Genomic DNA, 72,089 nt, shown 5'->3' with positions numbered 1-72,089 from the left:
TTATGCCTAATGATTAGGATGACATGATCAAAATGAAACAAATGCTCCTAACTAGACATATGTGAATGGTGTTTGCATGAATGCAGAATTTTATTTTTCCGAGAATGATCTCGCTTAGGTTGTCATTACTCGAAGTTTACTAAGGCTTTGTGACTGACGTGCTTCAACGCCTTCTCGCTTGACTGACTTTTCTGAAGAAACATTTAGCCAGACTGTCCCCATTGTAAACCTCAAAGTTATATCCACTGGGACGCCAAAATTTGTACCATCATTCTCTCACAGTAATCTAAGGGTAGAAATATGTGGCTTTTCCTCTGTCCTCTTTTATCACAATTCGGGGATATAGGATCTGAACCGTTCTGGTTTCCTACACCATTCTCAAGGTGTCGTACAAAAGTCTTATGCGCAAGTGAAGGCTCTCTTCTTCGAGGTAACCTCTTCCTATTGCCTGATGATCATTGCTTGCTTGTTCATTTAAGCTTTGTAACACGACAGCTTGTCATTTTGTTCAATCAATGTTTAGACAACAAAATCTGAAAGGATAGTCTTTAACTTAGACTCTTCCTTCTTAGATATTTCACCCTTTAAACTTGGTATTTTCTAAACAATAGTCATGTTTCAGGTCCCTATATTATTTAGAAATTTTCCAGAGTAATGTGCAAAACTTCTTTCCTGAAAGTTTTATTAGTTTGTTAATCATTATTCCTATGCAACATATTTGCAAAAAGATCATAACAATGGATAAGAATAAAGCTAGTTCTGATCATAACTCGAATAAAACATCAAAGATGGCGAAAGAAGGTTAACAAAGAAGTGGATTGAGAATGTGCGTTTTCACAAAAAGAAAGGAAGAAAGAAAGAAAATAAAAGAATGTATTTTCAAGAATACACATAAGAACTAGGTGCCCCAATTATCGCAGCTTGAGTTTCTCTGTACAAACTTTCCGAAGACCCTTCTGAGTTTGACATGTGTTCAGGAGATCTGCAATACTCTGTCCATGTTCCAAGACGTTGCATATCCTTTCTTATTGGTTCAAGTAAAGCAAGATAATCATATGCCCCCGATCAAAATTTGATCCGCTCAAATCCTGATGTTCCAATCCTGCCCAGTACTTGAGTCGCCTTTTTCGGGTTTTCGACTCAAGCCCTCTTTGGTCTCAAAGTGCCCTTTACGGGTTTTCACCTTAGCCTCTCCAAAGTTTTTTTTTAGGAAGCAAAGCGTCCTTCACGGGTTTTCACTTTGGTTCCCCTTTCTTTCAAGTGAAGTATTTCTTGACGGAGTCTGCGTTTACAGGATTTGGTAAACTTTTGCCATCCATCTCGCATAGGATCAAAGCTCCACCAGAAAAGGCCTTCTTTACAACATAAGGGCCTTCCCAATTTGGCATCCATTTTCCTTTAAAATCTTTTTGCATAGGAAGAATCTTTTTTAATACCAAGTCCCCTTCACGAAATTCTCGGGGGCGAACCTTTTTATTATAGGCTCGCATCATTCGTTTCTGGTACATTTGCCCATGGTGAATAGCTCTTAGCCTCTTTTCCTCTATTAGGTTCAACTGATCGTACCGAGATTGGATCCAATCGGCTTTATCCAACTGTAACTCAGATAACACCCGTAGAGAAGGGATTTCAACCTCAATGGGTAATACTGCCTCCATTCCATAAACCAGAGAAAAAGGCGTTGCCCCAGTAGAAGTTCTAACAGATGTTCGATAGGCAAGGAGAGCAAATGATAATTTCTCATGCCAATCCTTGTAGGTTTCAGTCATTTTCCCCACAATCCTTTTAATGTTTTTATTGGCCGCCTCCACTGCACCATTCATTTTGGGACGATAAGGCGATGAGTTATGATGCTTAATTTTAAATTTGCTACAAACTTCAGCTATTGTGCTATTATTCAAGTTCATCGCATTGTCGGATATGATCCTCTCAGGCATTCCATATCGACAAATGATTTCCTTCTTCAAGAATTTGCTGACTACTGCTTTCGTGACATTTGCATATGAAGCAGCCTCCACCCACTTGGTAAAGTAATCAATTACTACGAAGATGAAGCGATGCCCATTAGAAGCCTTTGGTGATATTGGCCCAATAACATCCATACCCCACATGGAAAACGGCCAAGGAGAGGTCATGACGTGAAGAGGTGAAGGAGGCGCGTGTATTTTGTCTCCGTAAATTTGGCATTTGTGGCACTTCCTGGCATGATCAATACAATCTCCTTCCATGGTGGGCCAATAGTACCCAAATCTCATGATCTGTCTGGCCATCGTGAAACCACTGGCGTGCGTCCCACAAATACCCTCATGGACTTCTTCCAAAATTTTCTTGGCTTCCACAGCATCCACACATCTTAACAGTACTTGATCCTTCCTTTTTTATATAACACTTCTCCATCTAAGACATATTCAATGGCTATCTTTCTCAGAGTTCTTTTGTCATTCTCTGTCGCTTGATCAGGGTATTCCCGATTCTTCACATATTGTAGGATACTCTGATACCAAGGACAATCATCTTTTCCCTCCTCCTCAATATTGCAGCAATTAGCCGGGGTCTCAGAGATACTCATCTGAACAAGCCTCATTGCCTCAAGTCTATTCACCTGAATCATCGAAGCTAGAGTAGCTAATGCATCAGCCATTTGGTTTTCCTCCCGTGGGAGGTAATAGAAGGTGATATCGTCAAACTCCTCAGCCAATTCAAGAACTAGTTTTCTATAACCGATTAGCTTAGGATCTCTAGTCTCCCACTCCTCTTTGAGTTGGTATATCACCAACGCTGAATCCCCGTATACTCTCAGTACTTTAATGTTCCGTTCAATGGCTGCACGAATGCCCATAATACATGCTTCATATTCTGCCATGTTATTTGTACAATCGAAGTCCAACTTGCTAGCAACAAGATAATGATCTCCACTTGGGGATACCAAAACTGCCCCAACTCCATTACCCGTAGCATTTGAAGCTCCATCGAAATTTAACTTCCATATGTGATCCATTTGAGGATTTTCTTCAGTATTCGCCACATGCATCAAGTCCTCGTTTGGAAAATCGAAATTCAAAGATTCATAGTCCTCCAAGGCTCTACTAGCTAGGAAATCGACTATTGCACTTCCCTTTATGGCCTTCTGACTGGCATATACTATATCAAATTCTGAGAGCAAGATCTGCCATCTAGCCATTCTCCCGTTCAAAGCAGTCGATTCCATCATATACTTTAAAAGATCTAACTTTGAAATCAGCCAAGTCGTGTGATACAACATATACTGCCTCAGTCGTCGGGTTGCCCAGATTAGAGCACAACACAACTTCTTAATTGATGAGTACCTCATTTCGCAATCGGTAAATTTCTTACTGAGATAGTATATTGCCCTTTCTTTCTTCCCGTCTCATCATGTTGGCCCAATACACATCCCATGGAATTCTCCAACACTGTTAGATACAATATCAATGGCCTATCTGGACTTGGAGGTGATAAGACTGGAGTATTAGCCAAGTACTGCTTTATCTTATCGAAAGCCCTCTGACACTCTTCATCCCATTCACCCGGATTATGTTTCTTTAAGAGCCGGAATACTGGATCACATTTCTCTGTCAGTTGTGAGATGAACCGAGCAATGTAATTCAGCCTCCCTAGGAAGCCTCGAACCTTCTTCTGAGTGCGCGGGGGAGGTAAATCTCGTATTGCCTTTACTTTGTCTGGGTCAACCTCGATCCCCTTTTTGCTAACTATGAAGCCTAATAACTTCCCTGATCTGGCTCCAAACGTGCATTTGGCCGGGTTAAGCTTGAGCTGAAATTTCTTTAATCTCAAAATAACCTTTTCAAGACCTGAACATGCTCTTCTTCCGTTCTAGACTTCGCGATCATATCGTCAACATAGACTTCGATCTCCTTGTGCATCATGTCGTGAAACAAAGTCACCATAGCTCTTTGATATGTTGCTCCCGCATTATTCAATCCGAAGGGCATTACCTTGTAACAGAATGTTCCCCATAAGGTAATGAATGTGGTTTTCCTTATGTCCCCAGGATGCATCTTTATTTGATTGTATCCAGAGAAACCATCCATGAAAGAAAACAATGAATAGCCCGCCGTGTTATCTACCAAAGTATCAATGTGAGGCAGTGGAAAGTTGTCCTTTGGACTAGCCTTGTTCAAATCCCTATAATCCACACACATTCGTACCTTTCCATCTTTTTTGGAAACAGGGACGATGTTGGCTACCCAATCCGAATACTTGACTTCTTGTAAGAATCCAGCGTCGAATTGTCTTTTGACTTCTTCTCTTATTTTCAACACAATGTCAGGTCTCATTCTCCTGAGCTTCTGTTGAACGGGTTTACAATCCTCCTTTATGGGCAGACGATGCACCACAATGTTAGTACTTAGCCCAGGCATATCTTGGTACGACCACGCGAAAACATCTTTGAACTCTCGGAGTAAATTAATGAGGTCTTGCCTTGTCTTTGCGGTGATTTCAGTTCCAATTTTCACCTCCTTTCCATCCTCTAGGCTCACTATTTCTAATGATTCCCTATGAGGTAGGATATGCTTATCCTCTTGTTCCACCATTCTTAACAAGTCCGGAGATACATCATAATCTTCGTCATTTTTAAAGTCGTGGGATCCCTCTAAACACACTTCTTGCTCAAAAATAGGCTCCGCGTTTGAGGCAGCGTCACTCATGTCATTGATATCTGAAGACCTATGAGGGCATATCAAAGAATATACAAGAATATATAAATTTATGAATATGTTTGTGCAAAAGAATTACAAATGAAAGAATTATTTGTAAGACAATCAATCAAATGGAAAATATAAAGGAAAAAAAATGACTGATCGAGATGAACGTAGACACATCTACTCCGCTGTAATCTCAAAGAGATAAGATCTCTGGCTTCAATCTGCTCCACTGTAACCTCAGGGAGATAAGATCTGAAATTCTTCGGTCTACTCCACTGTAATCTCAGGGAGATAAGACCTGTATGATAAACCTAATTATGCCTAATGATTAGGATGACATGATCAAAATGAAACAAATGCTCCTAACTAGACATATGTGAATGGTGTTTGCATGAATGCAGAATTTTATTTTTCCGAGAATGATCTCGCTTAGGTTGTCATTACTCGAAGTTTACTAAGGCTTTGTGACTGACGTGCTTCAACGCCTTCTCGCTTGACTGACTTTTCTGAAGAAACATTTAGCCAGACTGTCCCCATTGTAAACCTCAAAGTTATATCCACTGGGACGCCAAAATTTGTACCATCATTCTCTCACAGTAATCTAAGGGTAGAAATATGTGGCTTTTCCTCTGTCCTCTTTTATCACAATTCGGGGATATAGGATCTGAACCGTTCTGGTTTCCTACACCATTCTCAAGGTGTCGTACAAAAGTCTTATGCGCAAGTGAAGGCTCTCTTCTTCGAGGTAACCTCTTCCTATTGCCTGATGATCATTGCTTGCTTGTTCATTTAAGCTTTGTAACACGACAGCTTGTCATTTTGTTCAATCAATGTTTAGACAACAAAATCTGAAAGGATAGTCTTTAACTTAGACTCTTCCTTCTTAGATATTTCACCCTTTAAACTTGGTATTTTCTAAACAATAGTCATGTTTCAGGTCCCTATATTATTTAGAAATTTTCCAGAGTAATGTGCAAAACTTCTTTCCTGAAAGTTTTATTAGTTTGTTAATCATTATTCCTATGCAACATATTTGCAAAAAGATCATAACAATGGATAAGAATAAAGCTAGTTCTGATCATAACTCGAATAAAACATCAAAGATGGCGAAAGAAGGTTAACAAAGAAGTGGATTGAGAATGTGCGTTTTCACAAAAAGAAAGGAAGAAAGAAAGAAAATAAAAGAATGTATTTTCAAGAATACACATAAGAACTAGGTGCCCCAATTATCGCAGCTTGAGTTTCTCTGTACAAACTTTCCGAAGACCCTTCTGAGTTTGACATGTGTTCAGGAGATCTGCAATACTCTGTCCATGTTCCAAGACGTTGCATATCCTTTCTTATTGGTTCAAGTAAAGCAAGATAATCATATGCCCCCGATCAAAATTTGATCCGCTCAAATCCTGATGTTCCAATCCTGCCCAGTACTTGAGTCGCCTTTTTCGGGTTTTCGACTCAAGCCCTCTTTGGTCTCAAAGTGCCCTTTACGGGTTTTCACCTTAGCCTCTCCAAAGTTTTTTTTTAGGAAGCAAAGCGTCCTTCACGGGTTTTCACTTTGGTTCCCCTTTCTTTCAAGTGAAGTATTTCTTGACGGAGTCTGCGTTTACAGGATTTGGTAAACTTTTGCCATCCATCTCGCATAGGATCAAAGCTCCACCAGAAAAGGCCTTCTTTACAACATAAGGGCCTTCCCAATTTGGCATCCATTTTCCTTTAAAATCTTTTTGCATAGGAAGAATCTTTTTTAATACCAAGTCCCCTTCACGAAATTCTCGGGGGCGAACCTTTTTATTATAGGCTCGCATCATTCGTTTCTGGTACATTTGCCCATGGTGAATAGCTCTTAGCCTCTTTTCCTCTATTAGGTTCAACTGATCGTACCGAGATTGGATCCAATCGGCTTTATCCAACTGTAACTCAGATAACACCCGTAGAGAAGGGATTTCAACCTCAATGGGTAATACTGCCTCCATTCCATAAACCAGAGAAAAAGGCGTTGCCCCAGTAGAAGTTCTAACAGATGTTCGATAGGCAAGGAGAGCAAATGATAATTTCTCATGCCAATCCTTGTAGGTTTCAGTCATTTTCCCCACAATCCTTTTAATGTTTTTATTGGCCGCCTCCACTGCACCATTCATTTTGGGACGATAAGGCGATGAGTTATGATGCTTAATTTTAAATTTGCTACAAACTTCAGCTATTGTGCTATTATTCAAGTTCATCGCATTGTCGGATATGATCCTCTCAGGCATTCCATATCGACAAATGATTTCCTTCTTCAAGAATTTGCTGACTACTGCTTTCGTGACATTTGCATATGAAGCAGCCTCCACCCACTTGGTAAAGTAATCAATTACTACGAAGATGAAGCGATGCCCATTAGAAGCCTTTGGTGATATTGGCCCAATAACATCCATACCCCACATGGAAAACGGCCAAGGAGAGGTCATGACGTGAAGAGGTGAAGGAGGCGCGTGTATTTTGTCTCCGTAAATTTGGCATTTGTGGCACTTCCTGGCATGATCAATACAATCTCCTTCCATGGTGGGCCAATAGTACCCAAATCTCATGATCTGTCTGGCCATCGTGAAACCACTGGCGTGCGTCCCACAAATACCCTCATGGACTTCTTCCAAAATTTTCTTGGCTTCCACAGCATCCACACATCTTAACAGTACTTGATCCTTCCTTTTTTTATATAACACTTCTCCATCTAAGACATATTCAATGGCTATCTTTCTCAGAGTTCTTTTGTCATTCTCTGTCGCTTGATCAGGGTATTCCCGATTCTTCACATATTGTAGGATACTCTGATACCAAGGACAATCATCTTTTCCCTCCTCCTCAATATTGCAGCAATTAGCCGGGGTCTCAGAGATACTCATCTGAACAAGCCTCATTGCCTCAAGTCTATTCACCTGAATCATCGAAGCTAGAGTAGCTAATGCATCAGCCATTTGGTTTTCCTCCCGTGGGAGGTAATAGAAGGTGATATCGTCAAACTCCTCAGCCAATTCAAGAACTAGTTTTCTATAACCGATTAGCTTAGGATCTCTAGTCTCCCACTCCTCTTTGAGTTGGTATATCACCAACGCTGAATCCCCGTATACTCTCAGTACTTTAATGTTCCGTTCAATGGCTGCACGAATGCCCATAATACATGCTTCATATTCTGCCATGTTATTTGTACAATCGAAGTCCAACTTGCTAGCAACAAGATAATGATCTCCACTTGGGGATACCAAAACTGCCCCAACTCCATTACCCGTAGCATTTGAAGCTCCATCGAAATTTAACTTCCATATGTGATCCATTTGAGGATTTTCTTCAGTATTCGCCACATGCATCAAGTCCTCGTTTGGAAAATCGAAATTCAAAGATTCATAGTCCTCCAAGGCTCTACTAGCTAGGAAATCGACTATTGCACTTCCCTTTATGGCCTTCTGACTGGCATATACTATATCAAATTCTGAGAGCAAGATCTGCCATCTAGCCATTCTCCCGTTCAAAGCAGTCGATTCCATCATATACTTTAAAAGATCTAACTTTGAAATCAGCCAAGTCGTGTGATACAACATATACTGCCTCAGTCGTCGGGTTGCCCAGATTAGAGCACAACACAACTTCTTAATTGATGAGTACCTCATTTCGCAATCGGTAAATTTCTTACTGAGATAGTATATTGCCCTTTCTTTCTTTCCCGTCTCATCATGTTGGCCCAATACACATCCCATGGAATTCTCCAACACTGTTAGATACAATATCAATGGCCTATCTGGACTTGGAGGTGATAAGACTGGAGTATTAGCCAAGTACTGCTTTATCTTATCGAAAGCCCTCTGACACTCTTCATCCCATTCACCCGGATTATGTTTCTTTAAGAGCCGGAATACTGGATCACATTTCTCTGTCAGTTGTGAGATGAACCGAGCAATGTAATTCAGCCTCCCTAGGAAGCCTCGAACCTTCTTCTGAGTGCGCGGGGGAGGTAAATCTCGTATTGCCTTTACTTTGTCTGGGTCAACCTCGATCCCCTTTTTGCTAACTATGAAGCCTAATAACTTCCCTGATCTGGCTCCAAACGTGCATTTGGCCGGGTTAAGCTTGAGCTGAAATTTCTTTAATCTCAAAAATAACCTTTTCAAGACCTGAACATGCTCTTCTTCCGTTCTAGACTTCGCGATCATATCGTCAACATAGACTTCGATCTCCTTGTGCATCATGTCGTGAAACAAAGTCACCATAGCTCTTTGATATGTTGCTCCCGCATTATTCAATCCGAAGGGCATTACCTTGTAACAGAATGTTCCCCATAAGGTAATGAATGTGGTTTTCCTTATGTCCCCAGGATGCATCTTTATTTGATTGTATCCAGAGAAACCATCCATGAAAGAAAACAATGAATAGCCCGCCGTGTTATCTACCAAAGTATCAATGTGAGGCAGTGGAAAGTTGTCCTTTGGACTAGCCTTGTTCAAATCCCTATAATCCACACACATTCGTACCTTTCCATCTTTTTTGGAAACAGGGACGATGTTGGCTACCCAATCCGAATACTTGACTTCTTGTAAGAATCCAGCGTCGAATTGTCTTTTGACTTCTTCTCTTATTTTCAACACAATGTCAGGTCTCATTCTCCTGAGCTTCTGTTGAACGGGTTTACAATCCTCCTTTATGGGCAGACGATGCACCACAATGTTAGTACTTAGCCCAGGCATATCTTGGTACGACCACGCGAAAACATCTTTGAACTCTCGGAGTAAATTAATGAGGTCTTGCCTTGTCTTTGCGGTGATTTCAGTTCCAATTTTCACCTCCTTTCCATCCTCTAGGCTCACTATTTCTAATGATTCCCTATGAGGTAGGATATGCTTATCCTCTTGTTCCACCATTCTTAACAAGTCCGGAGATACATCATAATCTTCGTCATTTTTAAAGTCGTGGGATCCCTCTAAACACACTTCTTGCTCAAAAATAGGCTCCGCGTTTGAGGCAGCGTCACTCATGTCATTGATATCTGAAGACCTATGAGGGCATATCAAAGAATATACCAAGAATATATAAATTTATGAATATGTTTGTGCAAAAGAATTACAAATGAAAGAATTATTTGTAAGACAATCAATCAAATGGAAAATATAAAAGGAAAAAAAAGTGACTGATCGAGATGAACGTAGACACGTATTTCATTAAAATAATGATACTTAGGCCCAATGCCTATTTCACAAAAGATTTCATATCGTTTCTAGGCCAACAAATAACAGGAATGGTTTGAGCATTACTCTGAATAAGCCCTAAAGACTACAGGGATTTCTTCAGCAGTCCAATTGTTTAGCTCGCTTCCAGGCTCATAAGGGCAGATCTCCAACAAGGCCCTCCTTTCTGTTGCTTCTATGGCGTTGGTATAAACATTTTCCAACATTCTTCCCATGCCGCTACCGGACACTCCACATTCAGAATGAATAAATCCTCCCGACACAAAAGATGCAGATATGTGGGGAAAGGTTAAAGGCTCACACTTAGCTTCCTGTCCATTCAAACGTGCCCTTCTTTTCTCTTGTCTCTTCTCTACTTCTTTCTTTTTCTACTTCATGTCTGGCTTGTACCCTAAACCAAATCTATCAAACTTTTCCTTCGGCATTGGTGCCTCAATCCTCCCCTGAAGATATTTTCCCAATCTTTTCCCGGGTAAGGCTCCTCTTCCTACCATCAATCGCAATCCCATCTCAGTGGTCCTGGATATTTTCGGTACTGGAATTCTATTTCCCTCCGCAATAAACATCGCGTTCACAAATTCTAACGACCGAAAAGAACATTCTAGTGCCTCATCGTTGATGTCCACATAAGGTGCATCGCTGTCATCATTGCGATAATATCCTCTCTGCATCTATCGTTACCAACCGATCCTCCGATACCAACTTCACCTTCTGATGTAATGATGAAGGTACTGCCCCTGCTGAGTGTATCCACGGTCTCCCCAATAGACAGTTGTAGGAAGGTTTAATATCCATTACCAAGAAATCCACCTCATAAGTGACTGGGCCAATCCTTAATGGTACCTCAATTCTCCCCATAACCTCCTTTTTTGTTCCATCAAATGCCCTTACTATGCTCTGGCATGCTCTCATGTGCGAACTGTCTATTGGTAATCGACTAAGAGTGGACAAGGGTAATACATTTAGTGCAGATCCATTATCAACCAAGGCCCCCGAGAGTGTGTACCCTTTGCATCGGACAGTAACATGCAGGGCTTTAGTAGAACCTCTTCCTCCGGATGGTATTTCATCATCATTGAAGAAGATAAAATTGTCAGCACCAATATTGTTGATCAACCGATCCAGCTTGTTTACCGAAATATCGTCAGCCACATATGTTTCGTTTAGCACCTTTAAAAGTGCATTCCGATGTACTTCTGAGTTCAGGAGTAAAGCTAATACAGAAATGCGGGCTGGCTGTTTGTGCAATTGCTCTACAACACTGTATTCACTGTGTTTCAAAAACTTCAAAAACTCCTTTGCCTCCTCTTCTTTTATTGGTTCATTTACCAATGGCTCAACTTCTACTGCTTTCCCTTTCCTCTGTTCTTTCTTCCAATTCTCTTCCCTGGACGACTCTGCTTGAGCGTCATGTCTTTTTCCATTGCGCGTGTAAGAACCTATTTCCTGGTTTCTTTCTGCTTCTTTTCCCAAAATGGTCACATTACACCTGTAATTCCACGGCACCATTTTGTTATCCCTATAAAAGAAATTTGATGGTTTCTGGATTACAATTTTCGGTGTTACCTGAGCCCTAACCTCATTACCCTTAGGGCGTGAGATAATGACCACAGGATGATTTATTTTTGGAGCTTTTATTCCCAACTCTGTCGCGCATATGCTCCTCATTTCTTTCGCATCTTCATAAAACCTCATCTCCTTGTTATCCATCATGCTTTGAACCAAAGCCTTGAATCCTTCACATTCTTGGATTTCATGCCCTGTTTTATGGTGAAATTCACAATAATTTCCCATCTCATGCCCTTCCTCAGAATCTGAAATAACCAACCCTCTTTTCGCCATTTCTTTCCAGACCCGTTTCAATAGAGTTTTTACTTCAGCAATGTCAGTCTTGACTTCTTCTCCCGTACCTTCGCTAACCATATTCACCCCCTTATTTGTGTGATTAGGTAACGGATTCTTTGCGTTAGGTGAGTCGTCAAGTTTGACAACACCTAAATTGATAAGTCCTTCTACTACCTTCTTGAAGGCAGTACAATTTTCTATCGAGTGCCCAGAAATTCCCGCATGATAATCACATTGCGCGTTCGTATCATACCATTTTGGATACGGGGGTTGTAGAGGACTCAAGTAACGAGGAGCAACAATATGTGCATCGAATAAAGTCTGATACAACTCCTTGTATGACATCAGGATTGGCGTGAATTGGGGCTTTTCAGTAATTTGCCTAGCTCCCGACTCTTGTCTTGATGATCCCTGTTGATTAGCAACCACTTTCTTTGGTTGATTCACGGTAATTGACCTACCATAAGCATTCACATTATTCACTTCATTTTCTCTTTTCCTCGGGGGTGCCCTCCTATTATTTTCTCCTCCATCTATTTTTCCACTTTTAATGGCATGCTCAATCATTTCACCATTCATGATTATATCCGAGAAGTTTTTTGAAGCGCTTCCCAACATGTGAGTGATGAACGGGGCTTTCAAAGTATTAATAAAAAGCGTCGTCATCTCTTTTTCCAAAAGTGGTGGTTGCACCTGAACCGCCACCTCTCGCCACCTCTGCGCATATTGTCTGAAGCTTTCGTTTGATTTCTTCTCTAAATTTTGCAGAGTTATCCTGTCAGGCATCATTTCTGAGACATGATTGTATTGTCTCAGGAAAGCCTGTGCTAAATCCCTCCAAGTAGCAATTTTAGCTCGGCTCAGCTGATTGTACCACTTTGACGCCGCTCCCGTAAGACTTTCCTGAAAGCAGTGTATTAATAATTGATCATTATTAATATGCCCCGTCATTCTTCTACAAAACATAGTAATATGGGATCCTGGGCAACTAGTCCCGTTGTATTTCTCGAATTCTGGCATCTTAAATTTGTAAGGGAGCACCAAGTCCGGAACTAAGCTCAGATCCTTTGCATCTATTCCATAGCTTTCGATGCTTTCTATTGCCCTAAACTTTTCTTCTATCCATTTCCATTTCTCCTCAAATTGTTTTGGAAATTCCTCCTTCGCCTTGTCCTTTTCAACCATCTCATCAAGATCTGGGACAGCAATATTATTCGGGCTATCACCGGGATTAAAGCCCGCTCCGGGTTGAAAATTCCTTGGGATTGAAGCATCGCCTTGGAACTGCTGGGGCCTAATCGACACAGAGGGTCTCCGCGGATGCAGCTCAGTCTGTACTTGCGCATGCGGAGGCGTGAAACCTGGAGGATAAAGTGGTTCACCATTGTTTTCTTCTTCACTAACAATCACAGGACCTTTACCCTTATCTACTCCCTTCAATAATTGCGTCATCTTAGCCACCAGATCATTTTGGGACTCCTCCATCTTTTGCACCATGTCACGCTGAATCTTTTCCATTTGCTCTTTCATTTGCGCCTGCAACTGGTCTTGCATTTCTTTTTGAAGTCGCTCTAGCTTCTCCAACCTTTGGTCCATAATTTTTGCCTTAGCTCGGGTGCCGTAACTTTGTTGGTTTTCCAGGTTAACTGAAATGATTTTATTCGATTAGGTTTTTTTTTTAAATGGTCATTAATGCATATGATGTGATGCAATGCATGAAAAGAATGCAAAGAAAAAGAGGCACTGATTCTAATTCAACTTCATTAGAAAACTTTACTAGATAAAGAGTTTCTTTACATAAAATAGACTACATATATGGCTTTGCCCTTACACTCAAAGCCTTAACCTTTCTAAGAAGCCAAGCTAATTCTCGGCCCCTGTCCGACTCTAACTCATATTTCAAACTTAATAGATCAGCCTGAACCGCCAGGGTTTGCAGATGATCAGCTACTTCGCGCACTTGAGCCACCGCCTCTCCCATAATATAATCTCTTTCTCTAATCTGCTCTTGAGACCGACGGAATTGTCTTTGCCACTGCTCATTATTTTCTTCCAGAAGCTCTATCCGGATTTCACTATTTTGCAATGCATTCTCTAGCCCTCCTATTTGTCCTTTTAATTCTTCAATTTTGTCTAAGCTCGCCCTTAATTCAACTGTAGCATTATGATTACAGTACTGGTGAAGCGATCTTTCTAGTTCAGTTATCCGGACCTTCAACTCCGTCTTCTCGTCTTGGCAAACTAGTAGACTCTTTCCCAAGGCGACTTCTCGAGTCCGAGTATCCTGAAATTTCTTTTCCCATTGATTAGCTTTCGTCTTTTCCTCCTGAATTTCTTGTCGCCATTGTTCTGGCGTTTTACCCAAGCCAGCAGCTCTTACCGACCTACGCAACTTCTTGTAATCTGTCTTCAGGCTGTCCAAATCTTCTTCTGCTTTGTTCTTTCCTTTTCTCAATTTATCGGCCTCTAATCTTTGAATGTCCACATCCAGTCCTAACTGCATTTTTTCTTCCTCTAGTTGTTCTATCTTCTTCCCCAATTCTAAACTCCTTTTTTCAAATTCTTGTTTGATGATTTCTATCTTAGAAGGCAAAACTTGTAAGTGTTCCTCTAAAGATCGAGCAGTTTTTGCATTTGACGCCGGGATGTTGTCGTTGATCCTTTGATCACGCCACTGACTATACTCGGGGGTAATTGTCGGACCCACGGCTAAGATCTTCATTCGACGAGTCTGGTTCCAGGCACTAGATATTTCTCGAACCTTCTTCTTGTAATTGTCCTCCCTATAGGAAAAATCACAATAGGCCAACCCCTGCGTTGCTGGTATGAATTGTCGTGATCTATACTATCTTGATACGAGTAGAAGAGCATATCCGATAGCTCCCCATATCCCGAGCAGCGGAACCCAGTCAAAATCTCCACATCGGTACAATATCTCATCAGGAATTAACCAAGGAGCCCTCCATTCGATATCTTCATCCTGGAGATTCTGGAGTATCTCTATCCATTTTTCTTCTGAAATATCATCCCGTCTTGGCGTGGCCACCAATTCTCCTAGAGGGGAGTAGCTATCAGAGAATACCCGATAAGAGACCTTTTCGACTTTCCAGAAGTGGCTATGGAACCATGCCAATAAGAGCTGCGCGCATCCAATAAACCTTCCCTCCCCTGCTTTTCAACACGCATTCAAGGATCTAAAAGTTTCAGCGAGTATTGCCGGAACCGGTGTAACCCCTTTACTAAGCCGATCAAACAAATCAGACACAGCCTCGTCTATGTGTCCTAAAGCTTTGGGGAAAACCACTAGTCCATAGATACCTAAAGCGAAGACATCGACCCTTTTCTTTAAGTCAGGATGTACAAGCACCAAATCTCGCAAACTTTTCCAAGGAACACATTTACTGTCGCCCTTCTGTTGGATCCGGGCAACGACCCACTGCTCGCTCATCCCAGTGATGTTCATTAATTTATTTAACAACGGAGGGACACAAGCAGCTCTGGAATAAGCCTTGTCGACTTGAATCTTTGGGCACCGAAGCAAGGTCGTATACTCCTCCACAGTAGGCGTCAAATCTACTTTCCCAAAAGTGAAACAACTGTAGGCAGGATTCCAAAACTGAGCAAGGGCTCGGAATAAATACTTGTCCACTTTGACACTAAGCAGATAAGGTAGGTCACCGTAGTTACAATAGAACAGCTGCTTGGCCTCGACATCCCATTGATCCCAGACTTCTTTCATTTCTCGAAGGTCATTCTGGATTACACTGATACGGGTAAAATCCCACAATTCTGACACGTACCCTTCGGTAAGACTATCGCCTTTCTCTCGTTGTGTCGTTTCAGCCCATATTCGCACAGCCACATTATCCTCTACTTTATCAAAAAACCCCTTTTCCATGATAAGCTTTCTACCCAGAAACTGAACGTAAATCGACACCTCTTTTAGAATGAAGATGCCATGCAATCACAAACAAAGTAAATTAGCATTAAACACAGAATAAGATTTAAAATAAGCGACAATCATTCATTTAGGTAAGCACTAAAATTTGGAGTAGCTCTACCTAGGTCAGTTCCTATGGCTCATTACATGTGATTTGGTTCTAAAGTAGGGTACCTGAACCAGCAGATTCCTCGATCCTCACCCATTATAGGCTCATACGGACCGAGTTCGATTCAGGGGGATACATTTCCCTATGGCCATGCGGAGATGAAAATCTCACGAAGACATAGGTACGGATATATCCCGAAAGCGATTCACTATCCCATGCGGAGGTGAAAACCTCACGAAGGCGTAGCTTCTCACTCCCACTTAAAAAGGGTATGACCAGCGGTCATGCAATGCAATGTGCAGAGGTATAAAATAAAATACAGAACACGATAAAAAAATATAACTCAAAACAAAAGAGATGCAATGAGAGGATCGTAAATTTAAATCGAATTTTCCACTTTCAACGGAAAGACAAGAAATAATCAACACGTGGCTTGACTCTCTTATTGTCCCCAGTGGAGTCGCCAAGCTGTTGACACCATTTTTTAGGATGAAAAATGGGGTTGACTTGGGTTTTGAAAAAAAGAAACGGGAGTCGCCACCAATCCTCTTTTTTTATGAGGTGCGATTGGATCACCTCGAAGAGGGGTTGTTTTTAATAAACGGTTTGATTTTATTAAAACAACAAGTTTGGTCCACGAAATTCAGAAAAACGGGTTCGGGAGTCGGTTACGCACGAGGAAGGATTAGCACCCTCGATACGCCCAAAATTGGTACCTAGTTGATTACTTAATGTCTTAATGTCAAAAATTGAGAACCTTGAAGAATTTTAAAAATACGACCCTTGTATTAAAACGTTGAAAATTTTCAGGAAAAAGGGGATATTTCACGTTATTCGAGAAAGAGAATCATATCCAGTAAGTTAGGACACAATGTCTCAAATTCCCGATACGCGGATGAAAAATGCTTATTTAAAAGATGTTTTATTATCTTGGTTTTAGAAATAAATCAGGCCCAGTAAGTTAGGGCACGATCTTTTCTTAATTCCCGAGATCGTTTAAAAACTTGAGTTTGAAAAGATTCGTGTATTTAGATTTATTATGAAAATCGAAACCCAGTAAGTTAGAGTACGATCCTTTCGAATCTAAACACGAAATATTTTTAAAACAAATTTTGTTATATCGAGTAAAATAAAACACGAAAATCGTAGTAAAAAATGTGAAAGCAAATTACATTGTTGTTATACGTGGTAAAATCATAATACACATAAAAATAAAAAATAATACGAGCAATAGCAACAATATAAAATAAATAGAAGTCATACCTACAATCATATAAAATAACAATATATATAAACAAATAAATTAAAACATTCATAATGACGAAAATGAAATAAATAAGTAAAAAATACAATTAAATATAAAAAGATATATATAGACATAAACTAAAATATGTATATATATAAATTAACAAAATGTATAAAGTATGTTTTAATATATAAAAGAAATGATAAATGTGTATATATAAAAATATGTACATATATATGGGTGTATAAAACTATGGAATATGAAAATAATAAAATACATATAAAAGTAAGTACATATATATGTTGAAAAATAAAAGAAAGTATGTATGTACAAATTAAAGTTTAAAAATAATGAAAATATACGTATGTATACGAATAAATACGTTAATTTTGATACATGTTAAAAAAATATATTGAAAATGTATATATATATTTATGTAAATTAAGATATACAAAAATATGTATGTACGTGCATATAAAAATATATATACTTATAAAATAAAAGGATATGTATGTATATAAATTAATAGTAATATGTGTGTATATACGGATTTATAAAAAAAAGTATATTTTAAACTATAAAGATTATATATAAATATGTATATATTTAGGGAAATGAAAAAATATATATAGATATATAGATATGTACATAAGTTGTAAAATATATAAACTATATAAGTATATATGTTATAAAAACAATGTATGTATATCACTAAAATATATGCATGTATATGTATATATGTGCCGAAAATTTAAATAAAATAAATATAAACAAATAGGTAATAATAATAATAATAATAATAATAATAATAATAGGACTAAATCAAAACGGAAACGAAATCTCAGGGCTGAAATCAAAAATGAAATAGAGTAAAGGATTAAAATGTGAGGCGCGCGAAAAGGGAAGGACTGAAAAGGGAAATATTCCCTAGTCCTAGAGTGCAACGTTTCAGCGCAAAGGACCATACATGGTCAAAGGACCTGATTGAAACAGAAACAAAACTCGCGGCCCAAATCAAAAAAAAATAAAAGGTTTGATTGCATTTCAACGCAAGATGGAGGGACTAAATGCATAAATTACCCATTAAGGACAAGCATGTGCAAGATTCCCCACTAATGCGCCGTTCATGATTGAAAAAAAAGACAAAAAATGTTTTATATTTTTATTCTTTCACTTTTTGAATTTGCTAGAGGAAAAAGGCTCTGCCTTCTTTCAAACCACCATTTTTTCAAACACCCAACACTTGGGTTTCTTAACACCTTGAGTGCCACCACGCCACCAAGACCGACGGCCGACGATGGAAGAAAAACCCCGGCGGCACGGTCACGGCCAACTCCGGTGAGTTTCTCCTCACCTTATTTCTTTTGTTTTTATTTTCGTAAGTAGAAAGAAATAAAAAGAAATCAAACTAGATGTAAAAACACACAAAAATAAAGAAACGAAAATTACTTCTCCGATTCAAAGTTTATGTTTTTATTGTTCTTGTGTCCGTAAAAAGAGAGGAAGAGCCCCCTTTGCCGGCCATCGACCACCGCACCGGTCGCCGGACGCCGGCGACGACGCCGCCGTTCGCGGTGGCCGGAAAACCAAAAAAAGCTCCCTTTTTCTCCTTTTTGCGAATAGGGTCCAGATCTGGGGTTAGAAAAGCCGAAATCCCGGCGAAAAGGGCCAAAATCGAAAGAGACCTTTCGGTTCTTCCTCTTTCCACCGCCGCCGGAAACAGGTAAACTCCTTTTTACTTTTATTTTTTATCTTATATATATGTGTGTTGATTGAATGATAATAAAAAAGAGAAAGAAATACTATAGAAAAACCGAAATAGAACGAAAATAAAGAAAACGAAAAAAAAACAAGGTGAATCACCTTCTAAAGCCCCCTTTTTTATTTCTTTCAATTTTTTCAAAAGCCGAATCTTCTTTTTTTTTGTTACAAAAGTCCCCCCCTCCTTTTTTTTGTTTCTCTTTTTTTTTCCCCCCCTCCCTGGTCCGATTTTGCTTGTGGCTTTTATAGCCAAAAATACAATATTCTGTTAATGTTTATTGCTCCATTTTTTGTCCTTTTCCTTTGCTTGTTTGTAGGTGCGGCAAAAGGCATGGTGGTGGCAGACAGCATGGGAGAGTGGGAGTGGTACTGGTGGCAGACAACATGGGAGAATGGGAAGAGGCAAGTGGGAGTCTAGGGTTTTGGGATTGGGCTTGGATGTTGGGCTAGGTTGATTTTAGGTTTTGGGTTTTATTATTTGGGTTATTTTGTTGGTATGGGCCCGGGCAAAAATGGACTTTTACAAATAGCATCAAGTTCAGCAGAATAATTAACAATAATTTTTTTAAAAAATAATTTAGATCGAAACAAACATACACTTTTAGACCTTATATCAGGCCTACGAGGCCTTAAAATTAGTTTTGGAACAATTAGGGACCAATTTGAAACAAATCAAAAAATTTAGGGAAAATTTGTAAATTTTCAAAACAGGGGTCACATTGCTGTGTGGCCAAGCTGTGTGACACAACCCAAGCCATGTGGTGCAGGGGCACAGCCGTGTAGCCAACCGTGTGATAGGTCGTGTACCTTTCAAAACACTTTCACACGGTCGTGTCACAAGCTGTGTACTAGCCTGTGTAGTATTCGAAATACCTTCACACGACCGTGTTGCAGGCCGTGTGCTAGACCATGTTCGATTCGATGTTAAATCACATGGCCGTGTCGCAGGCCATGTGTCAGCCCGTGTGAGATTTGCACCTATACTATTTTGATACGCGTTCAGGGCACACACCCGTGTTGGTTGCCCGTCGCATCACACGACCGTGATAGTCCGTGTCCCAAGCCATATGTACCCAAAAATGACCAATTTCAAGCTCAAATTTCACCCATTTGCTTAGGTACCTGAACACATTCAAATACACAACTTTGTAAGCCAAAAACCATCTTCAATAACACTCAAACATATCAAACAAATCAACCTATGTACATAACCAATGTGCCATCATTGACACCACAATGCATTTCATGACATTACACTCTTAAAGTTGCATATACAAGATATAGATTACACATCAAAACATCTATTTCCATTTCATACCATAGTTCATCATAATGTCAATATTTTCATTCTTGATCAACAAGTTTATCTTAGTAAAACATGCCTAATTTCATTTGTTGTTCAATCACACAACACAAGTTCAAGTAAAACTTGCTCAAAAATTAAGAACCAATATCATACATATAACAGGGTCCTAAAACATGCCATATATACCAACCAAAATCAAAGTCTACCAAAATTTTCTTAGATGGTGTGATTTCTTGTATTGATCCTATCTTACTAGCCCTCAAAATGTAATCTACAAACTGAAACAAATACAGGTAATCTTGAATAAAGCTTAGTAAGTTCGTTTAATAAATTGATAAATTTAAATAATGAAATTCCCATAAATCACAACTTTCGTCTGAGAAGTAACAATCTATACAATATTGTAGTATATTCAGTGAGTAATGCTCGTTTGAGCAACTTTCAGTAGAATCAATAGGTATGGCTCGATAGAGCATACTTTTCAGTAAATTCAGTAGGTATGACTCGATAGTGCATACATTTTAGTAAATTCAATAGGTATGGCTCGATAGAGCATACTTTCAATAGAATCAATAAGTATGGCTCGATATCACATACATTTCAGTAAATTCAGTAGGTATGGCTCAATAGCGCATACGTTTCAGTAGGTAATGCTCATTTAAGCTTCATTCAGTATATCGGTGGATATCGCTCACTAAACTTCAATCGGTATATAATATAATATTCAATACTAGTATATTAACAAAGAATGTAAGAATTATTAGAAACATAAATAAATGCACGAACTTACAGGATTGATTTACAGTAACGACTCATAGTATTTCAACCAGTGATCAATGCCATTTCAATTTATTATTTCCATTTCCAATTACACACATCAATGTAATCCAATGTTATGCAATTAAGTTCATATAATACATATATAAATGTACTAAAATTAAACCAAACGTTGTAACACCCCTAACCCATATCCGTCGCCGGATTAGAATTAAGGAGTGATACTAAATATCGAAATCTTACACTTAAAAGAATGAACCAAATATCAAGCTATATATAAATATGTGTCTTGAATATGTAAATATATATATTTAAAATCCTAATTTATTTCACCTAATTATCAAAAACAATTTATTCGCCAAAATTATAAGTCATTAACAATCCACACCAAATATCAATCATGCTTTACTAATTAAAAATTTTATATCATTCAAATACTTAAAACATTTTAAAATTAACATTTATCAATACATATCATATGTCGAACCAATATTAAAACTACTATTTGCATACATTTATTTCATTAATAAATGATTAACTATGTAACATACTACAGACATAAAGAACCGACCCTGTTTTGGACAGCAATTATTCATCAAATTGGACAGCAATAATATGCTCAAAATTTGATAGCATTATACATTAAAATGGACAGCATCAATATACTTAAAATTGGATAGCATTATACATTAAAATGGACAACATCAATATACTCAAAATTGGATAGCATTATACATTAAAATGGACAGCATCAATATACTCAAAATTATAACACAAAAATGTACCTATTTTCTCACTACCATTTTGTGCGCATATGACCATGACAACTTGAACCATATTATACACTATTAACCTCTAATTTTATACCTAATTTACATGCTTAATATGCATACACTAAATCAAACCTGCACCACACAATCAGTCATCACATCTTTAAAAAAAAATAATATTTATTGAACTCATATCTAAGCCAAATATATACATTATCTAAATCTTATTAATCATGCACATAATACATAAGCATAAACCCCAAATTGTCCATTAAACTATATGTATCAAAGTCAAATTCAAACAAAAAGAGATAAGCCATTTTCGCATGGCTTTTAATTACACAAACACATTGGTTTCAAAATCAACATTTTTAACTATGCTATACATGCCATATATTTGAAAACAATTTAGCAAAATACCAAAAGGAGACACCGATAGTGTGATGAGCTTGGCTGACGATACCCGAACACGTAGCGATCACCAAAATCTATACATCAAAACAATAATCCAACACATGGTAAGCTAATTTAGCTTAGTAAGTTACAAGCAAATAAACTCTACAATTTAACTTGACATCTAGAATAATATTTAACCAATTAATACTTCTAAATCATCTTACCTTTAGCTTACCATAGCATAATATAATTATTCACTTCATACTATGATTTAACAAAAATCAATATAATAACACAACTATAAGCATTTCTTCAATTTTAAGTACAAGGCCAAGTACACTATGCATTTTATTATCATAAAATATAAAGAATCATCTTAAATAAATATGATTCCAATTAGAATCACCACCTAGGTTTAATACTTACAAAACTTAATCTTGAATACCACCAAAATAATTATTACTCACTTTATTACTCATGATTTCTCGTTAAGTCAAATACTCGATATTAATAATCTTTCGAAAATATTTAATAAGTACGCACACTTAATGCTTAATAATCAAACTCGCACACTTAGTGCTTTACCCTTATACTCACACACTTAGTGCATTTCAATTAAACTCACACACTTAGTGCTAATCTCATTATCGTATATTTTTATACTCGCACACTTAGTGTTGGAAGTCAACAACTCAATACGTCATATTTCAAAAATTTTATCACTACATATATATCAATTCAATTCAGCATAATTACGTAGATGTTAAGATAATTTAAAACGACACAAATATGTATGCTTAATAACTTACCTTGGATATCGTCGACTAATAGATAGGCTACTCAACTACCTTTGATTTCCCCCGATCTAAATCCGATTTCTTGGTTTCTTGATCTAAAAATATTCAAATAAATATCATTTAAAATATTTTCATCCAATCTAGTCTAAGAGCACATAAATGGGCAAATTACATTTTTACCCCTACTATTTCACATTTTCACAATTTAGTCCTTTTTGCTCAAAACACAAAATACACAAAATTTGACTACACTCCTTAAGGGCCGAATATTCCTAGTGTCCATACAAACCCACACCTTTCATTTATTTCACATTTTAGTCTCTCAAAAATTTTATTTTTACAACTTAACCCTAATTACTCAAATTCATCAAAAATTCAAAGACAAAGCATGTTAATCTTTCACATATCTTTCATATTTCATCATCAACTATCACAAAGCTCAAGCATTCATCAATGGCATTTCTCAAATCATCAACAATTCACAAAATTAAGACATGGGTTTTGAAGTATTCAAAGCAACGATCTCAAAAACGTAAAAATTATCAAAAACCGAACAAAAACTAACCTTGAATTAAGCTTCCAAAATGGCCGAATATTTCAAGCTCTCAAAACTTGTTTTTCTTTTCTATTTTCGGTGATACAAACAATGAAGAAAAAGCTTATTCCTTTTATGTTTTATGATATAATAACACAATATTATACTATTATTATTATAATTTTTATATTTAATATATAAAAACTATATATTAACTATCATTGCCGTCCACTATCCTTTACAATGGGCTAATTGCCCTTTAAGAACCTCATATTTAAAAGCCACTATCAAATAAACACTTTACACCTTAATAAGCAAACTTCACATTTTATGCAATTTGATACTTTTGTCAAATTAAACACATAAACAACAAAATTAATTCACGAAACTTTCACACATTTAAATTCACACATCATAAACACACAAAATAATAGTAAAATATTTTTTAGACTCAGATTTGTGGTCTCGAAACCACTATTCCGATTAGGATCAAAATTGGGTTGTTACAAACGTACTTACCTGACTAAATTGCAACAATAACAAAGGTATAGGGACTATTCGATAATTTTCTATTTTTTGGTTTTCCACCCATTCTTTATCTAAAATAATAATTTCATTCAATTCACTAATTCTAACAGCAAAATTAATTCATTTTAGGCAATTTAGTCCTTTTTGACATTTTTACAAAATTGCCCCAATATTTCACTTTTATGCAATTTAGTCCTTAAGCTCAAACTTGCAATTTAACCAATATTAAATAAAACCAAGTTTAGCTGAACTGTATAAGGCCTCTTTACAGCCCATGATTTCTTTTATTTCACAAGAAGTCCTTGTAATTTTATCACTTTAATGATTTAGTCCTTAAACATTAAAATTACCAAAAGTTACTTTACAAAATAGTCCTATCTAGCAACCAAGCTCAATAATATTTCATAAAATTTCAAGAATACACTAAACTCATTAATGGCATAATCCAAAACATTTAACAGATTTACAAACTAGTCCTCGGGTTAACTAGATTAAGCTAATACGAGCTCAAAAACATAAAAATTACTAAAAACGGGTAAGATTTACCTACCAAACCTAGGAAACCTAGCTTGGCCAAAGCTTTTCTCTCCCTGCTATGGTGTTTTTGGTTTTCAATTGAAAGAACAAAGAAGATGAAGCCTTTTTCTTTTTATTTGTTAACTTTTATTTTATTTACTTAATTGTCCATTTACTAAATTAACCTTCAATATAACCTATAAAACTACTAATTCACGTCCATACATATCCACAATAAATATGGTTTAATTACCATTTAGGTCCATTGATTTACCTTTTTAACTAATAAATCCATCTTTTTTCATATTTATAATTTAGTCCTTTTATTACTTAACCATCCAAATGTTAAAATTTCCTAAAAAAATTTTAATACGACACTAATGACCTCGTAAATATTAAATAATTAATATTTGCGGCCTAACACATTGGAGTTGTGGCCTCAAAATCACCATTTTCGATCATACAAGAAACAAATTAATTAATAAATCCTTATTTAATTAGGATTTAATTGCAATTTACCACAATCTAGAGAATCCCACATCATTTATATTATTAAACCATTAAAAGAGGGTCCAATTACACAATTTGTCCTTCAATTATATTAAATTCCAACTAAACAAATTTAATTTCAATTTAACCCTAAACTAATTAGGACTAAAAGAGAAATAGTCCAAAAGTTAGTAGATTAATCATATCCACCACCGTTTGGACTTTTTGACCATAGTTTAATTACCATTTTGGTCCCTTTACTATTTTAAATCTATAGCAATTAACTTTTACCTCTTTTACAAATTAATCATTTTATCGTAATTAAATAATAAATCATCAAAATTACCAGATCAAACTTCAATTCACATATAATATGACTCCGTAAATATTTAATAAAAATATTTACGGCCTTAAAATACGGAAACAGGGTCCTAATACCTCGTTTCCAATAACCACTTGACTTTTGAACCGAACCATTCATACTAACTTTTAATTCAATTGGTTAAATTCATCATATCAAAATTCAATATAAAAATTATCTTTGACTCGTATAATTTAAATACTAATTATACGAACTTACTCGTCAGATTTATGGTTCCGAAACTACTATTTTCGAAACCACTGAAAAACAGGTTGTTACAATGTTGGTTTTGAAATGGATTTTGAGTACTTGTGAATATTGTGCTTGGTTTGGTACATTTGTGTGTATGGAACTTGTTTGGTATATGTAGATAAGCCTTATAAAGTGTGTGAATATTGCTAAGTACTTTATGAGTAAAAAGAATAGTTTTTTGGTATAAATTGTTATTAATGGTTGTGTATTGTGTTATTATACTATGTTCTGAACATGATATTGATTTGACAATTGAATTGTGGTGTCAATGAGAGCACATTGGTTAGAGTTTTTATGTGTTTGAATAGGCATCAATATTGTCTTTTGTGTGATAGGAAAATTTGGTATAAAATGAACTTTTAAAGATGAGATTTTATCATTTTGAACCTAGGTATCGATACTTGACCATATGAATAGTATTAAAACAAACAAAACGCCAAAATGGTATCGATTTTTATTTGAGTATCGATACTTTTTCATAATATATTGATACCTTAAAATAAGTATCGATATCATTTTTTTACAAAGAAAATAATATTCAATTTTGGTACCGATTTTCAAAAAGGTATCAATTTGGTATCGATACCAACTATGGATTTTCACTTTTAGCTTTAAACTTTTTTTTGTAAATCAATCCTATTCCGAGTTGGATTTTACAATTAGTTACTTTTAAAGTTTTTAAATATTTAATATGTTTGATTAAGTAGAATATCAATTATCACTAAGTATGTATTGTTTAATAATGTGGTTATTAATCATTGAAGGTTACTGTAGCATCTCTTTACTTGGGTCCAGCGACCAGGCTAGGTAAGAGATGTTATAGTGTGCTTAATTCTTGGTTTAATAATTCTAGACTATTGATCTATGTTTGATGTGCTTAAATCAAAAGAGGAATAGGCCCTGTTTAAGAGTAAATCTTACGTAATTGAGTGGAGTTGCATGCAATCCTAGAAATAGGACGACATAAATCTACTAGATTAGAGTCAATTCTAATAGGGAATTCATAAATCGAGTTAATGCAATAATAGAGTTTTAATTAGAAACAAATTTCAATTAATCAAACTAGAGTTAGTTGCTCTTACTCTCGAAAGAGATACTAGCATAATTTAGGGATTTCTACGGATCAAGTTACTAAGTAAAGAAATTGCGTAATTTAGATTGATAGTGATAAATAAAATCTAAGCAAATTCTTTCCTGGGTACTATTTCACTTCTTGGTTGTTAATCATTTATTTGCTTGTTTTGTTCTTTGTCGTGTTCATTAGTTAATTAAGTTAGTTAATTTTATTTTTAATCAATCACTCGAATTTATCAATTAAATAATAGAAATATGATAACTATTAGCACTTTTAGTCTTCGTGGGAACAATATCTGTGCTCACCATAGCTATACTATTAATTGATAGGTGCACTTGCCTTAGTCAAATTTTTAATTAGCTCACAATGCATTAACATTAACTCACAAAAGGGTATAAAATACTCTCTATAATTGCCATGAAACTCACACCAAAACTCATATCCCACAACATCTTGTCGCCCTCAATAAAAAGCCCTTGTTGATTGACATATCAAAACAGGGATACAATGACCCATTTAAATAGGCTTAAATTAGAGTTCTAATCATACTAAAATATCTCTGAAATAATTAGATTCTAACTGGGAGAAGCAGTCCTGCTTGAAGTCTAAAACGCGCTGCCAAATAGGAGAACATGCCGTGACATCGCAACATCCAATTCGCCTAGTCGTGACGTTGTCCATTACGTCGCCTCGACGAGCTGGCGCTCCTCCGTGTCTCGACATCATGCCTGTTTTGGCCCTTATTCGGTTGCTCATCAATTCTCATTTAAGGTACCTATCAAATGTTTGATAAATGCAAGGCATACCCACATATATAAAATACTATTTTTTACTCTTTATTATTCGCTTGGCCTATATGCATGAGAAAATCTGAACAAAAAATTAGTGTTAACCTTGTTTTTCTTAAAAGAAAGAAATTGTTTTCATGAGTAGAAAGTATTGGATATATGTATGTGATAAATATATATATGCTTAATTTTTAATTTTTTTATATATAATTGAATGGTCAAACTTTTATATATATATTAGATTTCTTTATCACCTGCATTGTAGATGAATAAATACTTAAAAATAAATAAAATAAACATAAACATAATATTTAAAATAATTAATATTTTATAAATAAATAATTTGAAAATAATATAAAATTTTAAAATCATATTAGAAAGTAAATTATAATATTAAATTAAAATGAAAAAATGTAAAATAAAATGCTTCAATTATAATAATGATTCATGATAAGCACAAAAGATAATTACATTAAATTAATAAATACATTTAATAATGATAATTAAAAAATAATTATTGAAATCTTATATGGTAAATCTTTTTACTTGTATTTTTAAATCTCTCTCATCCTTTTACAATTTCACCTATTATAATAATAATAATAATAATAATAATAATAATAGAATAAAAAAGAAAGTATAAAATAGTACTTGCTTCACACGAAATAAACAACTTATAATTTTTTAAAAAAAAATTAACACGATATTATATAATGTCATCATCAATTAAAATGATCTTACATATTTCTGTGATGTTTTCCGGTGCCATTGTCATTTAATGGTAACAATTTTCATTCTTTTAATTGATGGTTTTTCTTAGATACTACTAATGGATGTTATTTATAGATCTAAACTTAAACTTTAATTGATATATAACTCTAACACCAATTAAGTGATAATTAAAAAATAAAATTAATTTCTATTCATACATTTAGACTTTTATTCAAGTTATAACTTTATTCTTTTTTTTTGAACAAATAACTTTATTCTATTACGTTAATAGATATGAAAACAAAAAAATTTACTTATAAAAATAAAAATAATTCACAATTTTTAAAATAATATTTTAACCTTAATTATTAGTTATTTTGATTGGTAGAGTGAGTATGCTCAAACTTTTATTCTAGTTATAACTTTATTTTAGAGTTAATAAGATAATCACAACTTATTTTTAAATAAAGTTATAACTAATAATTTTAAATTAAATTATAAATATTTTTAAATGTTAATTTTGTAATATGGTGGAAATAAAGGGTATTTTTCTCGGTTCAAAAGTTTTTTCAAACTCGTGCTTTTATATATATTATAGATAAGTCTTGACTTAAATGAAGTAATGGTTAAAATTCTTGTAAGACATCCGTTTGACACGGATTAAAACCGTATGAGCCCCATTGCCTACCCCAATATTGTATAAAAAAACCTCTTAATGAAGTTGGTTATTATAATAGTGTCTTTCATAAATATGAGATATGTTTTGAAACATATAGAAAACTACGAATAAGATTTTTTTATATAGTTTTTTTAATGAGTTTTAACTTGACTGGAATTGATATTGTTATCAATGTAGGGTGATATGGGTTCGAGCATGTTGAAACGTGTTTATCCTCCTATTTAAAGGTTGGGAGGGGTTATGGGTAATTCTAACTATTGTATAAAAAAATGCAAATTAGTCCCTCTCAAAAAATTGAAGCAATTTAATCCTCATCAATTTCAAAAGTGAGCAACTAAGGACAATTGATCATAACATTAATGTTTTTCATCAACTGTACATAATTTTGATTGATATAATAAATTTAGCCCTCAAGGTTTACATATCTTGCTAACTTGGTCCTGATTTAATAAATTTAGCTCACAATGTTTGTGCAAATGTGTAAATATTGAGGCTAAATTTTTAGAATTAAGGCCAAATTAACAAAATATGTAAACATCACAGGCTAAATTTGTTATTATACCGATGTACAATTAATGTAAGACATTAATGTTGTGACTAATTGTCCTTCACTGTTTACTTTCAAAATTAACGGAAATTAAATTACTTTTGAATAGATTAATTTACTCAATATTAAAATTGAAAAAAATTGAAGAGGTATTTTTACCATTTTATTTTAAATGAAAAAAATAAAAAAAAACATGTACTAGAAGTGTAGGATGGACTGGTTCTACAATGTTATGTTTATTCAGGATTCAGTTGACCAAGTAGAACACACTGCTTTTAATATGAGGAACATCCATATCCTCAACTCTGTAAAACACTGCTTTTAGTTGTGCTGATGGGATTACAACTCACCCAAATTGTCTTCACACGTTTGTGGTAATTCACATTTTGGTTTTGAGTTAAAGATTACTTACCTAAATTCAATCATATCTCAACTCTTCATTTCCTCCCTTTTAATGCTTTTATTGTATTTTTCCAATGAAATAAATTTTACTTTACTCCTAACACTAAATTTAATCAAATATTTTATTACTGTTTTTATCAACCACTTGGAATGCAAATCTTCTCCAAAATCAAAAAAAATGTTCCCAATACTTCAAATGAGCCCTAAATATATATTACGTACTATTGTTTATTACTTCTAAGGTCAGAATAAAGAAATTACAAATATTCAAATTTATTGAACGTTCAATAAGTAAAAGATTGATTGATTATGAAATTTATAAATTGAAAAGTGATTTATTACTGCTATTGTTATTATTATTATTAAATAGTAGCTAGAGTGGCCCAATGACCAAAATTTCCATGATGCTGCGTTCATGGTAAGAGACAAGAAGAGAGACGGAGGCAGACGAAGTTGAGAGGTTGTTCAGCTCCATTATTTTAACCCAAAATTTTAGTACATTTTGATTAACATCCACCACCAAAACAAATTAAAATTAGTTAATGCCATTATTTTAACATAAATTTGGTAATCAAACTTTTGTATTATATTCTAATTCCTTCTTAATTTCTCAGCAAATTAAGCTCCTCTAGTTTTTTCTCCTTCTAAAGTCAAACCTCTATTATTTCCTTCTCCTTGTTCCATTTGTCTGACAATATTCATTGCAAAACTTCAATGCTTCAATGATCTCCAACAACAACTTGTTATTATTGGGTTAATTACAAGAGTTTGATCATAAGTTGGAGAACTTGGTTGGGTTGATTATGATTTTGATAACCCGACATGGGGTGTGTATGATATGATGGAAGGATTGGTTTACTGGATTTTAACATGTTTTGTGTTTTCAATCGTTTGTTTCTTCAATATTGTTCAATCAACTAATGCACAAGGTTAGTATCATTAATGATCTCATTGCATAGTGTTATTGTCTTGTCAGAATTTATGTTGGATACTAACGAGTTTCATATACGATGTTCATTGGAAAATAGAATTGATTAGGACAAGTCAATCCAGATCTTGCTTGATAATTGGTGAATTTCAGATGATCTGTAAAATTTGATGTTCTAAACTACAATACTTTTTTTTCATGCAGGGTTTTTGAGCATAGCATGCTGCGTTCAATCCAGTTTTACAGATAAAAATTTGACTTGGATACCTGATGATCAATGGTTTACAAACAGAAAAGGTTGCAAGAACTTGAATCAGGGAAACCAAAGTGCTCGGATTTTCGAGATCGAATGGGGGAAAAGATGTTATAGCTTACCGACGGTTAAAGATCAAGACTATCTGGTAAGGGGTTCGTTCCCTGTTGTTGAAACAGAGGGAGCTGCTGAGTTTGAATCTTCATTTACTGTTTCAATTGGTAGCACGCCACTAAGCGTGGTGAACTCATCGGCGGACTTGGTGGTTGAGGGGATTTTCCGAGCTGCTAATAGCTATACTGACTTCTGCTTAGTGCATGGAAAAGGAGATCCCTACATATCGAGTCTTGAACTAAGGCCTTTTAATGATTCAGGGTATTTGAATGATAAATCATCCAATATTTTGAAAGTGGTTAATAGAACTGATCTAGGAGGCTTTGGAGAGACCAGGTATATGATTTTCCATATCCTTAAAAACATTATAAATGATTCAAGAGGATGAACAAATGCAGGAAATGTCATCTTTTTTATTGCATACTTAACCTATACAAAACAAGTACTAATTTGGTTTCGTATTAATGCATATTTGGCAACTTCAGGTACCCAGAAGACAGATATGACAGAATTTGGAAACCAGCATCAAGTCTTTACTCACGAGCAGCCAACTCCACTGTTATTATCCACAACAATGTGAATACAACAGTGCCTCTCAATGTTCTACGAACTGCTGTCACGGATTCAACACGGTTGGAGTTCCTTCAAAATGACCTAGATAATGGGGATTATAACTACACTGTGATCCTCTACTTTCTTGAGCTCAATGACAGTGTTAGAATTGGCCAAAGGGTGTTTGATATTTTCATCAACAATGAGAAGAAAGCGGATAATTTTGATATATTGGCAAAAGGATCAAACTATGGAGAGTTAGTTTTCAATGTGACTGCTAAAGGGTCTCTAAATTTGACCTTGGATAAGGGATCAAATGGATCTGAACTTGGACCAATTTGCAATGCCTTTGAGATGTTGCGGGTGCGCCAAAGGGATCAAGAGACTGATTACAATGATGGTAAGTCCAACAAATTGTACTGGTGTTGTAGTAATGCAAGATTCTGACTTATTTCTTCATATTCAGTGTTTGAGATAAAGAAGGTAAAAGAGGAGTTGTTAATGCCTAACAAAGGAAATGACTTACTGGAAACTTGGTCGGGCGATCCATGCCTTCCTGATCACTGGCCAGGTCTGGCCTGCAACTCCTTCAATGGTTCCACTGTCATCACAGATATGTAAGTTCTTTTCTATACTGCACCAACTCATTATTTATCTTCTTGACATGAGTAGGGGTTGATTACTAACTTGACAGCTGCTTGCTTTCTTAATATATAATTTCAGGGATCTTTCTTCAAATCAATTTCAAGGGTCAATTCCTCCGAGTATCACAAAGCTAACCCACCTGAAAACATTGTATGATCTCCCACCATGTTTGATATTTTCTTTTTGGGTGTGGTCTATTATCTAATTTGTATCATGTCACTTGATTGTGTACTTTTAGGAACCTGAGCAACAATGACTTCAGCGGCGAGATTCCAACATTCCCACCATCCTCCGATCTCACATCAGTGTAATTTTCTCTTCAAACCAAATTTCAGCCCTTTTTTTTATTAGCTCATTCATTAGCCTTAAAAAGCTATATGTGGATATTGTCAGGGATATAAGCTATAATGAACTTGAAGGATCTGTACCACAATCTCTTGTCTCACTTCCCCACTTGAGTACACTGTGAGTTGTTTCTTAAAAAAAAGAAAGAATAAAATGTGCAAAACTAGCTATTCTCTATCTGAAATTATGAATATATAGGCTTGTGACTCAATAATTGTTCAATTTCTTCCCCAGAAACTATGGATGCAATTCTCAACTTGACAATGACCTGCCATCTACCTTGAACAGCTCAAAGCTAACCACTGAGTATGAAATTATTCTATTTTCCTACTCTGAAGAGCAATGGAAGCATTTCAAAGAAAATGGACTGATGTGTTGCATTTATGTCTCAGTTCAGGAGCATGTTCCAGAAAATCAAGGGGTCCAACAAAAGGAATTGTCATTGGTGCTGCTGCATGTGGGTCTGCTGTACTTACTATTGCTCTTGGAACCATTTTGGTTTGCCTTTATAGAAAAAAACTAATGGCTAGGAGAAAATACAATGGGAAAGGACTCTCCTTGGCAAAGAGTCAGTAAGCCACTCTTCTTTAATCATTCATCCCTTAGCTCCATTTCCAGGAAGCTAATATCAGAGTTCCTGTATCTATTTTGTTCAAAATGCAGATGTGGTGTTCTCCCTTCCTAGCACAGATGAAGTTTTTGTTAAGCCAATATCTATACAGACATATACTCTACAATACATTGAGATGGCCACCGAAAAGTACAAAACACTGATTGGTGAAGGAGGGTTCGGATCAGTGTATCGAGGTACTCTTCCTGATGGTCAGGAAGTTGCTGTGAAGGTCCGATCAGCTACCTCAACTCAAGGAACTCGAGAGTTCGAGAACGAGGTATACATCTATATGCATAAATAATCAGCTTACAATCTTCAGGCTATGGCTTTGATACATATTAAAATATATCTGAATTCCTAACTATTTTCGGTCTCTCCATAGCTAAACCTTCTTTCGGCTATTCGGCATGAGAACCTGGTTCCTCTTCTTGGTTATTGTTGTGAAAACGATCAACAAATCCTCGTTTATCCTTTCATGTCCAATGGCTCTTTGCAAGATCGACTCTATGGTACTTTTTCACCAGAAAGCATTGCACTTATTTCTTGTGTTGTTCATAACTTTTCTAACCATCAGTTATTTTAACAGGGGAAGCAGCAAAACGTAAAATTTTGGATTGGCCAACCAGGCTTTCCATTGCTCTTGGTGCTGCTCGAGGTAAGTTGCTTAGCTATATTAATGATTTATATATGATTGTTTCTCTACATCAAAATAAGAACATTGATCCGGTTTGAAGTGTATAATGAGCGTATCCAATATTCAGGTTTGATGTATCTTCATACCTATGGCGGGCGTAGTGTTATACATAGGGATGTAAAATCAAGCAACATACTTTTGGATGATAGCATGAGTGCTAAAGTAGCAGACTTTGGTTTTTCAAAATATGCTCCTCAAGAAGGTGACAGTAATGCTTCCCTTGAAGTAAGGGGCACAGCCGGATACATGGATCCAGAGTAAGAGTCATCGTTTTCGAGCTAATTTTTATTTTCTTGAACTACTTGAGTACGCAACCTTACGTTACTGGGGTTTGGATACGAGAACGTCTCTCACGTGGTTCAGTTTTTCTCAAGTAGGCTGAATCATAATTTGTGTTGTTATTCAGGTATTACTCAACCCAGCAACTATCTGCAAAAAGTGATGTCTTCAGCTTTGGTGTGGTTCTACTTGAAATTATAAGTGGAAGGGAGCCTCTAAACATACAGAGGCCACGAAATGAATGGAGTTTAGTTGAATGGGTATAAATCATCTGATCTTCAGTTTTTTCATCTCTAGATTGTTGAGTAGAGAGTAACAAAGAAATTACCTTTCCATGCAGGCAAAACCTTATATAAGGGAATCAAAGATTGATGAAATAGTTGACCCTAACATAAAAGGTGGGTACCATGCCGAGGCAATGTGGAGAGTAGTAGAGGCAGCATTGGCATGTATTGAGCCCTTTTCGGCTTACCGACCGTGCATGGAGGACATTGTTCGAGAGTTGGAAGATGCTTTGATCATAGAGAACAATGCATCTGAGTACATGAAGTCCATTGACAGCATATATAGCTTGGGAGGGTCCAATCGCTTCTCAATAGTGATGGAAAAGAAGATAGTTGTACCACCTACACCAACTGCTTCAGAACCCTCCACTACTAATCCACAAACAATGGCTCCTCCCGAGCCACGATAGTAGGATGAGATGTTCATCAGTTTAAAATTGATAAATCAGCTAACTGCAAGAATTATTCCCCAGTTTTTTTCAATGAAAGACCAACAAGTACCTTCATCGCTTCCATTTTAATTTTCAAGTTTTAGTATTATTATTGCAGAACTTCAATGCGGTGTTAATGCACATTCCTTAGTTCCTATCCTGCTCCTGTTTTTACCGGTTAAATTAGCCAAGCCGTTGCGACTGTTTATCAACCAGCTCTGTAGCTAGGCCAAATATGTAACGCCAATATTTAAGCCGTATACATTTGAATGATGATGACTTCAGACTAACTGAAACTCTGGTTGTACAAAAAAAAATGTTTACTTAGCGTTGCAGAACAAGCACTATTTTAAGTTAAACCAATATAGAATTATTGTAGTTTTAATCTCGTATGCTAATGTGAACTTAATCAACCCATCTCACTCACCGAAGATAATCTATCCACTCACTAACGATAACAAGATTTCTAGATTTGCCTTTAATCAAATATTCCTCTAATGAATTCATTAGTGCCCTCAAAAACTACACCCATGATGAAGGATGAAAGTCCTTTATAAAGCTCCAATCCGACTTGAATTGTCTATAGAATCATCCTCCTTTTAACATTAAGATAAAGCAATAGATAAACTTCCAATGATACTGAATATCTGTTGGGACCTTAGCTATCCTTAGATCTTAAGTTTTTTTATCATGTTTGAACGGCTCCTTAAACTGCACCAAAATGAAAAAATAAGTATACTTCCAAAGGTTAAATCGTGAATTAAGCCTTTTAAAGGTATGTTTTCCGTAAGTCTAAAACAATGATAAACATCCTTAATATTATACATATCTTAACATTAATCCCATCAAATCTTTGATGAATATTAAGCTTTCACCATCTATTTTGCTTCACATTTTCGTAAAACATTACAACTAGAAGTTGCATCCCAACATTGACTTGATTAGTACATGATCCCTTTTCTTTCTTTTTTTTTGGATCGAAGAATAAGATCTGAATCTCCATTTTCATGTGAAGTGATGACAAAAACAGAACACCAAACCAATGAAAATTTCAGACTATATATGTCCTTGTAAGGTTTTCAGGCATCTCTAAAGCACTACCCCACATGAATTTAAACCTAGATGGGTTGTGTTTTCTTTTTCTTTTCTTTTGAGGACAATAACTAGCAAAGTTTTGAAGAGCTGAACTGAACATAAACATGGTGTATAATAGTAACTTGAATGACCTGTAAAAACTTGATTCCCATGTCTCATTTGGTAAAACCCTGAATGGCAACTCAAAAAGCAGCTTATTTCAAGCTGTGACTGGTAATAACCCATTGTGCCTGAGCAATGCCTCGGGTGAAGGTTCACGTCCACGGAACTCCACAAACACCTGGACATGCAACATCAAACATGTTAAGCAGATTCAATGAGGAAGCACTTCTAGGGTTAACATTACAAGTTTCAGTGCCTATCGAGCACTTTAATGGTGATAAGAGTAAAGATCAAAACTTGGTGTTCTCTTCCATTAGAAAGTTGCTGAGAAAGGAAAAGAAACAGAATATGATTAAAATTTTTCAAAATTAGGAATGTGAATATACAATTTGCATACACTAACCTCTAATGGTGCTTTTCCACCTCCAAGAGCAAGAACAGTCTCACGGAACTTGTGGCCGGTTTCTTTAACAGCCTGTAGGAAAACAATCAATGCATCATAGCTTAAGTACTAACAAAAACAGGATCATAAATTTGTTTTAGCAAGCAGTGACTCTTGAAGCAGAGTTTCAGTATGCAACAAAATCAGCATTAGAGAAGTATCCATATTCAATGAACATGTTTGTGCTTTTAGAGAGAAATGAACATATTGTTGAATATTTTATTAGGACCCACGGCTCACCAAATGTAAGCAAAGCCATAAAAATTGGTAAGATTTTGATCTACTTTATGTACACATTTGAACAGGAAAATATATAAAAGAGAACAAAATATTTTAAAAAACAACTATGAGTAGCCTTCTCAACCACCATACCTTGCTGTCTTCTAATCCAGCATCCTCAAATGCTGAGAAAGCATCTGCAGACAACACTTCTGCCCACTGCAAAATAGCATTTTGAATTTCAAATCACATAGCTAAGAGCAAAGGAAAAGGAAAGAAAAGGTATAACAAGGATCCAAATCATGCCCACAATCCATTAAAACATCACAAGAACTTAGCAGACAAATACTTGATACAAGATAGACTGAAAATGCAGGCTACAAGAGTTAAAAAGAGAAGGAAAAGGAGAGGCAAACAGAGGAGGATCATTACTTATACAGTCTTTCTCAGATTGGTGATAATCAGATCGTTGTAGCTAGTTCCAACAACAAACATTTAAAACATGTTCCACAGTAGTTTTCTAAGAAAGAGACTAGAAAAAAGATAAGAATTTTACCTTGTAACTGTAGTATCCAGCAGCATATCCACCTGGCATTCACAAAAGCTATCAAGTCAAAAATTTCCTTGGTGAAGTCTGCACCAAAACAATAGTACTAAAAAGTACATAAGGGGGGAGAGGGGATGGGGCTGGAAGAAGTAGAATTAAACCTGCAAATATATGGTTGAAACCACATAGAAATCTATCTTCTGGCAATGGGGGGATCACTTGTGTTTTTCTGGAAACTCTCTGATCAACATCATAAACAGATTCTGGTCCATCTGGTATATATTTTGTATGTAGTTCCAAATCCAAGCTAGCAAATCGAATCTGGAAAAAGAAAAAAGTTAGAAAGGATCAAACTAACCAGAGATCAACTTCTCCAAAAATTAGTCTCCTTACATTAGAAGAAAACAACTTAGAAGAGTTACAGAGTTTACAAGAAATATTGCACGGAGTCACAAAAGGTAGTAAACATAAGTTACAATAAAATATATCCATTGTGTCCATTAAAATCATCTTATGCTACACATTTCTGTAACACTCTGTGATTTTCATGGACATAAAAGTGCATGCTTTAATGCATAAAAAACAGATGGTTCAGACAAGATATTTCAATATCATTACAAAGTAGGTCCTTTTCTTTTTCTACAGCCAACTACAAGCCTTTTTAGCTAACACAGTTAATACTAAAGGGAAGAACATACAAAATGAACCCAACATGGAGGTAAGAGAAGGGTTAGAAGGAAAGATAAGTAAGAACAAAAGGAAAAATGAGGAAAATGAAGGAAGATGAGAGGAACATGGAGCTAATGAACCCTTACAATGTATCATACCATGTATTAAGGTGCAGGATTCAGTACCACGAGATGCACTCAGGAAACACATTGTTTCTGCATAAAATATATACACCAAGATGACACGAGGGCAGAACGAGTTCAACTGACCTGACGAAGACTTAGAGAACCAGCACGGAAAGTCCTTGCAGCAAGGAGCTTCAGGTATACCTCTTCAGGGATGCTCTCCCCGGTTTGATAATGTTTTGCAATGCTCATCAATGTATCCCTGCAGCAAAAACAAAAAGAATTCAAACAAAAATCTACTTAACGAAAGTTATAATTGATTTGGAAGATGAAATACACATGATGGGTATGGGACACATATTCAAATAAAAATCCCAAACATATGGGTATGGGACACATATTCAGACAAACTAGTTAAGGGAATTAGGAAAATTTGATGTTAGTCCATTCCCAGGCAACAAAATAATGAGAACAAAGCTCAAGATTCACAACCATAAGGATCAAATTGCCATATCTTCTCCTAACCAGTTGTTGTCACATTGTAATATTATGATAAGATGCAACAAGAAAGACAAGAAACAGTGTAGTAGAAAGATTAAAGAGTTATAAATATCCAGAAACCACAAACAAGAGACCATATAACATACCATAAGTATTGGGCTGCTTTACAAAGCCATACATAGAATAGAAAGTTATTATATAGGGCATTGTTTGCATATTTTCCACATGCAAGTACTTCTAATTTATTTCTTTTAGCAAGAAAAAGGGAATTTAGTCTGAACTCTGAAGTAATCCCAGAGATGATAATTTGGTGGTTGGAGATGTTAACCTGTGGTAACACCAATTTTCCATGAATTGGGAAGGCAACTCAACAGCATCCCACTCAACACCCCGAATGCCAGCAACTAGACCTTCATCTTGCTTGGTCAGCATATGCTGAAGTGCATGGCCAAATTCATGGAAAACAGTCTCAACCTGAGAAAAGAAAACCGATCAGACACAGGAAAATTTTAGCAGCCACTTTGAACATCCAAAAGAGCCATTATTGCTACAATAATCAGTAAAAAATGATAGGATAAAAGCATATCCTATCTTAATCCATAAAAACCACACATGGGAGCAGTATAAGATGGAATAAAGCCAAAATATTTGGAAGAAAGATCTGAGATTAGCTAAATATATAAATAGTTCATCCTCTCAGACTTGGCTAGTCTTGGCCTTTGTTTAAACAATAACATTATAGAAGATTAGGCTCCCATAGAACCAGGCAGTCTAGCACACAGATGCATATTTCTGTAATGGGTATATTTATTTAAAAGTGTGTACTAGAGCCATGCTTTTAATTGTAATAAGTTCTAAATAGAAGCATTCACCCATGAAGCCTTCTAGGAAGGCATGTTGTTTAAATATGCTAACAGTAGAAAACCACTGGCTATGATCATATGTGCTCAAGGATTATCACCTCCATACTTTAACTTGAATGTGATTTACATGAGACTGCTTTAACTGATATATTAATGATAAAAGCAAATTGCTTAGGCGGCTAAAATCTTTGTTTTTGGGGATAAGATCAGAAGCACTACTACAAGAGGAAAGGAATTGAGAAGGGCTACAGATGGGGAAAGCTCTAGGCTTCAGGACCTCAGTTTGCATGTCGAATCATTCAGAAAGCAGAAGACAAGAATTTACTAGCATTAGCATCATGCTTAAAACGAATATCTTCAACTTACTTCACGGAATGTCATGAGGCTTGGCTTGTCCCCAACTGGTGGTGTTTGATTGCACACCATGTGAGCAACAGGTAACCTTGCTGTGGTACCATTACGGGACAGTACTCGACTTCGAGAAACAACCTCATCCATCCATGCACCTTCCCTTTTCTCTGATGGACGAGAGTATGGATCAAAATAAAAGTAGGCAATCGGACTACCTGAAGAATCTTTAACACAGTAGAACCGCACATCTTTGTTCCAAACCTTCAAAAATAATAATTATAATAATAAAACTTGTTAGGATGTAAAATTAATATTTCATGTGATACGCAGTGAAGAAATGTGTAGAGGAAGCAAGAAATACTTACAGGAGCTAGACCATCAGCTGCCTCAATATCAATCCCAAAAAGTATCTTAGTAAGGTTGAAAAGGCCATCCATAACCTTTGAAAATGAGAAATATGGCCGGAGTTCTTCCTGTATGATATTTTCATCAGGAAAGACATGTATTATCACAAAACGGAGGTCTTGAAGGCATGATTTTTAACTAAGAAATAGAGAAGAGTGAGAGAGCCAACCTCATTGATGTCATATTTTGACTCACGAAGCCTCTCACTCCAGAAGCTTATGTCCCAATGGCTCAAACTATCAGCTTCTGAAGCACCTTGACTTTTGGAGTAACTTTTTAGGGCTTCAACATCTGCAAGGAGCAGAAAGAATTGTATACTAAAATCTCTTTCCATATATCTTTTGTCTAGAAAGGCTTGCAGTAATAATGAAAATATCAAACAGGAACTGTTTAGGATAAATAGGGAAAGCAAGACATGTTGGCTTGAGGAAATCAGGTTCTAAAATTGTATCGAAGAAAAAGCAACCTTCCCGAGTACACCATGAACTTGAATGCAGCATTAAGGTGAATTAAAATGAAGTCATATCAGAGAGTAGATAACGCAAGCTAGAGGTGTCCATCGGCTGGGCAGAGTCCAACCAAAATTTTAGGCCCGTTAGGCCCAGCCCAAAAATGAGCTTAAAACTTTGCCCAAATCCGGCACAGATAAAAATGCTAAAACTCGGGTCTGGCCCATCCGTATTAATTTTTTTATATAAAATTTTTTTAAAAATATATAATACATCAAAAATACTAAAAACATTAAAATAAATGTTTTTCAACAAATTGAAAATAAATTAAAAAAAATGTATACTCAAATAAGACTAAGATAACAAGTAAATGCCTCTAAAGTAGTAACAAAATTAACAATAAAATAAGAGTTATACAATATCCAAACAATAACAACAAAAGAGTAACAACATAATAGTGGATAGTAAAATAGTGAAAAAAAAAAGCAACAAAATAGTAAAAAACAGCAAGAAAACATTATAAAAAAAACCAGCAGTCTTTTTTTTGCATATTCAAGCCGGGCCAAGCCAGGCTAGTGCCAAAAAATCATTACCGAGGCTCAACCCATTTTATAAACAAGCCTTATCTTTTTACCCAAACACATTTTTCAAACCTATATTTTTATCCAAACCCTCCTATTTTTCGGGCGGGCCTTCGGGCTGGGCCAAGTGACCCAGCCCATGGACAGGTCTAATGCAAGCCACCATAAAATTAATTGTTGTAGGTGCAGTTTCATTTAAAATAAGCTAGCATATTAATATATTTCTAACAAGAAAAACATCTACAAGTTAAGAACTGAACTTTAAATTATAAAAAGACAAGGAAAGAAAGAAGTGTAGAAAAAGGGATCAATATTATTATTTTTATTTAGAAGATTAGATTTAATTTCTAATTATTAGGAATTAGCTATTGTAATTTATTCACTTTCCTGTTTTGTTGGGATTCCTAATTAATAGGAATTTTGTTTTCTATTTTAATGGGTTGTGATACCAGCCACTCTTTAACCATATTAGGTTGTAATATGATTCTACTAAGAATAAAAAAAAAATTCAAATTTATCTTTAGAAAAATTTATATTTATTTTCATGGTATTGGAGCCATGACTTCTCAATCTGAGTCTCATCCCTCAGTTTACTTCATTTATGACACTTCTCACCTTGTCACAAATCACAAACTTCATGGCCATAATTTTCTCCAATGGTCACAATCTATTTTCATGTACATCCGCGGAAGGGGGAAGGACGGTCATCTCACAGGCAAAACTGTTGCTCTTGAAAAAACAAATCCAAAATACCGATCTTGGAAAACAGATGACCATTTGGTTATGTCATGGTTGATTAATTCCATGACCACAAAGGTTGGAGAAAATTTTTCACTTCATCATACAACAAAAGAAATCTGGAAAACTGCTGAAGAAATGTTAACACCTCCGAACTCTTCGAAATTGAAACTAGGTTATATGACCTAAAACAGGGAGATTTAAGTGTTACTCAATACTTTAATGCCCTCACACGTTGTTGGCTGCAACTGGATCTTTATGAAACACTCATGGAAGTGTGTTGATGACCCTATGTTTGTATAAATAGATTGTTGAACAGAAGTGAACCATCAGAGTTCTCCTTGGTCTCAATAAAGATCTAGATGATTTCAGGGGGAGAGTCATGGGAATTAAACCATTCCCCACCATTCAAGAAGTAGTTGTAGAGGTTCGGAGAGAGGAGAGTAGAAAGAAACTGATGATGACAGACACCAACATCAATCCTACAATTGAGGGTTCAGCCTTATACACACACAGTTCATCTCAGAACAAAGCTGGCAAAGGAATCCCTTGGTGTGACCACCGTAAACAGCTTGGTTATGTGAAGGCAACATGTTGGAAGTTGCATGGTTACATATTGGAAACCATCTACTGGCAAATCTAAGAACTGTGCTAAGTCAAATCTAAAAACAGTGCTAAGGCTAATCCATTCACAAAAGAGTAGATTGAGGCATTGCAGAAAATGCTTAGTGAAGTCACTAACAGGCCAAGCACCTCCAACCATGATAGAACATCACATCAATCTCTTTGCACATCAAGGTATCCAATCCTATGCTCTTAGTGTCAAAAACAATCACTCTAAAACATGGATAGTCGACTTAGGGGACCCGGACCACATGACTGGTGATTACATAATGCTCAGCAATTTTCAGCTATGCACTAGTGTCACGGGGCTAGAGTTTTCTCTTGTGATCCGTGCGGCCTTAGGCGATCCGTTCGTCCAAACTCGCCTAAGTCAGCCTTAACTCAAGTGAGGATTTCTTAAGAACTTCTCTAAGACACCAAATTGAAGAGCGGAAGCGATTTATGCCAAAAGAAACTAAACCAAAGAACAACAGAAAGAGCGCTCGCAAAATGTTTGAGTAAATACACTCAATTCTCTTATTCACAAAGAATAATGAAACAATGAATGGAGTGAGTACAACTAAGAGGGAGGCTCTCTATTTATAGTTGAGCTCCTTAAAACTCGATGGTTAAGATACATTTACATCGATGGACGAGATTAGTCATATCCCTTTATTTTAGGAATTTACAAGATATGTCATATCAAATCTAATCTAATCTTTACAAGATATGATTCCCTCTATCTTTTAAGATTAATTACCATATCAGCCTAAGTTGGCATGTCTTCATTATCGGGTCAACCAAGCTTCAATCTGACAAGCTTCTTTAATAGCTCTTTGAATCGGACCAGTTCTCGTGGGCCAAATGATCCCCATCTGAGCAATGACCTCCATTAGTTTGGTACGATGGTCACGGGCTTTGAACTGCGACCCGTGACATTCTCCCCCACCTATTCTCATAACGTCCTCGTTGCGACTTCCGAATGGCACTGACCTGATTCACCTCGGTCTTGTTTCGACGCCTTAACCTTTCCCTCCCTACGGGACTTTTACCTCGGCTTACGTCGCTTCTTAACTCGAACCGTCTTACTCGTTTGTACGTCTCGATAACAAGAAGTTATGTCACTCTCTTGTTCACATTCTAACTTTTCTCGAACAGAATCCTCGTGATTCACCACACTTGGCTTTTCTTTGCCCACAATCTCTCGATCTCTTTGCTCAAGAAATTCGAAAGGGCCCCTACGTTCTTGCCAAGTCAACAAGTTAGAATGCAACACACTATCAAAGTGTTCGAAATGTGCCTTTGCATTTACTCTGGTCAACTGTCCCTCATGCATCACTTCTTTTTCCTTAAAATCCGATGCACCACTCACCTCTCCCATAGGTGGAAGCCTTGTCGATGACTCGGCCAACTCCGACGCTTCACTCAACTTGAGCCTCATTGGTCGCAGCTTCACTGTTTTCATCACAACTTTTTCCTCTAAGTCCGATGACAAACTCACATCTTCCTTGGGTGGAAGCCCTTCCGATGACTCATCAAGCTCAGACGTTGTCTTTCTTTTGACTCCAGCTTGCTTTGGACAGTTCCGCAACTCAAGCGGACCACGTCACAAGAAGCACTTTACTTGCTTCTTTTTGCTCCTCTTTTCCCTCTTGGCTTCGGCTTTTCCTTTGCTCAAACCAAGCTTCTTGGGCTCCTTGTCTGCTTCATCGTTCCCCTCGATGACAGACTTCCTCGGACACTTCCGCAACCTATGCGGACCATAACACAAGAAGCACTCCACTGACTTCTTCTTGCTTTCAGCCTCCTTAGCTTCGACACCCTTTGCGCTCGAACCAAGTATCAAGCTTTACCTACCGGCTTCTCCTTAAGCACAGATTTTTTCGAACATTTCTTCAACATGTGTGGACCGTCGTAGAGAAAGCATTTCAGCTTGTCCCTTTTCTTCTTGGGTTTCTTCTTCCCAACTCGTGGTTTCCCATTACCACCATTGTCGCCATTGCCATTGTCATCAACACTATCTTCCTTGTGATACATTTCACATACGCCTCTTTCCTCGGACTTGGAAGACCCAAGCTTGTCTTTCCCTAGACCAATCTTAACCACGGACTCAACTACCGTCATGGCTTCCGACAGCTTTTAGACACCTCTTTGTTCCACCTCCTGTCTGACCCACGGCTTCAAGTCATTCTGAAAAGCAATCAATGCTTATTTCTCGGTCACATCTGAAACTTGAAGCTCTCGAACATACTCCCCCACTGTGCCCCGTTGCGTTATCCCTTACAACTTTGCCCGAGCTTCTTCCTCGGCAAATTTTGGGTAAAACTGTCCCTTCAATTCGCATTTGAACTCTTCCCACGTCTCAATCTCACCTTGCCTTTTATCTGTAATCCTACCTCGCCACCATAAAAACACAATGTCAGTAAGAAACATTGAAGCAGTGTTTACCTTAATCGCATCGTCCACGATGCTGCACGGAAGTAGTTTTCCATCCTCCACAAGAAATTGTCCACATCGCATGCAGACCTTGTCCCCACAAACTCTTTCGACTTCAGGGCATCCTCCTTACTAAGTGCTGCATTTGCCACTCCTTTCCCCACGGCTGCTCGACACAAGGCCAACTTTCCCTCGAGCTCCACTATTCTTGCGCTCAAAGCCCTCGTTGTGGAATTAAACTCGTTTACCTTATCCATGGTGGAATCAAGAGACTTCTTTACATAGTCTCTAGACCGCTCCTTCCAGTTTGCTATGCGATCCTCAACCCCATCGAGTGCCTCCTTTACATCTTCAATGGATCCCTCGAGTTTACCCACACGTTCCTCTACTGGCGATAATGTCTCCCTCAAAGACTTCCTCACACACCTTTGTTCGAACTCTTGTTTCGACATCCCAACGGTGTTTTTGAACCAATAACTCAGATATCACTTGTTCAAACCAATAGCTCGGATACCACTTGTTATGGGACTAGAATTTTCTCTTGCGATCCGTGCGGCCTTAGGCGATCCGTTCGTCCAAACTCGCCTAAGTCAGCCTTAAGTGAGGATTTCTTAAGAACTCCTCCAAGGCACCAAATTGAAGAGCGGAAGCGATTTATGCCAAAAGAAGCTAAACCAAAGAACAACAGAAAGAGCGCTAGCAAAGTGTTTGAATAAATGCTCTCAATTCTTTTATTCATAAAGAATAATGAAACAATGAATGAAGTGAGTACAACTGAGGGGAAAGCTCTTTATTTATAGTTGAGCTCCCCAAAACCCGACGGTGATGATACATTTACATCGATGGACGAGATTAGCCATATCTCTTTATTTTAAGGATTTACAAGATATGTCATATCAAATCTACTCTAATCTTTACAAGATATGATTCCCTCTATCTTCTAATATTAGTTACTATATCAACCTAAGCTGCCATGTCTTCATTATCGGGCCAACCAGGCTTCAATCTGACAGTCTTCTCTAATAGCTCTTTGAATCGGGTCAGTTCTCGTGGGCCAAATGATCCCCATCTGAGCAATAGACCTCCATTGGATGCATTTGGTACAATGATCATGGGCTTTAAACTGCGGCCCATGACACTAGTGATGTAGTCAAAATTGCAAATGGCTCTTTCTCTCCTGTGGCCGGAACAAGATCAATTAATTTGACAAAGGATTTTCATCTTTCTTCTGTTCTTAATGTCCCTAAATTGAATTGCAATTTACTTTCCATAAGCCAACTTACACGAGACCTAAATTGTGTTGCTAAATTCCATTCCAATTGTTGTTTTCAGGCAGTTGATTTGGGGAAGGTGATTGGCAATGCTAATATGCATGGTGGTCTATATCTAATTAAGGAAAAGAATCTTTCAAGTAAACAAGTTCACTCATCAAGTTGTGGTTCAGATTCTAGTCAAAAGTGTGTCACATTTGCTTCCAAATCAATGTCTGTTTCCAATTCTAATTCTATTTCCATTGAAACCCAAGTTATGTTATGGCATAATCATCTTAGTCATCCTAACTTTACTTATATTGAAAAATTCTTTCCTCATGTGTTTATCCATAAAAAACCAAATTCTTACTTTTGTGAAGTTTGTCCATTAGCAAAACACATTAGACATGTCTATTCAAGTTTGCAATATAAACCCTCACATCTATTTTCAGTGATTCATAGTGACATTTAAGGTCCATATCATGTAAAAAGCATCAATGGAGCTAGGTGGTTTGTCACATTCATCAGTGATCACACTAGAACAACCTGAACATTCCTTATGAAAGAAAAATCTGAAGCTCTCTATTTTTCAATCTTTTCATACCATGCTCTCTAATCAATTTCAAAGCAATATCAAAGCCCTAAAACCCGATAATGCTAGAGACTACTTTAATTTCATTCTTGGGTTATATTTGTCCAAATATGGTATCATCCATGTAAACTCTTGTGTCAACACACCACAACAAAATGAAGTATCTAAAAGAAAAAATACACTTGCTTGAGATAGTGTCACGGGGCTAGATCTTTCGTCTCGCGATCCATGCGGCCTTAGGCGACCCGTTCGTCCAAATTCGCCTAAGTCAGCCTTTACGCCCAAAAATGAGGATTCTTTTAGAACCCCTCCAAGGCACCAATTTATATAGCGGAAGCGATTGTGCCAAAAGAAGCTACAAATGAACAACAAAAAGCCCAAAAAAAATGCACACAAAGTGTTTGAGTAAATGCTCAAAAAATTTTATTACTCTTAAGAATTCACAATGGATGAGTACAAATGAGGGGGAGACTCTCTATTTATAGTTGAGCTCCCCCAAAACTGACGGTAAAGATACATTTACATCGACGAACGAGATTAACTATATCCCTTAATTTTGGGGATTTACAAGATGTCATCTCCAATCTAATCTAATCTAATCTAATCTTTACAAGATATGATTCCATCTATCTTCTAAGATTAGTTACCAAAACTAGCCTAAGTTGTCATGTCTTCATTATCGGGCCAACCAAGTTTCAATCTGATAGGCTTCTCCAATAGTTTTTTGAATAGGGCCAGTTCTCGTGGGCTAAATGTTCCCCATCTAATCGATAGACCTCCATGGGGCGCATCTTGTGCCATGGTCACTGGCTTTGCACTTTGGCCCGTGACATTCTCCCCCACCCATTCTTGCAACGCCCTCGTTGCGACTTCTGAATGACACTGACTTAATTTCACCTTGGAACTTTCTCGTTGCCTTGGCTTTTTCCCGACTTGTCTTGTGATCGGGTTGTCCCTTGCTTCAGAACCTTTGCCTCGGCTTCCGTCGCCTCTTAACTTGAATCGTTGCACTCGTTGGTACATCCCGTTGGCAAGAAGTCTCCGCTCTAACTTGCCCCAATTCTGACTTGTTCTCACTGGAATCCCCTAGATTCTCACATCTTGGCTTTGTACCACCAATAGTCTCTTTGCCTCCTTGATTATGAACTTTGAAAGGGCTCTTACGATCTTAGCAAGCCAACAAGTCAGAATTTAAAACACTATTAGAGTGTTTGCAATGTACCTTACTCGCAGTATTTACTCGTCCCGACTGTTTTTGCATCGCTCCTTTTCCCTCTAAACCCAATGCACAACCTACCTTTCTCAAAGGTGTCAGCTCCACAGTCAAATCTGCAGGCTTCATAGCGATCTCTTGCACCACTAACACTTTCGAAGGGGCTTTCGTAACATTCCGTTCTGACGAGTTAATGTTCCTCCCATACGAAACATCTTCGACTAGTTGGATTGACGATAACACCTTGGTCCCAACCTTCATATCCTGATGCACCGGCACAACAATTTTTGTTAACGAACCGGTGACAATATGGATTTGATCGTCCCATGGTTGCAGAGTTTCCTAAATTCTGTCAAGGAAATTTAAGCCAAGCACATAGTCGTAATCATCTAATTGGATTCCTCGAATTCTTCCTTACTCTTCCATTTGCCGATTTGTAGTTCCACATCACGAACTACTCCCACAGTTGGGGCCTTCTCGAAAGTTGTTATCTTGATATTCTTATTCAATTTTCTAATCAACAGACCAAGATTCTTCGCAGCCTTTTTCGGTATGAATAAGTCTGATACTCCCATATCAATAAGAGCACTCCGCTTCTAACCCGCAATGTTGATGTCCACAAACATCAACCCCTTTTCACCATTCCTCTTCTTAGGAATGAGGATCATCGAATTGACCCTCGATGTCTTCCCCTTAATAGGCTTCACCTCTTCCTTCGGTTCATCTTTCTTCTTGATCGTCGAAATCGTCAATTTATTTGGACATTTTCGCGCCATGTGTGGTCTTTGACAAATGAAGCATTTTATTCTTTTTCCCTTGTCCCTTAGGTTGTTGGATCCCCGCTTCGCATCTCGTGGTTTCCCATTGCCACTTGTGCTATCGGTACTGTTGCCATCATCGCTATGTCCCTCTTCATCTTCTTCATGGTTTCTCTCATCATTGCCCTTTCTATTGGGCTTAGACGACTCGAACTTGTCTTTCGTTGGACCAAGCTCAACAAAGGACTGCTTCGACCATAACTATAGTAAGTTCGGTAATTCTTTGCCTACACAACTCATGCTTTGCCCACGACTTTAACCCATCCTCAAACCAATAGAACACTTCTTTCTCGCTCAAGTCGGAGATTTGAAGCATCAACTCGCTAAATGCCTAAACATACTCCCGAACAGTGCCTTGTTGCGTAAGACGACGCAACTTATCTCGAGCCTCCTTCTCGGCATACTTTGGGTAAAACTACTTCTTCAACTCTCTTTAGAACTCCTCCCAAGTCCCAATTGCGTTCCCACCACGTTTCTCATCCATGGACCTACAACGCCACCACAAGAGAACCACATCAGTAAAATAGATTGAAGCAGTGTTTACCTTAATGGCATCATCCTCGATGCCCATCGCTCAAAAGTATTGCTCCATTTCTCACAAGTTGTCCACATCCCTTGCGGATCGTGCACCCTTAAATTTCTTCGGTTTGGGAACATCCATTACTTGTTGCTTTGGCCTTGAAGACAACATCCCATTACTCGAAGCGGCTTTGTAAATCGTGAGCTCCCCCTTCAGCTCCTCCATTTCTTTCTTCATGGCTAACACTATATCCTCGAGATTCTCATCCCTCTGCCAGCTTTTTCGCAGTTGACTCGACTAATTCATTCATCTTTTCCGCATTGGCATCGATAGAATCCAACACAAAATCTCTGAGTTGCTCTTCCATTGAGTCAAACCCATCCGTACATCCCTCGACCAATTCAAGCGTCTCTTTCATGTTCCCTACGGATTCCTCGAGATTAACCACTCGATTTTTCAAAGCTGTCAACATATCCCTTGAGCGACTTGCTTTTTTGGCCCTTCCATGGGTCTCCATTGGCTCACTCTGACCAATAACTTCTTTCAACATCCTAACAGTGCCTTCGAACCAATACCTCGGATATCAATTGGTTCAAACCTACAGCTCTGATACCACTTGTCACGAGACTAGACCTTTCGTCTCGCGATTCGTGCGACCTTAGGCGATCCGTTCGTCCAAACTCGCCTAAGTCAGCCTTTACGCCCAAAAGTGAGGATTCTTTTAGAACCCCTCCAAGGCACCAATTTATATAGCGGAAGCGATTGTACCAAAAGAAGCTACAAATGAACAACAAAAAGTCAAAGAAAAAATGCACACAAAATGTTTGAGTAAATGCTCAAAGAATTCTATTACTCTTAAGAATTCAGCTTACAATGGATGAGTACAAATGAGAGGGAGACTCTCTATTTATAGTTGAGCTCCCCCAAAACTGACGGTAAATATACATTTACATCGACGGACGAGATTAACCATATCCCTTGATTTTGGGGATTTACAAGATGTCATATCCAATTTAATCTAATCAAATCTAATCTTTACAAGATATGATTCCATCTATCTTCTAAGATTAGTTACCAAAACTAGCCTAAGTTGTCATGTCTTCATTATCGGGCCAACCAAGTTTCAATCTGATAGGCTTCTCCAATAGTTTTTTGAATAGGGCCAGTTCTCGTGGGCTAAATGTTCCCCATCTAATCGATAGACCTCCATGGGGCACATCTTGTGCCATGGTCACAGGCTTTGCACTTTGACCCGTAACAGTAGCCCGTGCTACTATGTTCACCAATAATGTACCTATACATTTCTCGGGGGAAGCAATTCTTACTGCCACTTATCCCATCAACAGAATGCCTAGTCGTGTCCTTAAATTTCAATCATCTCATCAAGTTCTTATCTTTTCATATCTTCATACCCTCTCTTTTTCTACGGACCTTCCATTAAAGGTTTTTAGTTGCACATCCTTTGTTCATATCCACCACAATTACCACACCAAACTCGATCCTAAGTCTCTCAAGTGCATTTTCCTTGGTTATTCTCCTAATAAAAAGGGCTACAAGTATTATCCACCCATTACTAGGAAAGTGTAGAAAAGGTGTGCGTGGGTGCACTGAACATCCGATTGAGAATTATGTTGCATATAGGAAACTATCGTATCTTTATAAGGCCTTTGTCACAAATCTGGACAGTGTGAAGGTGTCAGATTCTATACAAGAGACTCAAGAGTCAGGCGTGGAAAAAGGCAGTAGAAGGGGAGATTCGGGATTTGGAAAGTAACAACACATGGACTCTTGTTCAAGTTACCTCTAGGTAAGAATCCAGTTGGATGCAAGTGGATATTTATTGTCAAGTATAGGGCTGATGGAAGTGTCGAGAGATTCAAGGCCAGACTTATGGCAAGAGGGTTCACTCAGTCGTACAGAATTGACTATCATGAGACGTGCGCACTTGTAGCAAAACTTAACACTGTTCAAGTTCTACTTTCTCTTGCAGTTAATCAAGATTCGTCATTGTATCAACTGGATATTAAAAATGCATTCCTAAATGGGGATCTTAAAGAAGAAGTCTACATGACTATTCCTCCTGATCTAGAAAACAAGTCAAACAATAATCTAGTTTGCAAACTGAAGAAGTCTTTGTATGGCTTGAAGCAATCTCCTCATGCATGGTTTGAAAGATTCACTAAAACAGTGATAGCCAATGGATATCAACAGTGTCAAGTCGATCACACACTGTTTGTTAAAAGTAGAATAGAAGGGAAAAAGACTATTCTCATAGTTTATGTGGATAATATTATCTTGACAGGAGATGATTCTAAGGAGATTATGAATTTGAAAAAACTACTAGCAACATAATTTGAGATTAAGGATCTTGGGACTCTCAAGTATTTCCTAGGAATGAAGTTGGCTCACTCTAAAAAAAGGATTGTTATATCTCAATGGAAATACATATTAGATTTGTTAAGTGAAACAGGGCTACTTGGATGCAAACCAGTTGACACACCTATGGATCCAACAAAAAGATTGAACAAAAGTGAAGGAAATAGTCCAGTAGACAAAGGAAGGTACCAAAGGCTAGTTGGAAAGCTCATCTATCTATCTCATACCAGGCCTGATATCGCATAGTCAGTCAGTGTGGTCAGCCAACATATGAACAATCCAACTGAATATCATTTAGAGGTAGTAAATAGAATCTTGAGGTATTTAAAAATGACTCCGGGACTTGGTCTACTATTCAGGAAGTGTGCAAACCGAGAAGTGGAAATTTACACCGATACTAGTTGGGCAAGAGAGCAAACTGATCGAAGATCAATCACTGGTTATTGGTCCTATGTTTGGGGTAATCTTATTACTTGGAGGAGCAAAAAGCAAGCTGTAGTCTCACGGAGTAGTGCAGAATCAAAATATGAACAATCCAACTGAATATCATTTAGAGGTAGTAAATAAAATCTTAAGGTATTTAAAAATGACTCCGGGACTTGGTCTACTATTCAGGAAGTGTGCAAACCGAGAAGTGGAAATTTACACCGATACTAGTTGGGCAAGAGAGCAAACTGATCGAAGATCAATCACTGGTTATTGGTCCTATGTTTGGGGTAATCTTATTACTTGGAGGAGCAAAAAGCAAGCTGTAGTCTCACGGAGTAGTGCAGAATCAAAATATCGTGCTCTTACACTTGGAATATGTGAAGGAATGTGGTGGCTACAAAGATTGTTGAGGGAACTCAAAGTTGAGGTACAAGACTCAGTCATGATGTTCAGTGACAGTCAAGCAGCTTTAGTATAGCTAAAAATCCTGTACACCATGACAGGACAAAACACATTGAAATTGATCAACACTTCATTTCAGAGAAGGTCAATAACAATATTGTCCAGCTCAACTATATTCCTACAAAATAACAGATTGCTGATGTTCTTACTAAAGCACTCCCAAGGGATAGTTTCAATGAATTGATTTCCAAGCTTGGTTTGTATAACATATACAACCCAGCTTGAAGGGGAGTGTAGACAAAGGGATCAATATTTTTTTATTTACTTAGAAGAATAGATTTAGTTTCTGATTATTAGGAATTAGCAATTGTAATTTATTCACTTTCCTGTTTTGATGGGATTCCTAATTAATAGGAATTTTGTTTCCTATTTTAGTGGGTTAAGATTCCGTCTACTCTTTAGACTTTATTAGGTTGTCATACGATTCTACTAAGAATAAGAAGAATTTCATATTCATCTTCAGAAAAATTCAGATTTATCTTCAAGTTTCATACATAAAGTAGAGTCCTTTTAATCAAATAGACAAGCACTGAGGAAAAAGGTTCATATGATAAATCAAAGATCGAAAAATTGGCAATCTTTTCAACCAAAAATAAACTAAATTTAGCATGATACCTCGGACAGCAGCATCCCATGAAGCACTACGAATCTTTTCTAATAGTTCCTCAGCTTTATCAACAGTAGCCATCTTTGTTGCCATGCTTATCTAATCAAATATGCTTTAGTAAGCCTATGAAAAGGATGAAGTCTAGCAGATACTCTAGATCCATACCTCAGCATAATTATTGTAATTGAGAAGCTTAGCCTTTTCCAACCGAAGTTTCAATATCTGGTTGATGATTGGTGTATTATCCAAATCACCACTTGATGCCCGAGTTATATAAGCACGGTAGACTTCCTCACGCAAGGCACGATTACGAGCATGTTGCATAACAGAAATAAAAATTGGAGCATCCAATGTAATCATCCATGGTCCATTCTCAGCAGTTGCATTTTCATGCCCCTAGGTGGGTATAGAGAGAGAACATATATTACATGACCGAAAACTGAAACTGCACTAGACTTGACAATGAGAGACCAAATAAATGCAAACACGTTCTGAAATTTGGAAAAGAATACCTTGGACACTGCTGTTTGAGCAGCTAGCCCAAGAGCAGTTGCAGGCAAACCATCAATTTCTTTCTTATCAGTTACCAGCTTTTCAAACTTCTTTGTGGCATCCAAAACATTCTCACTAAATTTGTGAGACAACCTCTCCAATTCCTGCAAATTAGCTCATAGTAAATAGAAAAGAATAGCCAAAAGGAATGAACATGATACAATTGAGCATAAATGTTTATATGGTTACAACAAGAAACCAGACATCAAGAACTTCAAAGGAAACTTGTACAAGTACTTTCCCTTCATTTTACTTTTCACAGAAGTTGACTTCAAAAGAAGTGTAATATGACACATTCATTTTACTTCAACTTCATAACTACTATATTGTACCTGTTGAATTTTGTTAAACTGTTCTCTTTTATCATCTTCAAGTGAAACACCATTAAGAACAGCTTCCTTTATCTGGGCTGAATACATACAATAAAACAAAAGAGATATCAAGTCAAACACTCACAGAAACTAAAAGGAATGGAAGAAGCATGTTGTAATGAGAACACTTTTATATCAGCAATATCTACCTGCAGCAACACTAAGTTGGTTTGTTTGTTTTGTTTTGTTCTTTTAACAGAATGCTCATCTTAATATCTGCTATAGCAAGCCAACTAATAGACTGTGCACTCAGTATTGAGTAATGGTTCTGGCATTGAATTAAGGCACCAAAATGGAAAGGGAACATATACTTACCATCTACAATACGTTTGCGAGCTTCACTCAACGATTGCCAATCAGGAGATTCTTTAATCGCCTTGAAGGCATTATAGATGGGTTTACTTTGTCCCAATCTTAATTGAAACTTCACTTTTTCAGGCTGTAAGGAAAAACTAAACATAGTAAGGACAAGAAGTTTGATGAGACTATGGAATAAGGCACCGATGCATATTTCATTAATCTCTACAAAATACTAGGATCAAACTGAACAACTGCCAAACCAAATTGCTTCAAAACCAATAGGAAAACCACAATTTCTGATTCAACCAATAAAAAATAACTCCCTCCCTAGTATATCATGCTGTATGCTAATGCTAATGCTAATATGATTTATGTCAATATAATAACAAAAATTCATGGTTTAATCTAAGATAAGAATGAGATAGTTATTAGATGTCTAAAACGTTGATGCCAAATATTTTGAAGATGGCAATTCAAGCATAAACATTACATTATTAGTTTTTACATATACATACTGCATGTTTCATATCTGACTGCTTGCAATCATATAACATAAAGAAACAACAATGTACCTGGACTTCTTCAATGGCAGCACGGAGCTCAGCTGAATCTTTAACAGCCTTAAGATGATTAACCATTCCCCATACAACAGTCAACCGATCAACAATCTTTTCCAATGGCTCCACCAACTTCGGCCATGACGGCTCCACTGTCTTCTCCAATTCATCCAAATCACTCTCCTACTCAACCAACACAAATATATCAAATCAAACACAAATAATCCAGAAACTCCAGATGCTAGAGCATAAAAAAGTTTCAAATTTTAAAAACTCGAACAAATAAAAAATCAAGGCAACCAAAGTTTTGAATTCTCAAACAAGGACTAAAACCAGCGAATGATCTAGCAAAGAGAAAACTCAATATCGAACCCTAGAACAAGGTTGAAAAAAAAAACCCCTCAAAACCCAGAAATGAAAACAGCCCAAAAGATAAAAACGACATACGACTTTCTTCAACAAGGCACGAATCCCAGGCCTAACATGTTTGGCTTCAACAATATCAAAAGGTGGAAAGTCGAAATCTTGCAGCAGAGGATTGGAGCCGACGCTATCATCGACGGTAAATGAGGAAGCCATTGAAGGAGGAGAAAAAGAAGAACAAGAAGAAAATGAAGAGGAAGAGGAAGAGGAAGAGGAAGAGAGATAAGGAGAAGTAGAGTGATGCAAGGTCTGAACGCAGAAGGAGAAAGAAGAGGACCAGAGAGGACAAGGGTAGGATTTAAGCAAAGCCTTGGGGGCAAAACGGGGAGAAGAAGAAAAAGGGGGGCGTTTTAGGATGGGTTGAACTGAGCGGGAGAGAGAGAAGCGAGTGGAAGCCATTAGTATGTTGACTGAAACAAAGATAGTGTTGAACAAGACTGTGTTCGGAATGTGGCGTATAATTCTCATTCTTTTTACTGAGCTTGATATGTTTTTCGTTGTAGGATGATTCATATTTTGAGATGGATATTATATTTTTCCCTTTTTACTTAGATTAATTAAACCATTTAACAAATCAATGCTGACATGTTTCATTGGTTACAACTGTCAGCGTTTTTCTAACACTTTAATTTGTTGGAAAAACTTTAAATTTATGACTCCTTTTATTTTGTAGACTTTGTAATTTGAGGTGATAAATTTGGTATCACTTTTAACTTCAATTTCATGCACTTTGTTAGCTTAATTATCTCTACCACATTTAATTTAACTATTCATAAAAGAAAAACAAATTGAAAGAAAAATATATTTCAACATATTTCAACACTCATTCTCCCGATTATTACATTAGTAATAGTACCAAATGAAAAAATATTTTTTTTCAGAAAAAATCTATTAGGTCATAAAACTTTGAAACTTGTGTAATTTGGTCATTATTTTGTTTTGAAACTACAATTTTCTTCTGATTAAAATTACTTGATGGATAGATGTAGTCTATAATAAATATTTAAATTTAAATGGATGAAATATATATCAAATATTTCAAGTAGTGAAGTTTTTCAGATTTGATAACTGAATGTGTTCATAAAAGATAAAGTGTATAATTATAAGAAAGTAAGAGCTAGAATGTAATTTTAATTTTAAAAAATAAAATAATAGAAAATGGTGTATTACATGAAAATAAATAATTGATAATAATTATTTTATAAGTAAAAAAAATCATATAACTTATGACTTATGTTTTTAAAATTATTACTTGGAAAAATATTATAATAATACGATTTTAAATAAGTCGCATGTATTTGGAGATAGAGAAATATTATATTTATTTTGTACAGATATTACACTTTGTTTTTTTAATATAAATTTAAAATTTTATAATTGTAGGACTTTTCCTCCTGATTTGATTTGATTTTGATTTTATTGTGATGGCCTTTGGGCTACAATTTAGAAATCTCTGTTGGACTGATTGGCGTTGGGCTTGTAGAGTAGAGTTATACGGAGGAGCTCATTGGTTTTAACAAAAAATTAAATAATTTCGCTAGAAGGAGGGCTCGAACCTCCGACCTTATGGTTAACAGCCATACGCTCTAACCAACTGAGCTATTCCAGCTTATGTTCTTAGACTAAAATTTAATCACTCTTAAATTGTGTGAAAAGCTGGAACCCAATCTGATGAAAACATGGGTGACGTTGATGCAAAGTTACCGTTAATTCGAGAAATTTAACTTTGCAATGCCTTCTTTGTTAATGTTTTGCTTTTATTTATATTAGTTTTCTTTTTTTATTTAAAAGAAAGTTACCGTTAATTTTACATAAATTTTAATACGATAAAATTGTTTTAATTTTAATAGAAGTAAAAATAGTTATGTATAAATATTTAATTATAAAAATTAAATTTAATTGGTTGATTTATTAATTTAATTATATCTTAAGTTTTGAATTTATGTCATTATTGTTTAGTTAAAGTGTACTACAATTATAAACTAAAAGCTATAAATCAATAAATCATTTAGTAAATGGTTAAAATATACACAAAATAATTAAAAAAAGATTATGTTAACATGGCTGTAGTAAAGAAATGGATAACATAATAGTTGTAAATTTATCACCAATACGTAAATTTGCGTAAGCTATAACACAAGTGTTTATCCATTAAAAATGGCATCATTATGCTAACATTGGTTAGGTCTAAACTTATATCAACTCTGCAGGTTATTTCACAAATATTAAATTAATAAATTGCATGTTGCTAATATTACCAATCTTTCCATAATAAAATTAGGACAACTATTTGAGAGATTCAAAGAAGTTAAATAATTGTTAAATATTATCGATTGAGTCTTAACTCGATTGACATGGATATTATTGTCAAAATGTAGAAGGACATGAATTCGAGTGCACTAATATACATTATCCTCCTATTTATGAGTTGGGGAGAAAGTATGGATAATTTTAGACATTATGTAAAAAAGAGTAGATATGATCAGAACATATAATGGAGCTAATAAATCTCCACTTAGTGTACTTGATTATAATCTATAAAATTAATTATTATTTTTTATGATTAGAAATTAAAAGAAAATGTGATAGCAAATATTGATAATAAATTTATTAAAATCATAAAGATTAATAACTGTAAATGAATAATAGTAGTAGTAAACTATTCATAAATTAGTAGTATATAGTTGATAATAAAAAGAGTAAAGTAAATATATAATCACTCAACCCTTCATTAATTTTTAACTCAACTCTTCATTAATTTTTAATTGGCCATTAAATTGTTAGTATAATTAATTTTAACACCAAAGTTAAGTTTTAATTTTTTTTATTCTTAATCATTGGTCACAATGATCGGATGTCATGAGTCATGCCAATATAACAATATTTTATCAAATGTATAATATTGCCACAATATTTAATATGTCACGTGACAATATCCATATACTATTATTATTTTTTAGAAAAAGTAAATTACATTTTTGGCTCCAAATTTTTGTAAAATTTTTATAAATTTATATAACTTTAAAAATTTTATAATTTGGTCATTGATTTATTTTTTTTGTGAAAAAAAAAAGGCAAAGCTTAAGTACTAACATGACACAATTGTGAAACTGTGACTTCCAACATCTCTATAAATATTAACTGGTTCAGAGTTGGTGGCAAGTCTTCAAAGATATGACGGCCAAAAGCCATAGTCAAAGCCAAACTTTAACATGATCTACACTTTGATTTGCCTTCGTGATACTCATGTTTGATATCGACATCCTAATCCCTCGTGCAAAAGTCTTTGTATCGAGTTCACTAATGAGGCCAGGTATCCCATCCCTCTATTACTCTCGAGCATATGAATTGCTGTAAAATTGTCCATCTCCAATATCATTTTGTGAAATCCAACATTCCACGTCAATAATAAACCTTCATACACTCCCTAAAGTTTAGCTTCCATAACTGAAGTATGACCAATATTAGACATAATTTATAATTAAAATTTGGTCACTAACTCATTTTGGCACTACAAATTTTCATATTTTAAATAAAATTTCTTGATTAATCAATGCAACCTTTAATAATTACTTAAATTTATTTGGATGAAATAGATATCACATGCATTAAATAATGCATTTCAATAGTTTTTGTGGGGTGTGCCTCTTATTTCAATATTTTTTCTTTTAATTAAACTTTGCTATCTTTTCCAAGTTGAACTCTGATTAATCTAAGAATATTTTTTTCATATTAGGACTTTAATATTAGCATATTTAAAGGGTCTTTGTAACCCTGTTTTAAAGAGTTTTTTAGAATATCTCTTATGTGAGATTTGATGAAGAGTTTTTGAGAGAACTTTGTATTTGGGTTTTGGGTTTTGCTCATTTAGGTTATTTTCTCCATCTTGTACTCTTTGTTGGTTTGTCGATTAGTGAATTTTTCTTTGTCCATGGTTTTTTTATCCTTTTTAGAGGAGTTTTTCATGTAAAATTTGTGTTTTCGATCTTCTCTACTTTTTTATTTTTTTGTTCATACGGGTCGATTCCCAACAAATTGGTATTAGAGCTTGATTGGAAAATTCGCATACAACCTGTTCAGATATGGTAATGAGATACGATATCAAGTAGTTCAATGGGATCACAAATTTCAGTCTATGACAAGTTCAAATGATGACAATTCTGGTTCAGAACGGTCTGAAGAAGGTCATTACAAGGCAAAAACCCGTAGATGTGAATCAGACAGAATGAGAAGAGCTTGATGAGAAGGCACTATTAACAATTCAGTTGTGCCTCACGAAAAATGTATTGCAGAAGGTGCTTACAAAGAAAACTCTTTCCAGAATTTTATAGGTTGGTTCACATAAATTTGTGTGTTCGATCTTCTCCAGTTTTCTTGTTAGTTGTTTATACGAGTCGATCCTCAACAAACTGGTATTAAAGCTTGGTTCGAATTTTGCAATTGACACGTTCAGATATGGAAACAACAAAGTTTGATATTGAAAGGTTTGATGAAATCACAAATTTCAGTTTATGCCAAGTTCGGATAGCGACAATTCTGGTTCAGAACAGTTTAAAGAAGGTTATTACTGGGCAAAAGCCTGAAAACCTATACCAGTTAGAATGAGAAGAGCTTGATGAGAAGGCTCTGTCAACAATTCAATTGTACCTCATGAACAACGTGTTGCAGGAGGTGCTTACAGAGAAGATGGCAATAGCCTTACGGAGAAAATTAGAAACCCTATACATGACAAAGTCTTTGGCTAATCGATCGATGTTTAAACAACGCTTATATACATAAATGATATGAAAAACCTTAGGGTCACATCAGTCAATTTGTTACTCTCTTGAATGATCTGAAGAATGTCTAGGTTAACATAGATGATGAAGATCAAGCTATGTTATTATTGTGTTCTTTTCCCCATTCGTTAAAACTTTTAGGGAGACCTTAATTTATGGTAGAGATAAACTCTCATTTGAGGATGTAACCTTGATTTATGGTAGAGAAAAAGGATAAGGACCTCTCATCAAAACAAAAGCTCTACGAGATACCTTAATGCCGCTTAACTCGATAGAAACCCCACAATCCTTTGAGTCGAAATTTCTCAAGAAGATGAGATTCTTCTTTAAATCAGGTACATGCTTGACATTTGACAGTGTCCTAATGATTCTGTCGTGCATCCTGATTTGAACAGTACCAATATTGGTTACCTTACAAGGTGAATTGTTTCCCATAAGCACAAGTCCACCTTCAACTGGGCTATATGTAAAGGCCTTCAACTGGACTATATGAAAAGTCCTTCTCTTTTTTCTTGGAGAATAAGTTGATTGTTTTCCTTAGAGATTAAGGTTTTTATGGGATAATTATTGATGATTATTTAAGAGATAAAATTAACACTTAAATTAGTGATAAGGACTTATCTCTTTAGCGGTTAGCCAATGTTTGAAGAAGGCCAATGAATATTATGCTTATTAGTGTCTTCAAGGGGTAGTTTTTTAATTTCTTTTGCAAACAATTACTTTATGCTTACACTTGTTATTTTTGTGACACTCTTGTTAATTTTTCTTGGAGATAAATTGTTGATTGTAAATAAGGTTGTTTGGGCTGAGTGATTTGTAACAATTAGGTTCATTGTTGGTGTAGCATCTAAAATTTTTAGTGGTACCAAAAATGGTGGTTTCAAAACCCTAATTTTCAATGATCGAGTCCAAAATTATTATAGAATTATATTAAGTCTCGGTCCAGTAATTTTAGCGATTGAATAGTTAATTAAAGAAAAAAAAGACTAAATTGTAAAAGACATAAAACTTAATCGTTATTGATTTTTATTAGCTAAAATTCATGATTAATGCTTGTTAATTTAAATGTTAATTTACCCATTTTTAGATTAGTGTACGGTTTCTACTTGCTTTTATAATAATTTTGTTAAAAGTTAAGTTAAAAATTAAGTTAAAATATATTAAACATAAAACTTAAGCGGGTGGCCATTTGGTTTTATAATATTTTCTTCTTTACTTAACCAAACCACCATTGTTAATAGCTTGAGGAATTCAGTCACTCTTCCTTACCTTGCATGGTGAGTAATTCAAACTCGTTTTTTTTGTGTTTTTGAGATCGTTGTAGTTTAATCTAGCTAACCTAGGGACTATTTCATAAAATTGTTAAAAATTTTGAAACTTACCATTAATGTTTTTTAGTTATTCATGAGCTTAAATGATGAATTTATGAGCTTGATTGTTGAATAAGACTATTTTGTAAAGGAAATTTGGTTAGTTTTGAGCTTAGGGACTAATATGAAAATATGTTAAGTTTAGCATAAAAATTCTATAAATTTTAGTATTTGAAGGCTGCTTAAGGATGAAATTATAATCAGTTTTGAGTATTGGGGTTTAAATGTGGAAATTATAATAGTTTCAGTTTTAGAGACTAAATTGAACAAAGTGTAAAAGTTCAGGGAAAATTTATAAAATGAAATTAATTGGTCATATGCATAAAAATGAGCATGATAATGTAATTGAAATTGATAAATTGTATTTAACTATTATATGGATAAATGATTGAACCGAACGAAAGAAAATTAGGGAAAAAAAGAAAATTGTAGAATAGTCCCCACGAATCAACTCGTTAGCCAAATATATTAAGTAAGTTCATAGTATAGATGAATGTGTATATATTTATAAATTATGTTGTTTTGAATTGATTTTAATTGAACTATGGTTGAATATTTGATATTGAATTGAAATTATAAATTGTTTACAATTAAGTACAAGGTGAGACAGTACTTATTTGGAAATTGTTGAATATTTGTGAAACACAAGTTATATGATTTTGGAATGAACATATCTAATTTACAACATGCGTATGGATATTATGGAAGTGTCTCTGATTTATAAATGTTATGAATTCTATTAAATGCCCCTTTAAACGTAGTAAACAATTAGGATGCGATTGGCATGCCAATAGGGTTAGAATGCACACTTGTATGGGATTGCACTTTAGTGCCTCTGTTTGAACTTTGGTGCCTCTGTTTGCACTACGATGCCTTTGATTGCACAATCGTGTCTTTGTTTGCACTACGATGCCTCTATATAGCATTATGATGATCTTTAGTGTGGTGTAGTTACCCAAGTATCTGAGTTATGTTACTATAGTTCATTGAGCTAGTAAAACTTGTGAATGATCTTCAAATGACTTATTAAGATATGTGAGTTATTATAAAAAAGATTTACAGACTTAAATAAATATACATGAATGTTTTCGATCGAATATACATGAATGATTTCAATGGAATATATATATGAATTATCTTGATTAAATTAGTGATGAACATGAATTATTTGATTATTTAATCCTATGCAAATCTCACTTGTTCTTGCAAATTGAATGTAAGGTTATTACAATCTAAGTTGTTTTTAATTTCATTTGCTTGAATGAGGTAAGTTGGTTTAGAATTTAATTATGAACTTACTAAGTTATATAAGCTTACTCTGTTTCATTTTCTGGTTTCTATAGTTAACGTTTTGCAAAACTGGGTAGTCGAATCAACTTCAAGGCTCACACTATCAAACTTTAGTCTTGGTAGATTTTGAATCATTTTATTTCAGTTTTGTGGCCTTTATATAGGCTATTTTGGTTTGATAATTTATATTAAAAGTTGAAGTTGTAATATATCATAATGGTGGTTATGTAACAGATTGATTTAATGATTTCCTATGGTATGCATTTGGCAAATGATGAAAACATGTTTGGAAATGGTATGTTTGATCTTAGATGATGAAATGGTTGGGGTAATGATTAAATTTAGATGAAATGCTTGGCATTGTTGTTAGTTGATTGTTGTGGAATATGCAATTATGATGTTAAAATGTTCATGGATTTGGTAAGTTGTTTATATGTACCAAAGTAATTGTTTGTTTGAAATTTATTTATGGATAATATTGCTAAGAGTTAAGGCATGTCTTAGGTTGATAGAAAGGTAAGGTTTGAATGGTATTTATGGTGAAATCCATATTGGTGTAAACATACATACATATGCTTGTATGAATGAATGAATAGGTTGTAGTATAAAATTTGAATAAATATCAAATTTATACATGAACTGTGGTCCAATGAGTAATTTGATTAATGAACTTTGATTTGGTGCAGTTATATTCCTAAAAATTGAATTGTAGTTTAGAATTATATATAAAACTTTGATTTTAATTTAATTGTACATATACAAAGAAATAGATACATACATTTATTTTCATATTTGATTAATATCGTTGTTTGTGTATGCAATATATCAACATAAAATGGTGCTAATTCGATAATGTTGTTAGTGATTTGTGAAAATTGATCAAATTAAAATTTCATTTATAAAATCACACAAAATCATAGTACATATAAGATATTGTACATTAGATAAAAGTTCATGTATAACTTTGGTATTTATTGTAACACCCCTAACCCATATCCAATGATGGAATAGGGTTTCAGAGCATTACCGAGTAAACGTAACCTAAATCATTTATTTCAAAACATTTCAATAATGATAACATAACCCATCATTAAACATGTGTATCGTCCCTTATTCAAGCCCTCAAGGCCTTAAAATCACTTTAAAAATGATTCGGGACTAAATCAAAAACATTTAAAAAATTTAGAAAAAAGTTAGAAAAATTTCAACTGCAGGGGTCACACACCCGTGTGACTAGGTTGTGTGTCGCACATGGCTGAGACACATGCTCATGTGGCCAAGTCATGTAACTCTCTGACTTGGATCACACGCTCATGTGTGTTGCCCGAGTGTGACACACGCTTATGTGGCCAGGTTGTGTGCACCCAAAAGTACCTTAAAACTCAAGTTTACCATTTCCTACTTACTTAGGCACTAAGCAACTCATTTACCAATCGTTTAACCTATTCATAACACGATTAAACATGCCCCAAATACACCAAATTCATCATCTAATATGCCTAACTAATGTACCCTCATTGGTACCACATGTTATATCATCAAAACATATCATCCATGCATCATTCAAATCAAAGTTTTAAACATGCCAAAATCAATCAATTTGGCCTAGCTTATATCTACCTAAAATGTCAAACTTAAATTCACATACACATCACAATCAATGGTTCCAAAATAACATGCCAATTTATGGCTTTAAACATAAACATATATTATATACTCAAACCAACATTATGCTTATAACTCCATTTACAATCTATTCATAAAATAACTATCAACTAAGACATCCTAGGTACATGCCATCACAAAAGGTAAAAATCACCACATTTGAGATCGAGATTGTTGTTGGATGCTGAGTCGGCGATCAAAAGAGAAGTACCTAACCTGTGCACGAAAAACAAAACCGTACGCTGAGTAAAACTCAGTGATATTTCTATAATCTGAACATTTAAAGATATAAAGATACATGAATGCTTGATTTGAATTGTATAATCACATTACTATCTAACAAGCAATTGTAATTTATCACCATCTCAATTTCATGCATAAAACCACATTATTTCATGATTTGCTCAACTTCACAAATATTCTTCCATTAGTTGGTTTAACATATAACTCAATTAATATCACTTGCTATAAAAGCATAGATCATTCAACAATTCATTTTAACAATGGCATAAACCAACCATATTCAATCCATGAGTACATTACTCATATATCTCATTTATGATTAGAACATTGTCACCTTTCATATATCAATCTACTTTCCGATTTCCAATTCACATATTTTTCCATTTCAATATCGATCATAGAACTTTATTATTTAATTACCCCTATTAAATGACTTGGACTCGGACGGATACACGGATCCAACCAACACACCAGTTTGGCACCTAATGCCTTATCGAATAAATCTGAAGTAATAACTGTGCCCAACGCTATATAAATTGACACCTAGTGTCTCATCGGTTAAACAAAACCAAATTGGCACCTAGTGTCTCATTGACTTGAAGTCGAAAAAATCTCTAAACTCTTCCTATCCTATGGCACGCCATCTATATCTAACTCAACCCGATACAGTTAATAGGGTTTCATTTCACTTTTCAAATACAACCAATATCCAATTCTTATATTTGCACATTATCACATTTATACATATATTCATTTCAATTCAAATAATCAACACATTCATAATGTATATACCAATTCAATCTATTTCAATCAATTATAATTTCAATTCATTATCAAAGTGCCAAAATACTCACCTCAACCACTTACCATGTACATTAAATCAAAATACAACAATTAACAACAAGGTTCGGATTTATAGAAATACAAATCGTGGATTCCAAGCTATTCGACTTCGATTTTGTCCTTCCCCTTTTTAGTCGAAGATTTCGGTATGACGTTAGCTACGAAATTAAAACAATTAAAATACATCAATACAACACAATTCAATTGCACATTGAATATTTCAATTTTTACTCAATATTTGCTTAAATTCTAATTTAGTCCCTAAGCCGAGACTAATTTTTATTCTTCACATAATCCTATATTTTTATACTAATTTCAATTTAAGCTAAATTTATCTCCTTATTTTCAATTAAACCCCTAAATTTCAAAATTTTCACACAATTTATTCTACAATTTAATCATTTTCCATTTCTAGCTTAAAAATCTATCAATTAAATCACTAATACTAAAACTGTTCAACAATAACAATATCTAAAATCTTAATCAATGTTAAAATTTTGACATGGGTCATGTAGTACTTAACACCAAGATTCCAAAAATATAAAAATTACAAGAAAGTGGACTAAATTAACTAATTAATTGAACTTGAAAAGTTCAAAACCCCTTATGTTGCCGTCGGCCTCTTCTTCTCTCTCCTTTCTTTCTTCCTCTTTTATTTTACATGCATTCACTCTTTCTTTCCACTATGTTTCTATTTTCTTTTATTATGTTTCTATTATAATATCATTATTATTAACATTATAATTAAAGTTAACATATATATAATATATATTATATACATGCATATATATCATTAAACCATGGCCGGCCACCTCTCAACCAATTTAGTTAATGGTACAATTGCTGCATTAGCCTCTTTACTTTATTTCAATTTATAATTCAACTTTTAACCTTTACGTGATTTAGTCCTTATACTTAATACCTTTTAATTTCACAAAATTCACTTAATCTAAATCTAATTAACTTCGTAAATATTTATTAAAAATATTTACGAGTCCGATTTACGAGAATGGAGTCCCAGAAATACACTTTTCGACACCCCTGATTATAGGGTCGTTACATTTATCCCTAAAAAGTTAAACAAATTCTAAAAGGAAATTAAAATATTCAAAAGCTATAAAAAATGGGTTCAAAAAATTATAAAAACAATTTTTCTAACCATCAAAAAATTATTAAAATATAAAAATATATAAATTGAAATTTATAAAATTGTAAAAAAATATAAAAGTAGATAAAAATTTATTAAATTGTTAAAAATTTAAAAAATAAAATTATTAAAAATATATATTTTTTAGAAGCTTGGAGTTTGAGGATCTAAATAGCATTTAAAAGATTTTCTTATGGGCCATTAGTTATTGTAATTTATGTGATTTTAACACTCAAAATATTAATAAGTTGTGTTCACAACAGACCTTCATCTCTTTTTCGTGGAAAACCTTGAATCTCTAGCCTAACCCCAACCTACCCTTGTTGTCGTCCAGCTGGCCACTAGCCTAAGGTTGTCGACATCTTCATCCTCCTCCCTCCCCTCTTTGTCCTATTTTCCCTCCAATCTCTTCACCCTTTTCTCCTTTATTTTGTTGCCCCCCCTCTCTCTCTCTCGCCTTCCAATGATATGGTGTTCGACGCCATTCTTGGCGCAATATCCTCAACAACCTCACCCACTTTAACACACCTTTTTTGACAATGTCTGTCACGAGTCTAACTTGCTCTTTGTAGGATATTAATCGATTCCAAGCAATGTTTGAACTTTGAAATTGGAAGACTTTTGATATTTTAAACTACCAAATCAAAGCTGACTCCTGTCTGCTTCCCATAAACACAGTGCTCTGTCTTTCCAACTCCTGCACCTAGAAGAGAATCTCTCTTATTCAAAATAGTCATAACTTTTTCACTTGTATGACCAAGTCGCTTGTGCTTTAAACGACTTGACTCTGACTCCTTAATAGACGAGGAAATTACTGTTTTACCAGTCACTGTTGAACCTGTAGAACATAAAGACTATTCATTTTTTGACCTCTAATTAGAAAGAAAGCTCTACGAGATACCTTAATGCCGCTTGACTTGATGATGTAACAACCCATTTTTTAGCAACGTTGAAAAATAGTGATTTTGATAACACAATTCCGAGGAGTGAGTTTGTAAATATTAGTAATTAATATTTATGAGTTACATATAATATTATGGTGAATTATGATTGGATATATTTTATTAATTGGTTAGTTAGTCAATGTATAAGTGGTGCGTATCGAAAGTAAGTGGTTTTGGAAAATGAGGTATCGTCACCTCGTTTTCATAAACTAAGATCTTAAATATTTTTATTAAATATTTACGGAGTTATTGCATAAGTGGATTGAAGTTTGGTTTGGTGATTTTGGTGATTTGATAGTTAATTAAGGAAAAAAGACTAAATAGTAAAAAATGTAAAAATTAATCATTATTGAATTTTATTAGTTAAAAAGGTTTAATCATTAAATGTGATACAAGTCTTAAGGCCCAATTTTAGACTCATGGATGTGATGGACTCACACTACCTCAAGGATCAACAATAATGTCAAAGGCTAAGTAAATCATATCAAGATTCGATCAAAGACAATATTTGAGGACGAATCTTTTCGAGGAAAGGGGGAATGATATATGAACGGATTGGATGAAATTTATTAAATTCCATTCACAGAAGCTACCAATTTTCAAGTTTAAGAAATTAGTAGAATTGCAATGACTTTTTGGATGGGATCCAAGCATTTCTTGAAACCTCCCAAACACGACCTAGACATTATGGCTAGATTGAGAAGGGTACAATAGCCACTGAAATAGTTAAGCTAACTTACGTTACTTTTGAAAACTTTAAATAAAGTAATTTTAGAGAAAACCATAGTTGTACTTTGAGTTAGCTTAAAAGCATTCATTCATTAGGTCGTGTATACATTGGATTCATTTTATTGTTGATAGTGTTGTTTTAGAAAAACCATTTGCTTGTCACTCTTCTTTAAAAAAAACTCGATGTTAAACTAATGCAGTAGAAAAACTATTTTTCAAGTTATTTTGGAAACTTAGTTTCCTTATTGATTTTTTTTTCAAAAACAGTTCCTTTGCAATGTAGTGGAAACTAGGGAACAATATCAAATTTTACTTAAGCCCGATATCATGCATTATCCGATTATTATGCTTGAGTAATCCATGCATGCAAAAATTCTCAAAAGAAAAGTTACCAAGCGACAGACCAGAGATAATTAGAAATTACAAGCCAAAACCAATAAAGACTTAATAATACTTATTAAGAATAGTCCGAGGTTCAAGGTGATTCTCTGAATACAGAGTCCGATCCTAGTTTCGAGGTTTACTTGAAAAGTTAAACACTATTGGGGTGAGCTTATGAAAAGCTCAGTGTAAGTCAAATAATTATTTAAACAAACATAAATATCGAATACAGTGAAACAGGTTAGCTTTAACAGAAGAAAACAGAACCATCATAAGAATTTCATATCATTACGTAGCCATTTTCAAATTGACGTCAAATGGTGTATGAGCATAGGTCATCATTCATTCGAGTAATATTCATTAATTTCGATACCATTTAATACAACAAAATACAATCCGTAGCATAAATCAATAACATTTGAATATGTCATGCACATGATGCAATGCAAAAAGATTCCTACCCATAACATCCGCTACACACCACTAGTTCCCCAAAACTCGTCATCCGAACTCCAAAACATTATGGGCTTAAGCCCGTTGTGGTTAAAACCACTAATAACAATATGCAGAAAATTTTGCCAGTAAGAATGCAGACAAGCTGCCAGTAAAAATGCGATAAATCGCCATTACCCTCGGTACTCCAGGTGCAGTGCACTGACTACGAATAGTGCGAACTTAATATGTCGCCAGTACTCTACGAAACTCCTTTTTCAACTGAAAAATCCTAACCCAATGCATGTGCAATATGTCTTACAATCTCATACATAATCATATCTCAATACTTTTCACATTCATTTGAAATGATCAGTATGTCCTCAATAATCACATACTTTCAGTAAATAGAAATAGTGTTCCAAACTTTCAAATTACCATTGTGTTGGTATTAATCAATATCGTTCAACTTCACATACTTTACAGATTTTCATTATGCATAATAGCACCCTTTTCAGTAAACAATATAATAAATATCTCATGCATTTAAATCATACATAAGCTTAATACCTCAACACATTATATCATTCAGTTAAACATTCTCATATCTCATAGCTCAAATATGCAATTACAAACTCAATCAAACATTCATACTATCAAACTAGCAATTCTTGCAACATGTCAATCTTTTAAAGCTCGAAACATACCTGGTTCAGCCACTCACAAATTCAATAATTTGACTATTAAGTCGATCCAATCAGTAAGCTAATTTATCAAATATAATGTGATATTTAACATTTTCAAACAATTTTATGAGTTTAGGACCCACACCTTATTTTTCGCTTCCTCCCAGCATACTAGAAAATCTTCTAATTTTCCTTAATAATTCCTTAAACGAACCTAAACCAAAATTCAATATAAATTCAATTAATTTACCACTAAACCTGCCCCCAAACACCCACTTATGAGTTCAAACCAATCGTTGAAATTATAACTATTTTTTTGAATCCAAACTAGTTAGATTCCTTACACTGTATCGATGCGAACCATACGTACAATCGTTCATCGCCTTTATGGATGATTTGGGGCGTTTGGGTCAGCACCTAATTCAATAACATACTGGAAAATCAGTAGCTAATTAATGATTAAATTCTTTCATTTAATAAATTCATAACCTTTACCCAACAACTATGTCGAAATAAAAAACAAGTTATCCTTAATTGCACTTACACTTCATAATTTGTGGGATCCGATTAACTAATTAATCAAGAATGTATCTCCTTAATTAACATGTGATTAAAATATAATTAGGAGGGTTCAAGAAAACAATTTAATGCTGAAAAAATATGGTCAAGACCCAAGAAACAAAACAACCTCCTTTCTTGCACATAGGCACACCACCACCACCCATGGTGGCCAAAATTGGGGCTGAATTTTAAAACGGTTTGAGATCTCAGTAAAATCTGGAAAAAATAATTTTGAAATAATTTAAAATCCCTCAAATTCTAGATCTAGAATTTTTGGTTTTTAATTGATAAGATTAATCAAGAAATGAAGAGACAAGAGTTCTTACCCAAGCTAGTTGAGAGAAATGACAATGACACTTTCTTGGCAATGTTCGGGATTGATCTTGGGATTCAAGATTTCATATTTGGGTCTGATTTAGATAAGGATAAATGGTAGCAATAGAGTAAAGGAGATGGTGCACAATCTTGATGCAAAAAAGAAGAAGAAAGAGATGGTAAAATGGGAGGTGTACACGACGACAACAATGAGAGAAATAAAGAAAATTGAAGAGAAAAAAAGAGGAAGAGGGTGAATGGCTAGGGTAGGGAAAAATTGAATTAAAGGCTGAAAAATACAACAAAAATTTGTATTTATACTTAGAGTTTAAGGGTATGGATGACACACACATTAAAAAAACAAGGGATTTTACAAAATTTAATTATTTCACAAGGGAAATGATTTAAAATTAGGATCTCATTTAATTTCCATGCTTTCTCATATTTCTTTTAACCATTAGGCTTTTTCCTTATGCTTGAAATAATTTTTCAATATTTATTTTAAAAACAAGGCATGCCATATACTAAGGTTTAAGACAAAATTTGCAAAATAATAAAAATGGTGAGAGAGAAGGGATTTGAACTTGGGTTTCAAGAAACGTTTCACTAAAACTTAACCAAAAAAACCAATACCTCATTTATTTCCTAAAAATGCATAGATAATCTTACAAATTAAGTCATGACCACTTTCTCTCAATTTGCAAACTCGATTCTACTAACCTCGATTTTTTGGATGTTACATTTCTGGGTTGAGATGTCTTCATGGCATTCGAAGATCTATCTATTAGCTTTGAAACGCACTTTGAATCACTCAATTTTGAGTTTAGGATCTCAAGTGATGACCATTTTAGTGAAGACTATGCGAGCAGAATTTCTACACCGAATTATTACGAAAATTATTAGTTTCGGGCTTTTAATTCGTGTTTAAATCATATTGGGTTCGATTTTTAGCCTTAATTTTTATTATAAATGATCCCAATATTGTTATTTTTTATGTTTTATTATTTTATTATTTATTTATTCCAAATTTTGGATATTGTTTAAGTATTTTAAGTTGTTTTTGAGTTTTATGTTTCCTAGTTTAAAACTACTTTTTGTTTAGATTAATTAGAGTTTCAATATACTTTAGAGTTTTATTTGGATATACTTAGCCTATATAAAGGCTTCTTCATTATTCATTAATGAGACAATTTGTTTTCATTAATAAAGTTTTCAACTCTGGGAGTTAGTTCTTTGTGCA

The 72,089-nt window shown here is 35.2% G+C and overlaps 3 protein-coding genes and 1 non-coding gene across 5 annotated transcripts; 2 read left to right on the top strand and 2 right to left on the bottom strand.

Moving 5' to 3' along the window:
- The first annotated feature begins 17,908 nt into the window (after positions 1-17,908).
- Positions 17,909-19,336, top strand: LOC107939565 (uncharacterized). 2 transcript variants are annotated; one of them, XM_016872910.2, is made up of 3 exons: positions 18,211-18,379; positions 18,540-18,764; positions 19,120-19,329. In XM_016872910.2, exons 1-3 carry the CDS (start codon positions 18,339-18,341, stop codon positions 19,250-19,252), a joined length of 399 nt encoding a protein of 132 aa, XP_016728399.2. In that variant the 5' UTR covers positions 18,211-18,338; the 3' UTR covers positions 19,253-19,329. The 2 variants fall into 2 exon arrangements, with proteins under 2 accessions (XP_040962540.1, XP_016728399.2); XM_041106606.1 differs by lacking the exon at positions 18,540-18,764 and having other exon boundaries at positions 17,909-18,379; positions 19,120-19,336.
- A 10,953-nt stretch (positions 19,337-30,289) lies between these two features.
- LOC107932851 (nodulation receptor kinase) lies at positions 30,290-34,944 on the top strand. Its single transcript, XM_016864970.2, has 15 exons — positions 30,290-30,660; positions 30,864-31,362; positions 31,512-31,978; positions 32,045-32,195; positions 32,302-32,373; positions 32,462-32,530; positions 32,617-32,688; positions 32,803-32,874; positions 32,961-33,136; positions 33,232-33,458; positions 33,564-33,690; positions 33,768-33,836; positions 33,943-34,132; positions 34,282-34,414; positions 34,495-34,944. Exons 1-15 carry the CDS (start codon positions 30,570-30,572, stop codon positions 34,846-34,848), a joined length of 2,769 nt encoding a protein of 922 aa, XP_016720459.1. The 5' UTR covers positions 30,290-30,569; the 3' UTR covers positions 34,849-34,944.
- A 782-nt stretch (positions 34,945-35,726) lies between these two features.
- On the bottom strand, positions 35,727-55,983 carry LOC107932862 (probable cytosolic oligopeptidase A). The gene is made up of 17 exons (XM_016864980.2): positions 55,490-55,983; positions 55,058-55,225; positions 54,501-54,624; positions 54,147-54,223; positions 53,775-53,918; positions 53,428-53,658; positions 53,271-53,361; positions 40,358-40,479; positions 40,149-40,256; positions 39,799-40,044; positions 38,898-39,043; positions 38,213-38,330; positions 37,436-37,595; positions 37,284-37,315; positions 36,881-36,946; positions 36,470-36,541; positions 35,727-36,244 (listed from the first exon to the last, which is right to left on the bottom strand). Exons 1-17 carry the CDS (start codon positions 55,976-55,978, stop codon positions 36,164-36,166), a joined length of 2,475 nt encoding a protein of 824 aa, XP_016720469.2. The 5' UTR covers positions 55,979-55,983; the 3' UTR covers positions 35,727-36,163.
- Positions 55,984-57,000: 1,017 nt separating this feature from the next.
- TRNAN-GUU (transfer RNA asparagine (anticodon GUU)) lies at positions 57,001-57,074 on the bottom strand. The gene has a single exon. It is a non-coding gene; the product is annotated as a tRNA-Asn (tRNA).
- Positions 57,075-72,089: the final 15,015 nt, after the last annotated feature.

This window comes from Gossypium hirsutum, chromosome D12 (assembly GCF_007990345.1).
Source record: "Gossypium hirsutum isolate 1008001.06 chromosome D12, Gossypium_hirsutum_v2.1, whole genome shotgun sequence".
NCBI lineage: Eukaryota > Viridiplantae > Streptophyta > Magnoliopsida > Malvales > Malvaceae > Gossypium > Gossypium hirsutum.
The sequence above is the reverse complement of the archived record's forward strand: the minus strand, read 5'-3'. Positions and strand labels throughout refer to the sequence as shown.

Excerpts from the sequence above, each read along its gene's own strand:
- LOC107932862 (XM_016864980.2), bottom strand. The coding sequence starts at position 55,978 with ATGAATCATCCTACAACGAAAAACATATCAAGCTCAGTAAAAAGAATG. Across the intron at positions 40,045-40,148 it reads CAGCTGATGGTCTAGCTCCT|GTTTGGAACAAAGATGTGCG; the intron begins GTAAGTATTTCT and ends TTATTTTTGAAG. Across the intron at positions 38,331-38,897 it reads GAAAATTGGTGTTACCACAG|GGATACATTGATGAGCATTG; the intron begins GTTAACATCTCC and ends TTTTTGCTGCAG.
- LOC107932851 (XM_016864970.2), top strand. The coding sequence starts at position 30,570 with ATGATGGAAGGATTGGTTTACTGGATTTTAACATGTTTTGTGTTTTCA. Across the intron at positions 30,661-30,863 it reads TCAATCAACTAATGCACAAG|GGTTTTTGAGCATAGCATGC; the intron begins GTTAGTATCATT and ends TTTTTCATGCAG. Across the intron at positions 31,979-32,044 it reads AGAGACTGATTACAATGATG|TGTTTGAGATAAAGAAGGTA; the intron begins GTAAGTCCAACA and ends CTTCATATTCAG.
- LOC107939565 (XM_016872910.2), top strand. The coding sequence starts at position 18,339 with ATGGAAGAAAAACCCCGGCGGCACGGTCACGGCCAACTCCG. Across the intron at positions 18,380-18,539 it reads CACGGTCACGGCCAACTCCG|AGAGGAAGAGCCCCCTTTGC; the intron begins GTGAGTTTCTCC and ends GTCCGTAAAAAG. Across the intron at positions 18,765-19,119 it reads TCCACCGCCGCCGGAAACAG|GTGCGGCAAAAGGCATGGTG; the intron begins GTAAACTCCTTT and ends GCTTGTTTGTAG.